At 44.4% G+C, this 67023-nt stretch overlaps 1 protein-coding gene across 3 annotated transcripts; it reads right to left on the bottom strand.

Moving 5' to 3' along the window:
- Nucleotides 1-12243: 12243 nt before the first annotated feature.
- Nucleotides 12244-47762, bottom strand: LOC129865169 (neuroepithelial cell-transforming gene 1 protein-like). Of its 3 annotated transcripts, none has more exons than XM_055937689.1 (10): nucleotides 47500-47762; nucleotides 32718-32784; nucleotides 28402-28464; nucleotides 16596-16880; nucleotides 15803-15865; nucleotides 15407-15580; nucleotides 14960-15217; nucleotides 14678-14848; nucleotides 14125-14311; nucleotides 12244-14008 (listed from the first exon to the last, which is right to left on the bottom strand). In XM_055937689.1, exons 1-10 carry the CDS (start codon nucleotides 47640-47642, stop codon nucleotides 13566-13568), a joined length of 1854 nt encoding a protein of 617 aa, XP_055793664.1. In that variant the 5' UTR covers nucleotides 47643-47762; the 3' UTR covers nucleotides 12244-13565. The 3 variants fall into 3 exon arrangements, with proteins under 3 accessions (XP_055793664.1, XP_055793665.1, XP_055793666.1); XM_055937690.1 differs by lacking the exon at nucleotides 47500-47762 and adding an exon at nucleotides 33186-33241; XM_055937691.1 differs by lacking the exons at nucleotides 28402-28464; nucleotides 32718-32784; nucleotides 47500-47762 and adding an exon at nucleotides 20175-20422.
- Between the last annotated feature and the right edge of the window lie 19261 nt (nucleotides 47763-67023).

Genomic DNA, 67023 nt, shown 5'->3' on the forward strand with positions numbered 1-67023 from the left:
GCGTGCCTCTAAAATAGTATGATGTGAATCTAGATGGATGTATGTATATCTGTGTGTGTGTGTGTGTGTGTGTGTGTGTGTGTGTGTGTGTGTGTGTGTGTGTGTGTGTGTGTGTGTGTGTGTGTGTGTGTGTGTGTGTGTGTGTGTGTGTGTGTGTGTGTGTGTGTGTGTGTGTGTGTGTGTGTGTGTGTGTGTGTGTGTGTGTGTGTGTGTGCGTGCGTGCGTGCGTGCGTGTGTGTGTGATAACCATCTGTGAAGTTGTTTGTGTGCATTTATGCCAGTCTTGGCAGACAGTTGGGCAGACAGAAATCATAGCTCCTCTCCTTGCTGGCCTCAATATCTCGGCATATAAGGGTCGGTCGATTACACACTCACTACCACAGAACAGCGTTACAAATGACTGGGTAAGGGAAATGCTTGACGTAGCTATGTAGGCATCCAAGAAAAACTCCACTTCAGCCTGAGCAGAGGGAGTGGTTTAGACCCCTAAAGCCACAGGCTTTCACAGAGGAAATGAAAGGACTGCTTCAAGAGCCATATGTAGCCTACCTGGTTGTCACACCAGAAATGGGCAGAAGACTGGGGGTATAAACACAGATTTGAACTATAAGGAATCTAATAATGTTCTGCCTCAAAAAGCAAGTACTGTATGCTCTATTTGGCTGCATTACTAGTACATTCCCGAGATGCAGTTGGCTGGCGTTACAGTACCAAATTTTGTCCCACCTCAAAAATCCAACGGTCTGCATACAGAAGTAGGATCTTAATTTGATCACCTTGTTGCGGTAGAACTTTCCTGCCATGCAGGACATTTTAAACATTTTAAACTTCGTAAGTTTGTAATTTCCACTTTTACATTTCAGACTTACGGAGAAATATATAAACCGCCACAAAAATATCCATGAATTATAATACACATAATAATTCACACTATGTCATATATGTGCAGATAACGTGCAGTTCGTCATTGCTCTCTCTCTCTCTCTCTCTCTCTCTCTCTCTCTCTCTCTCTCTCTCTCTCTCTCTCTCTCTCTCTCTCTCTCTCTCTCTCTCTCTCTCTCTCTCTCTCTCTCTCTCTCTGCTGTGTCACTCATTTTACACTGAGTATACAAAACATTAAGAACACTCTTTCCATGACATAGATTGACCAGGTGAATCCAGGTGAAAGCTATAGTATGATCCTTATTGATTTCACTTGTTAAATCCACTTCAATCAGTGTAGATGAAGGGGAGGAGACAGGTTAAAGAAGGATTTGTAAGCTTTCAGACAATTGAGACATGGATTGTGTATGTGTGCCATTCAGAAGGTGAATGAGCAAGACAAAATATTTAAGTGCCTTTGAACGGGGTATGGTAGTAGGTGCCAGTTCTTGTGTCGAGAACTGCAGGGCTCAACAGTTTCCCGTGTGTTTCAAGAATGGTCCACCACCCAAAAGACATCCAGTCAACTTGACACAACTGTTGGAAGCATTGGAGTCAACAAAGGCCAGCAGCCCTGTAGAACTCATAATGCGCCACACAGCTTGCAGAAAACAATCACTTTCAAACTAGGGATTTCGTGGCTAATAGCGGAGGAGCAAAAAGATGGCTGCCAACTAGCAATCACCACAAATGCCTGGTTTGCTAAGTTTTCTGTATGGTACATTTCTCTCCTTTAGACCTAATCTTCTTTGTGTCGTCATTAGCCAGTGTACACCGGCAATTTGAAAAAACGTAAAAAGTATATTGTTGTCACGCCCTGACCTTAGTTATCTTTGTTTTCTTTATTATTTTGGTTAGGTCAGGGTGTGACGAGGGTGGCATGTGTGTTTTTTAGCTTGTCTAGGGGTTTTATATATCTATGGGGTTTTGGTATTGTATAGGGTTTATGTATGTCTAGGTGTGTGTAGTTAGTCTAGGCATATGTAGGTCTATGGTGGCCTAGATTGGTTCCCAATCAGAGGCAGCTGTTGATCGTTGTCTCTGATTGGGGATCCTATTTAGGTTGCCATTTTCCAGTTTAGTTTGTGGGGTTATTGTCTATGGTTAGTTGCATGTGTCGGCACTTGTTTATATATAGCGTCACGGTCGTTTTGTTTAGTGTTTCTTCGTAAATAGAAGAATGTATTCACATCACGCTGTGCCTTGGTCTCCTCCATTCAACGAACGTGACTATTGTGCTGATTTATTGGCATGTTGAATCATGTCGCTCACCATAGTTAATTATTTTCGGGTGGATAGTGGTAAAACAATGACAGTCTGAATTCAACATCTTTTTGCATTAAGGTAAAACAGTAATTCTGCTCATAGATTATGCATTTATGAACTACATATTGAAGCATCCAACCCATAGAGGGAGGTTTAAAAATACTTACTGTTGAAAAAATAGCCTACCAGAACATCTCTTTAAAAGACACATTTCAGTTGAATGCATTTAGTTGTGCAACTGACGAGGTTTCCCCTTTCCGTTCCCATATTCCACAAACATATTCCAGACATTGAAAATCATTAGATATGACCTAAATGTGGGGAAAAACAACTCAACCTCTGCATAACACCATAGATTTATGCTCAATACGCTTGTATAACACAACACTAGTAAAATGCCATGTGTGTGAAGAGGCCAGACATGAACCAGGATAGGGGTGTTGTGACTGGTATGAAAAATGGCATTGGCACAAAGGCAACGGGGAGGAGACAGCCAGGGTCATGAGCTTGCCATGCACTGCCCATTAGGCACTTGTGATGATGGCAAACTAATCCCCAATGGTGGAAAAAGTACTCAATTCTCATACTTGAGTAAAAGTAAAGATACCTTAATAGAAAATGACTCAAGTACAAGTGAAAGTCACCCAGTAAAATACTACTTGAGTAAAAGTCTAAAAGTATTTGGTTTTAAAAATATTTTATCAAAAGTAAATGTAGTTGCTAAAATATACTTAAGTATCAAAAGTAAAAGTATGAATAATTCAAAATTCCTTATATTAAGCAAACCAGATGGAACAATTTTCTTGTTTTTTATTTATGGATAGCAGGGTCACACTAACACTCGGACATCATTTAAAAACAAAGTATTTGTGCTTAGTGAGTCCGCCAGATCAGAGGCAGTAGGGATGACCTGGGATGTTCTCTTGATAAGTTTGCGAATTGGTCCATTCAAAATGTAATGAGTACTTTTGGGTGTCAGGGAAAATGAATGGAGTAAAAAGTACATCATTTTCTTTAGGAATGCAGTGAAGCAAAAGTAAAAATTGTCAAAAATATAAATAGCAAAGTAGAGTACAGATACCCCAAAATAACTACACTGCTCAAAAAAATAAAGGGAACACTTAAACAACACAATGTAACTCCAAGTCAATCACACTTCTGTGAAATCAAACTGTCCACTTAGGAAGCAACACTGATTGACAATACATTTCACATGCTGTTGTGCAAATGGAATAGACAACAGGTGGAAATTATAGGCAATTAGCAAGACACCCCCAATGTCTTGCAGGTGGTGACCACAGACCACTTTTCAGTTCCTATGCTTCCTGGCTGATGTTTTGGTCACTTTTGAATGCTGGCGGTGCTTTCACTCTAGTGGTAGCATGAGACGGAGTCTACAACCCACACAAGTGGCTCAGGTAGTGCAGCTCATCCAGGATGGCACATCAATGCGAGCTGTGGCAAGAAGGTTTGCTGTGTCTGTCAGCGTAGTGTCCAGAGCATGGAGGCGCTACCAGGAGACAGGCCAGTACATCAGGAGACGTGGAGGAGGCCGTAGGAGGGCAGCAACCCAGCAGCAGGACCGCTACCTCCGCCTTTGTGCAAGGAGGAGCACTGCCAGAGCCCTGCAAAATGACCTCCAGCAGGCCACAAATGTGCATGTGTCTGCTCAAACGGTCAGAAACAGACTCCATGAGGGTGGTATGAGGGCCCAACGTCCACAGGTGGGGGTTGTGCTTACAGCCCAACACCGTGCAGGACGTTTGGCATTTGCCAGAGAACACCAAGATTGGCAAATTCGCCACTGGCGCCCTGTGCTCTTCACAGATGAAAGCAGGTTCACACTGAGCACATGAGCACATGTGACAGACGTGACAGAGTCTGGAGACGCCGTGGAGAACGTTCTGCTGCCTGCAACATCCTCCAGCATGACCGGTTTGGCGGTGGGTCAGTCATGGTGTGGGGTGGCATTTCTTTGGGGGGCAGCACAGCCCTCCATGTGCTCGCCAGAGGTAGCCTGACTGCCATTAGGTACCGAGATGAGATCCTCAGACCCCTTGTGAGACCATATGCTGGTGCGGTTGGCCCTGGGTTCCTCCTAATGCAAGACAATGCTAGACCTCATGTGGCTGGAGTGTGTCAGCAGTTCCTGCAAGAGGAAGGCATTGATGCTATGGACTGGCCCGCCCGTTCCCCAGACCTGAATCCAATTGAGCACATCTGGGACATCATGTCTCGCTCCATCCACCAATGCCACGTTGCACCACAGACTGTCCAGGAGTTGGCGGATGCTTTAGTCCAGGTCTGGGAGGAGATCCCTCAGGAGACCATCCACCACCTCATCAGGAGCATGCCCAGGCGTTGTAGGGAGGTCATACAGGCACGTGGAGGCCACACACACTACTAAGCCTCATTTTGACTTGTTTTAAGGACATTACATCAAAGTTGGATCAGCCTGTAGTGTGGTTTTCCACTTTAATTTTGAGTGTGACTCCAAATCCAGACCTCCATGGGTTGATAAATTTGATTTCCATTGATAATTTTTTTGTGTGATTTTGTTGTCAGCACATTCAACTATGTAAAGAAAAAGTATTTAATAAGAATAGTTCATTCATTCAGATCTAGGATGTGTTATTTTAGTGTTCCCTTTATTTTTTTGAGCAGTGTATTTAAGAAGTACTTTAAAGTATTTTTACTTAAGTACTTTACCCCACTGCTAATCCCTTTGGTTTTGTGAGTTAACCAAGGTGTGTTGTACCTGGGTTACTCGCCTAAAGCCACACCTGCATGTTTATACCCTTTTAAACATCTTCTATTTAAACATTTCCTATTTAAATATTTGAGAAGTGGGTGAGAGGAATTACACAGAAGTATCATGCTTCAAAAACTAGGTTGGAAAGAATGCTGGCATCAGATTGATATGAACCAGAAAATGTTATCGTCAAGATGACAATTGGTTACATATTAAGTTAGCAGAATACCACACATGACTCAGTCACAATTAAGTTTATCCCATTGTCAATAGAGATTTATCCACCCATTCTGCTAAACTAGTGACCTTCTGCACTTGAAAGCATGATTAAGGACTTCTAAATGTCAGTGGTGTTGAATTGTATTCATTCATTTTTTATTTAACATTCATTTAACTAGGCAAGTCAGTTAAGAAAAATTCTTATTTACAATGACGGCCTACTTGGTATTTGGTGGTGTTCTGCACTGTATCTTTTGGAGCTTAAGAAATTAAGGATTTATAACTGCCATTAGAGCAAGACAAAGTTGACGTTAAATTTCAAACTGAAACAGGTTAATCTTATTTTGAGTCAATTTTGAGCTGTATTTCAGGGAGAATTCCCTCACCTGAGGCGACTGTCTATGGCGGAAATCCCTGAGACTATTTGTCTTAGAGGAAAATGCATTTGGCTGACAGGTCCTTTTGACACGGTGTTAGTGGCGACTGAACGTGCCTTTTAATTCTACACTCTGATGCCCTGGTATGTCAGGGTGTGGACGGAGGACTGTCTTTGTGACAGAAACATGAAGGCTGGCTTTCAAATGGGGCGTCTGTGTACCCATGTGACCTGGAGTCCATAGAAGTTGCCTTAAGCACTGGTCTCAAGTCATATGTTATATTTAGCTCCAAATTAGTTCAGTTTGAGATGTCATTTGGGAAAACTGATCCTAGGTCTGTGCAAAGTGGGTCATTTCTACCTTGAGAGTCTGACCCACTGACATAACAAAGAGTTTAGCAGTTTCACTCTGTTCTGACTCGCAGGCACTATAAGGGAGGCAACTCTGTTGAGGGCTTTTCATCAAACACAACATCTATCACATGATAATCTTTGTTCTGTAATATGTATGTACTTGTGTGTAGGGGAGGATGACCTTTTGGCTATTCATGGGCCTCACTTATTACGATTCAGAACCAATTGGATTTCAAAGGACTCTTTGATGGCGTGTGCATATGTTTTACATTTTCACTGGGGGTGGTGAGGATTGACTTGGGGAGCTTGTCCAAAGCATTGGAGTGTGTGGTTGCACTAGGGAAATACAAAACAGTTGGGTCATAGAGCTAGCCCGGGGGAGGTGCACTGATATGGGAGTGTGTATAGAGGAGAGTGTGTTATCGCCTTTCCCCATTGTAGTCTTTGTCGAGTTGGTTTGATTCCGGAACTGAGTAACAGTGTCACTTCCATGGCACTGTTAAGGTAATATGTGTATGTAACTTAGTCACTTAGTAGGAAAGTTGCTGCTTCCCTACTTGGTCTGAATCATATCCCTGTGTCTCTTTGTCACCCCAGGGGTAATAGAGAAGTAGGCTGTCTATCCGGAAGAGTTCGGATGAGTGATGCATGGTGGGGGGTTTAGGATGAGTGTTACCGGATGGAGGGGGAATCAGTTACTGCAACGAGCCACAGCTGTCTATCTCAATCAGCTCCCCCAAGCTCTTTCAACTACATGTCCCCATGAGCTGCCGAGAGGAATATTTTTTAGGGTGGACGAGAGTTATGATATTTGTTTGTTTGTGCATTCTTCAGGGTTCACATATCAGCATTTAGTAGCGATTATATGGTATCATGCAATAGGGGATTTTGGCCATGGTTTGCGGAGGTGTACTTTGATAGATTGTTAGGGCACTGGGTAGCTTCAACTACATGGCCTAAAGAGACAGCTTCCTGCCATGCTGCATACAAGCCAGCTTTGTTGAATGTCCCCTGACCCAATGACTTTGATAACTGATGCCACTGTGGTATCCCAATCACTTTCTGATATGGTCTCTGCATATCTCTCCATATCAATATGTTTCTCCATATCAATATCTACAGGTATAACAGTATCCAGAGCAATGCTTTGACACTGTAGCCTCATGAAGAATAATATGGTGTAACTGTCTGTTTCAAAGACCATGTATTGAATTACATACATCCACACCTCAAAAGTACACAATTGAGACAAAGACCTGTTACGCAATCGCAGTTGTTACTGTTAATGGGGTGCTTGGCAGTTTTATCGACCACTTTAAGCCAAACGTTCCCTTGTTTGTTTAGAAACACCTTAAGACCACCAAAAGACAACAGCGAACGCCTGGGGGTTTTCTCCCGAGTGACTCCCCTCCTCCCTTCCGCTCCAAAGACGAAGTAAGATGGTGTATAATAGTGTTGCACAATGATGGATGTTACCCAGTTCTCCTTATTGGGGGTCAAATGAAAACACAAGAAACGAAACATTAGTTTAACACAGTGATGAAGGCTTTGTAATACTTTCAGAGGGCTTGGAGCCAAACAACCCCTCAAGCAGTGAGTTGACACTGGTTCATGTTTAGTCTCAGTCAGGGTTGTTAAATGACAATCACTGACAATCATTTCTCATTTTGAATTTCTTTGTATGAATCCAACCGAAAAAGCACAAAATATCCCTTTCCTCAAGCAGATAAAAACAATATAAGTAAATGTTTTAGCTTCTACTGACTACAGACACTTGATAAGACCCTTCTTACATTACCTCACTGGCAAATAAAGTTAAGTGTCCATTTGTTGAACTGTGACAATTATGTACTTGTGTATATAAGGCCTGGGTTAAAGTAAATATGCAACAGCATGTTTGCTTTGTGGAGAGAATGAGCGAATGCTCTGAGAATTCTCCTATTACTGAAAAGCAGACATGAGGCCATTTCTCCATAAAAGCTGAACCCGAGCTCGGTCCTGCCAAGCGGCACTGGCTGCACAGAGACCAATTAAAATGGCTGTAAGTTAAACCAGTCAAACAAATCACTTTATGCTGCTGGACATGAATGTGTTTACAGTGATGTCTGCAATGGACTCCTTATCTCTCTCTCTCTCTCTCTCGCCCATACCTTAACTCCATACTTATGTTGGCACTATATTACCAATCACATTATTGGACACACACATTATACACTGAGTATACCAAACATTAGGAACACCTTCCTAATATTGAGTTGTACCTCCCCCTTTTGCCCTCAGAACAGCCTCAATTCGCTGGGTCATGGACTCTACAAGGTGTCGAAAGTGTTCCACAGAGTGTTGCTGGCCCGTGTCGACTCCAATGCTTCCCACAGTTGTGTCAAGTTGGCTGGATGTCCTTTGGGTGGTGGACCATTCTTGATACACATGGGAAACTGTTGAGCGTGAAAACCCCAGCAGCTTTGCAGTTCTTGACACATTGTCTCAAGGCTTAAAAATCCTTCTTTAACCGGTCTCCTCCCGTTCATCGTCACTGACTGAAGTGGATTTAAAAAGTAACATGAATAAGGGATCATAGCTATCACCTGGAATATACCTGGTCAGACTATGTCATGGAAGAGCAGGTGTTCCTAAAATGTTGTATACTCAGTGTATATCTCCTCTTTCATAAAAAGCACTTGATTGATATCTAAATGTGTGAACAAAGGATTCTTATTTGACTCTGCCATGTCTCATTGCCCATCTATTATTCCCTCATCTCCCACCCCTTCTAATGCGACTAGCCCCGATGCCGATCCCTCTTTTTCCCCTTCCCCGCTACAAAGTTTCTCCCTGCAGACAGTCACTGAGTGAGGTGCTAAAGGAGCTCCTGAAACTTGACCCGAAAAAAACATCTTGGTCAGATGGTTTAGATCCTAAGGAGTTGGTGTCTCTGAAGGTCTTTGGCATGGTTTGCTAACTACCTCTCTCAAAGAGTGCAGTGTATAAAGTCAGAACATCTGCTGTCTCAGCCACTACCTGTCACCAAGGGAGTACCCCATGGCGCGATACTAGGTCCCATGCACTCCTCAATTTACTTCAACAACATAGCTCAGGCAGTAGGAAGCTCTCTTATCCATTTATATGCAGATGGTACAGTCTTACACTTACACGAATTTTGTGTTAAACGCTCTACAACAAAGCTTTCTTAGTGTCCATCAAGCTTTCTCTGCCCTTAACCTTGTTCTGAACACCTCCAAAATAAAGGTAATGTGGTTTGGTAAGAAGAATGCCCACCAGTGTAATTACTACCTCTGAAGGTTTAGAGCTTGAGGTAGTCACCTCATACAAGTACTTGGTGGTATGGCTAGATGGTACACTGTTCTTCTCTCAGCACATATCAAAGCTGCAGGCTAAGGTTAAATCTAGATTTGGTTTCCTCTATCATAATTGCTCCTCTTTCACCCCAGCTGCCAAACTAACCCTGATTCAGATGACCATCCTACCCATGCTAGATTAAGAAGACGTAATTTATAGATCGGCAGGTAAGAGTGCTCTCGAGTGGCCAGATGTTCTTTACCATTCGGCCATCAGATTTGCCACCAACGGTCCTTATCACTGCACTCTATACTCCTCTGTAAACTGGTCATCTATGTTTACCTGTCGGAAGACCCACTGGTTGATGCTTATTTATAAAACCCTCGTAGGCCTATCTGAGATACCTACTGCAGCCCTCATCCTCCACATACAACACCCGTCCTGCCAGTCACATTCTGTTAAAGGTCCCCAAAGCACACACATCCCTGGGTCGCTCCTCTTTTCAGTTCGCTGCAGCTAGCGACTGGAACGAGCTGCAAAAAACACTCAAACTGGACAGTTTTATCTCCATCTCTTCATTCAAAGACTCAATCATGGGCACTCTTACTGAAAGTTGTGGCTGCTTCACGTGATGTATTGTTGTCTCTACCTTCTTACCTTTGTGATGTTGTCTGTACCCAATAATGTTTGTACCATGTTTTGTTATGCTACCATGTTGTGCTGCTGCCATGTTTTGTTGCTACCATGTCGTTGTCATATGTTGCTGCCATGCTATGTTGTTGTTTTAGGTCTCTCTTTATGTAGTGTTGTGGTGTCTCTCGTTGTGACGTTTTTTGTTGTTGTTGTCCTACATATATATTTTTTTATCCCAGCCCCGTCCCCGCAGGATGCCTTTTGCCTTTTGGTAGGCCGTCATTGTAAATAATAATTTGATCTTAACTGACTGCCTTGTCAAATAAAGGTTTTAAAAAATACGGTCTCCCTTGTCATAACAACCTATATGAACCCCCAATTGCCACTGTTAACATGCCCATGGTATTAAAAGGTTTTGATGGTCCGTCCGTTAAGTCTCCCTTTCAGGGGGGGAATTTGCTGTAAATACAGTCAGTGTTGTTGTGAGGAATGGAAGATCTGGGGACAGACTGAGGTAGAGTGCATTCTGAAAGTATTTACACCTCTTCCCTTTCCACATTTTGTTGCGTTACAGCCTCATTCTAAAATGGATTTAATAAAAAAATGTCCTCATCAATCTACACGCAATATCCCATACTGACAAAGTAAAACATGTTTTTAGAAATTTTTCTAAATATCTTAAAAATAAAAAACAGAAATACCTTATTTGCATAAGTATTCATACCCTTTGCTATGAGACTCGAAATTGAGCTCAGGTGCATCCTGTTTCCATTGATCATCCTTGAGATGTTTCTACAACTTGGAATTCACCTGTGGTAAATTAAATTGACTGGACATGATTTGGAAAAGCACACACCTGTCTATATAAGGTCCCACAGTTGACAGCACGTCAGAGCAAAAACCAAGCCACTCAAAGGAATTGTCCGTAGAGCTCCGAGACAGGATAGTGTCGAGCCACAGATCTGGGGAAGGGTACCAAAAAATGTCTGCAGCTTTGAAGGTCCCCGAGAACACAGTGGCCTCCATCATTCTTAAATAGATGAAGTTTGGAACCACCAAGACTCTTCCTAGAGCTGGCCGCACGGCCAAACTGAGCAATTGGGTTAGAAGGGCCTTGGTCAGGGAGGTGACCAAGAACCCAATGGTCACTTGACAGAGCTCCAGAGTTCCTCTGTGGAGATGGGAGAACCTTCCAGAAGGACAACCATCTCTGCAGCACTCCACCAATCAGGCCTTTATGGTAGAGTGGCCAGATGGAAGCCACACCTTAGTAAAATGCACACGATAGCCCGCTTCGAGTTTTCCAAAAGGCACCTACAAGACTCTTAGGTCATGAGAAACAAGATTATCTGGTCTGATGAAACCAAGATTGAACTCTTTGGCCTGAATGCCAAGCGCCACGTCTGGAGGAAACCTGGCACCATCCCTACGGTGAAGCATGGTGATGGCAGCATCATGCTGTGGGGATGTTTTTCAGCGGCAGGGACTGGGAGTAGTCAGGATCGAGGGAAAGATTAAGAGAGCAAAATCGAGAGATCCTTGATGGAAACCTGCTCCAGAGCGCTCAGGACAATGACACTAAGCACACAGCCAAGACAATGCAGGCGGACAAGGACAAGATTTTGAATGTCCTTGAGTTTCCCAACCAGAGCCCGGACTTTAACCCGATCAAACATCTCTGGAGAGACCTGAAAATATCTGTGCAGCGACGCTCCCCATCCAACCTGACAGAGCTTGAGAGAATCTGCAGAGAATGGGAGAAACTCCCAAAATACAGGTTGTACCAAGCTTGTAGCATTATACCCAAGAAGACTCAAGACTGTAATCGCTGCCAAAGGTGCTTCAACAAAGTACTGAGTAAAGGGTCTGAATACTTATGTAAATGTGATACGTTTTTTAATTTTATAAATTTGCAAACATTTCTAAAAACCTGTTTTTGCTTTATCATTATGGGGTATTGTGCGTAGGTTGATGAGGGAAAAAACAATTAGAACCATTTTAGAATAAGGCTAACGTAACAAACGCATTGTATTTTTCTAAGATAGAGGGACGAGGGCTGGTTTGTTTGGGAAGAGGAATTCCTCGTAACTCTGAAAGTGAAAAATGTTTTGCTTGTAGAGGAATGTGAGGAAATGTGGGTGAATGTTTAGAAAAGATTTCCAAATTATGAGCTCTGCATTGTTTAGTGGGGTCATCACAGCTCCATGGAAAGTTAAGTCATTTGTATGTTATAACCAAGATGCCATAATGGTGTAATCATTGTCGTCACGCCATTAACTATCTAAACAATTCAGAGAACTCTCAAACAGCTGCCAAGACAGCAACCAACAGCCGATGATGATTGTGTTAATGTATGACACATGTACAGTTATTCAGTCCAATTTGTGGATGAAAATAGAAAGATAGTAACTCAGGAAGTCAGATGCAACTCTTACACAGATCTTTATTATAGATTTTTGTGATGTTTTTACACCACATACATACAGGCCATGGCAGTCATATCACAGCCCTTTACTAGCGCTTCACTTTTCAGTACAGTTCTTTTCAAACAGTCAAACCCTCATTTTCCTTCTACAAAACACTTCGACAACACCTTCATCTGTTTTCTCCCTCAAACATACATAGTCTTTCTTTACATTTCTCTCACTGGCTTTTTGACCAGTGCCTCCAACCTCCATTTTGGACAAGGCACCACATTCCAGCTCACTCAGAGCTCCATCATTGCGTGGCTAGTGGCTACACACACCTTGAAAACAAAACCCCCAACTTCTCAGTTCAAACACGTTCAACATTTCCCTCTTTATTTCCACATCTCTTAAATCTTCTTCTAACATACTCTTTTGCATTTCTCAACCCATCTTTGTGGATTCTGTCAGCTATACGTCATCTCCTTAGTAGATCCCAACACATCAGACAAGTATGTACATGCTCCTGCCACTACCGAGGCTGGGTAGTGGCAGTGTCAAAAACTAAAGCTCCATGCAAGATTGCTACATTAAAAAGAGATAGAGTTTCACCAGGAAGAGTCAGCTTTTTAAACCAACATGGCTCAGTTTAAATTGTTTTTACATTGCAGTAAAACAAAATCTCATTTGATGTTTTTTTCCCCCATTAAAATGCAATTTGATTAAAATTAATGCCATCAACTGCAGTAGATGCAAAAAGGTGACCGGATCATAAAAAAATATCTGTTATTAGGAATGTACAAAAATAAGACCCGTCCTGCAGTACACCTACGAATCAGACAAATTGTATAGTTTTCAGTTTCGTATACATCTCATCTATTGTGGGAACTCTTCCCTTCTATCCACCTCACATCCCCGAAAAGAGTTAAAGAACTTCAGCTAAAAGCTAGAAACAGTGCTGTTTTAAACATAGAGCTACAGTAAGTTCAGATTGAAAAAAAAAAAGGAGTAAAACTTAAAAAAAAAAAAATAATCAAACAGTAAACAGGACAATATGAACAACTTGTCTGTAATTACTGAAAGCCAAGCAGGCCTCTCCAGAATACTGAATGGTATGCACTTAGCCCCTTTGTGGACAGAACCAAACAGTGGAGGGATGGAAGGGTAAAGTAAATAGCTGCCAATGGGGACAGTAACACAAAATACTGTTGTAATAAAACACACAGACACATAAATAAAAAGTCCCACGGGAGGGAACACCCAGCCCCCCCCACTCTGCTCCCCCTCCCTTATGTACAAACATATTGTCCGCTCGCCCAGGAGTCCATTTTCTCCCCTCTAATCACACCATGGTCTCCTTCCTCTTCCCTAAGGCACTGAGGGAGCGCTTGTCCTTTTTGGTTTTGTGTTTGGGCGACGGGGAGGATAGTGGTGATGAAGAGGAGGATGAGGAGCGGGAGGAGGGAGACGTTGAGGTGGGACTGGGGGTCTCGTCCCCGCATAGCGAACTGGAGGCGGACGTTGCACCTGCGGGCGTCAAAGGGCAGTTCTCGTCGGCCTCCTCCGTGTGGATGATGGAGATTTTGGAGGAGTGCCGCTTAGAGTGGGCGTCGGCTGCCGGGGAGGAAGCGGGCGTGGTGACGGCGGCGTCGGCGGGCTGGTGGACGGAGATGGCGCTGCGCAGGCAGTTGAGCCACTGCTGCTTGTGGAAGACGTCGTTGACCTGCAGCGTGTGGGACTGGCCCCGAGACGGGTCATGGAAACGCACACGGAAGATGTTCTTGGCTGAGGAGATGAACAAGACGTTAGATTAACCATCAGTTTCAGTTACAGGCTTTAACCTCTAGATAGACATGGAAGATCATAGGGGAGGGGTCATAGATGAGGAGTCAGCGACTCACCTTTGTCGGAGTTACTGAATGCTCCTCTGAAGGAGCCACCCATTTTGACATCTCCATCCTGCAGGTCCTCCAGCACCAGGTCCTGCACCGGGATTGGCTGCCGGTACACCTGGAAACAGTGGTGCTCGTTCCGCGTCACAGACCGGGTCATCACCAACAGCTCTGTGAACAGGAACACATGCAGCTTCTGGAGGGAGGGAGGACAAAGGAAAGGAGAGAAAAAAAAGAATATTAAAATCAGATCATTGCCAATGTTTTGTTTAATTTCAGGCATAGTTTTTCACATTCTCATCTGCCAACAGATTATTATTATTTTCCTGCGGATTTATCATTGGTAGAGATTCTCATGTGGTTATGTAATTCATGTGTTATTCGGTTAATTTCAAATGAAAAAGGTCCAAGTTTTGGCCCCGACTGCCTTATTTGGGGGTGCAGAGCTCAAGTTTGTGCACGTGAGGGTTAGAAGGAGCCAGGGAAGAATCATTGCTTTAGGTGGATTGGGGTGCGAGTGTGTGTATTTTAGCATTATAATGTGTGTGTGTTCTAAACTCACTGTTCCGCTCTTGTTGCGTAGCTCGCCGTGACACAACAGACTCTTGCACTGGTCGATGCGCGGGTCTCTTTGCCTGTCGTCCAGATACTCCAGCTTGTCTATGTAGTACTGGCTCTCTGACTCACCCTTCTTCATGTTGATGTCAGACAACACACCCTGGATGATGGTGATCTGGAGACACACACACACACACTGTTATAGTCACAAACTGATAGGACACAATGATATATTTGATGTTTCAGAAAGCTGTATTCATAAGTGTTTGTGGGCGTCTCCACTCACCGCTAACTCCAGGTGTGGCGTGTCAGGGTGCTCGGGTGCCGTGTGTTTGAGGATCTCTTTGAGCAGGAGGGGGTATTTGAACAGGCGGGAGCGGGGGATGTCCAGGAAGCTCCACAGGTCCAGCTTCCTGCTGAAGGGAGACTCCAGGCAGCGCTGCAGGAAGTCCTGCACCCTCCGGTCCTGTTTCTTCTGGTCCAACAGGGCCTTGGCCGCCACCTGGTTACTGCAGTAGTCTCGGTATGCATTCAGCCCTGGCAACTGGTGGGGAGAGAGATGTACCGTTAGCACTTTGGCCATTCACTGCTAGATAAACATAAAGATGTCATGTCATAAAGGGGCATCTTTATGACATCTTCAACTCGTTGGTCCCTGCTAGATAAACACTTACACAGGTAGAGAAAGACAGAGAGAGGCCAAAATTGAGTGGGCACAGGCCCTGGTACATACCCAGCTAACAACGATTTGTCCTATCTGTCCCACGGTGCCGTCGGGGCCGGTGGCTCTGGCCAGCTGGGCAAGCAGGTCCTCGTGGAGGGGGATGTAGGCATCCAGGTCCCCGAAGATATGGGTCAGCTCCTCTTCCGACATGATACTCAGCTTCAGCATGGGGTCGTGGTACGCCTGGAGGAGACAGAAAATAGAGCCAAGCGGTCATTCAACGGCTAACAGTTTATTTAGAAAGAGAGGGGGAGGCTAAGTATAGCTCTGGAGGAAAGGTTTTAGTCAGATAGAAATGGAATCTTTTCTTTTTATAGCTAATGGGTAGAGGAGAGCTGCCAACTAGTCCGATTTAATCTGTTTGCCTGGTATGTACTCTTGGAGGGTTTGAAATAAAGTACGAACCTTGCGTGCGAGCTGGAGGTCCTCAATCAGGTCCTGTTCTCCGCGAGTCAACTCAAATATGGCCTGAGGGGGAAGGAGATGAAAGACGTATTTAAAACACCATGGAACAGGATGTCACGCCAAATTAAAACACAGTACATATTAAACCGCATCAAACTAAAGAGGACACCAAATTACTGAGGACATATTAAAGGAAGAGGACAAATCAATGCCAAATGAGTTGCCAAATTCTTGGGTCCCTTCTCTCTCTCTCTCTCAATTACTCTCGGTCTCTCTGTGTTGTTTATGGCTTGAGATTATTCTGACAGTTGGTTGAGAGGTCTGCCAGGCCAGGGGTACATTAGTGACGTTAGACACCAGCTCTGGAACAGACTGGTGACAGACTGGGCCCTGACCGCTTCTAACCCCACTTAGCTCACGCAGCACAAATACCGAGGGGGCTTTCAAAACAAACAGTCTGAACTCTTGTATGAGAATCAAAAGAGAAGAACAGAGCGAAAGAGGGGAGAAGAGAACGGGAAAAGCGCCCAGCCCTCTGGCTTTAATAACTCTGTCCCAGGCTAGGTTGAATACCGTGGCGTCTGGCTATGTGACCTGGAGCGCACTCAGTCATCTGGAGCACTTCAGCAGGGCCAGCCGAACTAGACACCAGGTATGTGGTTCAGTCTCTCACCTCACACTGTTCTAATCTAATCAAACCATCTATTGTTGCAGCCGAGTTCCCATTCTTTCTCCATTGGGATTTGTGTGAAGAGAGATTTGAGAAGTCTATGGTGACAGTGTTGACTCTCACCTCCTGTCTCTTGATCTCCTTGGTGGAGAAGGTGCCCTTCTGGTGGACGTCTAATGTCTCCGACCACAGCGTGCTGTTGCGTCTCTTGGGCGGCGTGGGCGCCGCCGCCTTACTGCATGGCTTCTGGGGCACGCCCGGCGTCTTGCCACCATTGCCATCGCCCCGGAAGGACATGGACTGGATGGTCTGGCCGAAGCGCCGGACGGCCCCATTCCTCACGGGGGAGATGAGGTTAGCCAGCGAGTTCACCCTGCCGAGAGGACGGACACGCTTGTTGCTGGGTTCCTGGAGTGAAGAGAGAGACGGGAGAAAACACAGATTAGGCTTCGGATCCTCAACTTCCTTTATCATTTACCATAAACCCAACCATCTGAATTCCAACTCTTTTAGCAGAAGCCTCACCAGGAAACAGCTAGAAGCTTCCCCATGACTGATATCACATGGCCCTCATGATGCCAGCCACGAATCCCTATTGATGACACTACCTCCACAAGGGACTTGGTCGGGAAACTGTTACTAGGGAGGAGGGGTTTGGCGCTGGGGTCAGGCCATAGAGACAGCGGGCAGGAAGAAGCAGCAGCCCCAGCAGCTGTTGCCTCCATCACGTGAGGACTGAGGAGCCCAGGGCAGGCTGGGGGAGCACAAAGACCCTCTTTCAGACTGCAGCCCAGAGGCGCCGACCAGAGAAGGGGCCTGGAGGCATGCCAGGAATGCACCCCTGCTCTCAGCTGTCCAACACACTCACACTACACACACTTACTCTGTCACTCACACACACACACCCCAGCATTACGGCCTGACTACAGCAAACGGGCCGTGAGTCTGGGACTGTTCAGTCACTCAAACATGGGAAGACAAAAGGCCTCATCGTTTAACTCCCATCTCCCAGAGTTCAGTGATGTATGGGACAGGACGGTACTGTGTTTGGACAGCCACAGTAAAACTGATGTGTGACTCTGGACGGAAGACCACCAGTGAGAGACAGAGGAACTAACAGGCCTCGTCTTCAACAGGTACCAGAATAGTGGAAGTCTCAGTCTTTTTTAGGAGTCACAGGGGGGAGGTTGTGGGTGCGAGTTGGAACAGGCCCTGGAGCCCTCGTCGCGTGAGAGAAGCACCACACCTGTGCCAGGTAATCCCGCTTCACCCCCCTGTACTGAGCCCTGAGGCAGGGAGAGCGCAACACTCCCCTGCTAATGGACTGGCCCGCTGCCAACAGCAACAAACATCACACTGCAGATCTGAGGTAATGAATTCATAGACAGAGACCGCTTCAAAAACAACCATAAATATCATGCAATTAGACATGTTTTGTGAGTAAAAAAATCTGTCTTATGAAATCTATGCTGCATGTCTATTGGAACCCCCAAGCTCTTAAACTCTCTGAGCCTTTTCCTGACTCAGGATGAATGGAGTTTTGCCTTGGCTCAGCGAAACAGAGAGCCATTCAGACTCCTCCTGGCCCCAGAAGCAGACCACAGCTGCAGAACAGATCCACCCCAGAGTCTGGCGTGAAAGCCACAGTGGCTGCGGCCAGCTAGGGTCATGGTCCAAATGTGGTCGGGGTCTTTGACCAGGACCGCCAGACAGTCCAGGAACTTATCTAAACCACAGAGCCAATAAACCGAGAGGACCAACGCTGACCACATCCGAACCGCTCTGACGGTGGTCCAGAAATGGTGCGGTCAGAAAGGAATCCCAATCCTAAAACACAGGCCTGGTTTAAACCTCTTTAGACTTTATTTTAATGGGCCTCATTACTGAGTGGAGAGAGGACCATAACGGCCACACTGTGACCAACTAGTTCTGCTGTAAACCCCATTGGACAATGGAAACAGAGAGAGGAAGAATTTGCTTTGGAAATCATGGGGTCTTTCAATGTAAACTTTGGAAACGTGTGTTGCCCATTGTGCCTTTCCTGTCATTTGGGGACCGGCCCTGGAATAACAAAGGCCACTAGTGCTGTTCTTTGTACACCCACCCAGTGTTACTATCAGCTGGACACCGCAACATGCAGACTGATAGAAACTAGTCCTATTCCAGGCAGTTTGACTACAGGGAACTCCCTGGAATACTGTTCAGTCTCGCTCCCTTCAGGAAGCCAGACATATCCGGGGTTTGTGCTGCTGGACTGTATCGTTCTGTACCGTCTTTGGAACACCCCCCCCCCCCCTCCCCACCACAACACAGATTGAGGCACCATGGGTACGCACTCAAATCTTCCCTAATGTCCTAAATTGGCCTCTGGTGATATTTTAATAACCCTCCCACACAATTCTCCTTCTACCTCGCTATCTCCAACCAGAGAGCCAAAGGCTCATCAACTAAATGGATCTACTTTTTCAGCCATCCCCCACAAAAGCACCTTCCTGTGCCCCTGGCCTCCCTTTGATGTAACACCACATGTTAATCCCTGCTGGCTTGGCTGTCCCTCCCTGCTCCTGCAGCTCTCTCACTGATTACAGCATAGCTGATAGCAGGGCTCTGAGGGAGTGGAACACCACTGTTTACCCTGGATTCCAACAAAAGAGCTCATCAAAGAGTAACTGTGGAGTGACTTAGGTTTAAAAATGGGTGTCACAATCATGGACATCTGTTGAGAAATGCGACTACTCACTTCATTGAAGAACTCAACTTCTCCTTTTCTGATTTACTGACAATGTAGCCGCTGGCTTCCCCCTGAAACCCCTTCCGAAATCTAACCACAAAAACCTTGAATGGGGGAAGGAAGGAGACTAGAGAAGTGAGTAAGAAAGGCTGCTACTGACCAGTGGCTCTGTGTGAGTCAGAGAAGAAGAGGCACACCTGGGTTCTACCCCCCCCTCCCTGTAATTGTGTGTGAGGAAAGCTCCCAGCCTGCTGTGTGAGCACTCACACCTGAGAGCCACTGCACTCACTGCCCCATGGCTCTGAGAAAAGGAGGGGGGATCCCAACTGGCAAACTAAAAATGTGCAATAATGTTGGCATTAAGTTCCAACTTCAAACCACACACATTCCAAGTTAGAATGTTATTGGAATTAAGAATTTGATGAGAAGTCGCAAGCATGGTGCTGATCTCGGTATGGCTATTTGTCCCCTGCTGTTACAGTGCTGATGAGGTACTACTCATCCCCCAGGGCTAGGATACATTACCTGTCTGGGCAGATAGATTCACACAAAAGCCAGCAAAGCTAAGGGGATGGATCGTTTTATGACCTCTGCTCAACAGGTTGAAGTTATCTTCAGTCCGACAGTATCATGGAACAAATATCTCTAAAAGTTTGAATTGAACAAGGTTCTGCCAGAGACTAAACACACCACACACACCTTACTATGGTGCAGTGTTCAGGTGAGATACGAAGTATGTGACAAATACGCTTGTGACGAAGCTGTTGTTTACGAAGCATGGAACAAATTGTTTGATTTGATAGAACAAATGTTTGATTTGAAAGAGCAGGGCAAGGTGCTGACTCAGTCCGATCTGATAAGAGATCAGTGGCTATCGCAGCAGAGAACAAGTTCCTATCCAACTGATACCAAATGACAAAGTCAGCAGAAAGAACATACTGGGAGAAGCAGTGATTGATCTAGTATCTCACCTCTGAGTCTTTGTTGCCTCGGTTCTGACAGTCTATAGCTTGTAGAGTCCGTTTGATTGGCACCAAGCTACCCAGTTCATCGTAAGCCACCATAGCGTTGAGTAAGAAAATCCAACAAGGTTTCTGCTATATCCAGTGAGTCTTCATTAATCCATATGAAAGAGTTTTTAATTCTTCTAAATATCTTTCAGAGAGTAGAACAAATTCACTCCACACACTACCGCTCTCTCATTCTAAACTTTGGTCTGAGGTGGAGTTGGGGAGGGGGGCGGTATAAATACTCCTTGGTAATGGGAGGAGCAAGCTCTCCGAACCCCTCCCACCGTTTAGGGGTGTTACTGTTGGAGGAATCAGACTCTTCTTGAAGGGCTATACAGGCGAAGAAGCCCGTGTGTGTGTGAATCACCAACAAAAAGCACACACACACACACACACACACACACACACACACACACACACACTAGTGCTAGGAGAATTCCATGTAGTGAGGTTTGCTGTTAAAGTGAATGGAAAAGTTACGCATCATGTGCATACAGTATTTCAGAACAATGATCTCTAAAAGTTCAGGTTTGAACAAGGCAGTCATCTGCCAGAGACTAAACACACACCATGCTAAGGTACAGTGTCCAGTGGAGAGAGAGAGAGAATAGGGATATCTGCTGATTCACCCACAGATCTGATGAGAGATCTGTGGCTATCGCATCAGAGAACAAGTTATAGTCCAACAGTATGGGCAAATAATCGAATTGCAATTTTTGAACCCAATATTACGATTGCGATTTTACTTTGATTTAAATCAAAACAGTAAGAATCATAGAAATAAAATGAGTGTTCCAATTCTATGGTTGGTGTTGTTTGTCATGACAACTAATGAAAAAGCCAGGTACAGTAGACGTTGTTGCGAAAGGGAAGGAACCCAAAGTGTTGGTCAGCGTTTCCCTGGAGACCCTTATTACATTTGAATGTTACATTCATGGCATAATATTTTATTATATATAAAAAAAATGCAGCCTCTTACAATATTGCAATTTCGATTCAAATTAGATTAATTGAGCAGCCCTAACTAAGAGAGAAACTTGCTTCATGTGTTTAAATGCTTTTTAAAACTAAAACAAAATAGAGAAATTCCTTCTGCGCTCATACTGATGAATCATGTCAAAAAGTAGGCTTAGATGAATTCTACTTCAGAAAATGAAGTCACTTCCTTGAAAACAGCAGTTGTACATTTCCATCTATAGAATCTAGTTCAAACACAACCTATAACTACAGTGAAACATCATGTCATAAATATCACAGCTCCTTGAGTGAGTAAATATGGAGCCCTTCTTTGTCCCCTGGCTTTCTGGCGTGAAAGGTGTAAAGTGCATCAGTGTTTGTTGTCTGCTTTAGCTAACGACAGAGAGCTGTTACCAGGCTCTGATCAGCAGGGGATGGGGAAGATCAATTAGAATATCAATAAGAGAGGCGCACTCACTCACCTCATTATATCACACACATGCGCACGCACGGTCTGCACTAGACCCTGTGTATTGAGGGCAGAAGTGTAGTGTCTGGGGGTGGGGTGGATTTAAATGAAGGGTGTTTAGTTTGTTATTACCCAGAATGCTTGTAGATACTACAGACTTCCAGTCATTGCGCTAATCATCTTCCTTCAAACTGCACAGAGAGACATAAAAATGGTATCCACAAGTTCATCAGACTCCGGGGAAGTAGATAAAGAGCCTCACTGACAAAATCCTAAAGTATCCCTTTAAAAAGGGGGCAATTACATCTGCACCCAGTTTAACAGTAGAAAGAAGTGAGAAACTAAACTCCGGTCATTCTGAAACAGAGTTTTAAAGTAAAAGACACGCCTGCTTCCCTTTTCCTGACAGACACATTCATGCGCCATTTGAATAAAAGTGAACTGAGATGTGATTAGAGGCGTGAAAACGCCCGTGGCAAGCCATTAAACCCTGCATATGTTGCTACATACCCATATAACTGCTGTGCAAACGGACTGCAGAATCCAAGGTGTTGACTGTGTGATGGACTGGATAATGTGCTGAGGTGCTATGTGGTAGAAGGGATGTGAAACCTTGCTAGTCATTTAGCCAGTCTGTCTGTGTGTGTGTAGCAAACAAATTAAACCAATGTGAAGGCTCAAATTCACCCTCCTGTGTCAATACTGAGGTGTGAAACAGGACATATGCAACTAAGCATGTGTGAGAGTGAGAAAGTGTGTGTGTGTGTGTGTGTGTGTTTGGTGACAGAAGTGAGAGAGCCCAGACGGGTTATTGTTGCTAAACTACATGAGGACTGGCACCATGGTTGGGAATGTGGCCATCAGGACTGTTTACTCTGAGGTAAAACCGATCATGTTATACAGACCAAGAGGTCTCTGACAGTCTGGCATACATCACTCCACAAGCAGAGTCCACTCCACAAACTAACCCAACTAGTGGCGAGGAACCCAACTTCACACCTCCGGGCAAGGAATCAAATGGTAAATAACAGCCCAGGGGGAAAATCTCACTACATGTTGATTTGAGTGATGACTGGATTACTTGTGAAAAGGAGAGAGCAGTTTGCCAGAAGGGAGGATGGTGTGAATGATTACTCAGATAAGACTGAATAATAATATTTACTAAATGTCTGTTTGCTGGAATATGAACCAGGATACAGACCATCTGGAGGAGATGGACTATAAAACACACCACTGCCCCAGTGTACATTTTCAGTGCAGAAAGTCATGATTGATTGTATGTGAATGTCTCGAATGTCTGTGTATACAGGAAAAGAGTCTTTCTTTCGTGCAATCATCCAGACACAGGGAAGACAACGAGGTGCATCTCAGTGTTAGCCACTCCGTGTGGTGATACCGGAGGCTGAGCCACCCCTCTGTCTGGGCCATCACCAGTGGGTGGCCCGTGAACGCAACAAACACAAAAATCGCTCAACCAGCCGGGCCCAAACGCCCAGTCAGCTCTAATAAAAAGGTCTGACAAACAAATGTGTATTCACACACACTTACTTGATACTACCCTCTCACACTTTACTATCCTCCCCACACACAGAGTCAGGGAGGAGTGAGTCACCTCAGCCATAGCGCTAGCCTCTATTCTTCTGCGGTACCTCCCTGCCAGGAACAAACAGAGCTCTGGGGCTTACAGTTCGGACTGAACTGAACATGCCCTCCACATCAGCAGTACAGGAAAAGGCTAGTGTTTAATTAGAGCTCTGGGGAAGGCATACCAGCCAACACTTTCCAAGGGGACTAATTCACTCAACAAGTGGTGGAACCATTTCCCCCTGGTAGTGGGAGTTTGGTGCAGGAGTTCAGGTACAATAGATGGAATGAATCTGATATTAGTGGATTATTCCTCCCGATATTCATTTGGTCTGTGAGTCCTTATTTGAGCAGACAGGAAGAGAATAGGCATACGGGTGTTCATATACTATAATGAATCACGGCTTAAGCGTGATCATATCAAGCCCAGGCACTACCAGATTGAGTGGGCCAAGTGAAAGAAACAAAAATAGTTTCGTTTCTGATACACCAACTCATGTATTGCCCCATTTCTTACCATTTGGAATTTTCCTCCTTTGTTCTCTCTCCATTCTTCCCCACCTCTACCTGTTTCCCAATTTCCTGTGGTCTTCATTTCTCTCTGTCCCTCATTCCTCTGCCTTACCACCAATCAACCTATAACAACTAAAGTAGTCTGTCTCTTCAGCAGCTATTGGAGGGGCGATGAGGACAGGGCTTCTTATCCAGCAGTGCCCCACTAAAACCATCACAGAGCAGCCATTAAACACAATACCAGCGATAGACTTCACACCAGACAAACATCCCCTGCTACTCAATAGTTTACTTAAGTGAGTTTCACTCAGTGCACACAACCCGGACATCTCTGGTTGCTACCAAACAGTGTGGAGGTAACCAAGAAGCACAGGTTTGTCATGACACTGATCAATGCCACATTCATAGAGAGCACACACACACACCAAGCAAACATGCAGAAGAAAAAAAAAAAGGGGTGGTCAAAGAAGCTTGGAAAGTTACAACTTGTGGCTTCGGGTTTTTCAAGGAACCCTGATTCCAGACAGGACTGGCAATACTCAATACAAGTGTGCAGCATTTACAGCAAACACCTTCTAGTCAGGTACTCAACCCCCTGAACTGTTTTTATTGTGGCAACATTTTGGTTCTCTGGGCGAGCGTGCAGGTGGCAGGTCAAACCTGGAAGGGTGAGGAGGAGGGGGGCAGAGAACTATAGAACAATAGAAGTAGCCTATTGTTCATAGGTTGTTAACCTGCCTCAACCCCCTCCACCTGGGCCAAAGAGCCAGACAGCAAAAGGGGGGGGGGGGGGGGGGGGGGATTTGGCGACATGTGCAGGGGATGGGAGTAGATCTGGTGCAACAGGTTTGCGAATAGGCCGAGACTGCGAATCCGTAGGTAACCGCCCCGTCCTCGCCTAGATCCCTTATCCCCAGAGCTGAAGATCCGAATCACGTTCTGCCCATGGGGGGGGGGGGGGGGGGGAATTTACGCACACATTTTTGTGGTATGCACATTTGTCACTTTCACTCAAGTTTTACCGGTGAAACGTCCATGCGGCGTCTGCATGCCAACTATTGGATCTCAAATCAGTTTCATGAGGAGAAACATTTACCTCTTCTGGAGTTACACAGCGTTGTTCTGAAGTAGCCTACAGTGTGGTTTACAATTATGGACAGTGGGAAAATGTTCAAGCAGATGGGTTAGCAAACTGTAGCGTGCCTGTGTTCAGTCAAAGCACATATTTAGCCTATTGGAGCACGTTGTTAAAGTCTGGCCACATGAGAGGAAAATGCAACAAGTCACACAGTCATCCTGAAATCTCATAAGAAATGAGGTGGTGTTTTTTGTCTTATAGTAAAACTATAATACGCTATTATACTCAGTTATGTTATGTAGAATACCATCATGATGTGATCTTGTATGCAACATTGATTCAGCTTTGAGCTAACTATTAAAACGAGGACCATTCGTCAGAGTAGACTGTTCACCTAGCAGCCGAATGAGGTCATTTGACATTTTTGTCATTTAGCAGACGCTCTTATCGAGGGCGATTTACAACACCAATTAGGGTTAAGTGCCTTGCTCAAGGAGACAACGGCAGATTTTTGTAATCAGATTAATAATAGTACCCTGTTCAATTTGTCCCAAACCTCTATGACAGGCCACATTTCTAGTAAACACATACGTTTGATGACAGAGGAGTTGTTCAGTGAATAATTTCCCTCTCCATCCTTGCCAAACTACGACTTCTATGAAATATCACTTGGCAAGTTCAATGTAATTAGTCCGTTCTTCCCCAGCGGAGCCCAATCTTGTTTTGATCGTGTTTAGTGTGAGTCAGTGAGTGGTTTGACCTCAGTCATACACTACAAGAGCCTTCAACCTTTGCTTAAATCACTGCACTGCAACTGTTTCTCCAAATGTCAAATGTAGAAGTTGCGCCAAACGTAAAACGTCTAAGTGTTTTGGACACCCTGGGTTTGTCCTACTGGAGCAGCTGCTGCTGGGGTTGCACCGCTGCGGTCTCTCATTCTGAACGGTTAAGTTAAGAGTTAAAGCTTTGGCGATAGGGTTCAAACAAAAAAAACAACTCACCGTATAGAGAATCATTGTACCATTTAAACTGCTGTGAAATATATTTTTAATAACCGAAAATATTGTATTTTCAGCTGTTTGATGCTGGTGTACAAAACCGAAAATAAAAGACACAAAAATGAAACTCAAGAACGGGAAGCATATAAATAGTGCACATATACACTACAGCTTAAACTTGATTTCAGAATGACAGATGTAGAATTAACAAGGTTAACGTTTGGGATAGGGTTAAAACAAATCAAATGTAAAACGACTGTCTAGCACTGGGATTCAACACACGGCTTGTGGCTTACGCCCATCCACCATCTCCATCCAAAATGCTCTAGCAGGGTTTTGAAGGCATCTCCCGACATCCTCGGGACACGGATGGACATCCCATTTCCAAGTGAATCTGGCTGCTAGATCTCAGTACACAGCATGGCTGTACTGAAGAATGGATGTACCTTGTGTTACAATAACTCTGATCGTGAAGTGGTCATTCTGACACTCTAACAACTCCTTGTGTTGACAAATCACCAAGAACACAGTGGAAAAATAAGACTTTCATACCGTTGAAGGACAGATAGGATTACATCTGTATCCACACTTCCATTCCACTATAGTCCATCCCATAATAATACCACGAGGAGACTGAAATCAGCTCAACCATGAAAGTGTTGGAACGCCAGGCAACGATCATGGAATGAAGCAACAGAAACAAGGCATGTCATAATCTGTACCATGGGGCACTCTGTTCACAACGTTGACATCCGCAAACTACTCGCCCCCCACACAACGCCAAATATGTGGTCTGCGGTTGTGAGGCCGGTTGGACTTTCTAACAAATTCTCTAAAATGACATTGGAGTCGGCTTATGATAGAGAACGTAACATTCAATTCTATGGCAACAGCTCTGGTGGACATTCCTGCAGTCAGCATGCCAATTACACGCTCCCTCAAAACTTGAGCCATATTTGGCATTGTGTTGTGACACAACACTGCACATTTTAGAGTGGCCTTCTATTGTCCCCAACACAGGGTGCACCTGTGTAACATCATGCTGTTTAATCAGCTTCTTGATATGCCACAGCTGTCAGGTGGATGGATTATCTTGGTAAAAGGAGAAATGTTCATTAACAGGGATGTAAACACATTTGAGCGTAAAATTTGAAAGAAATGCGCTTTTGTGCGTATGGAACATTTCTGGGATCTTTTTATTTCAGCTCATGAAACATGTTCAGTTCAGATAGCTGACAGCTAATCTAATTAGCGGACACAAGCTAATTGACTGACTACATAAGAGAAACTGCTGATGCACAACCACATTTTGAAAGTCGCACCTTGTGCATTCTAGTATTTTAACTCTAGAAAGTAAGTCGAGACCCCGACAGAGTTCCCTGGTATAATAGACAAATATAGACCAGCCTATAATCCACCTCAAAATGTCAAACACACGATGCTACAGGACAATAACAAGTACTTGTATAGAGACTACCAGTGAAATGGCTCAAATCTGATTGAGCATAATGATGTGGGGCTGTTTAGAAATTGTGATGGTGAAAATCTTTTTAATGCACTACTATCAACAGTCTCATCAGGCCACCCTCAGCTTTCAAGTCATTTCTGACCCAAACATTTTACTGAAGTAATTAGAAGCGATCAAAAAAACACAAGATTAGGCTCCGCTGGGTAGGAACGGACTAATGTCCTCCATGTTGTCATCAAGTAAAAAAGTGTTCACTGGAAATGTGGCCTGTCATAGTGGTTTGTGAGAAATTTAACAGGGTACTATTAATCATCTGATTTCTCAGAAGAGTGCTTGTTATGTTTTGAGTGTGATCATTATACCCTGATGAAGACAGTTTGTCTGTCCAAACATTGGTTATTCAATAATTGCGTCGGAGCTCCTAGAGTGGGCGGCTCTCTTTTTCTTTACCAAGTGTTCTACTCCGCTAGCCAGCACCTCGCCTAAACAGGTATGTTTTCCTTTCGCCTCCAGATTGAGTGTGATAATGAAACCTATGTGGAAACAGCGCTAAGAAAATCATCCCACGTTGGAATACTGGTGACAGGCCTAGGGTGTGTCAGAAACACCAATAGACAATAGACCCACATTACAAAGATGTTTTCCAACCAACGAGTTCTGATCGTAAATTTACTAGAAACAAGAATCTTAGTAACTACAGTAGATTGTGATGGAATTCCCCGAACATGAGTTGATGAGTGTTGTGGTGGTTGCTGTAAACAAACATGGTCCTTATCTGGATGGTTTGAAGTGATATGCTCATGTATCACAAACAAACAGGACGGGGCTAGACTTTTGATAGCCTATAGACCTAGCTTCTTCAGACCTCAGCCAAAGATATACAGAGGTCAGGAAACTGTCCTCCATGTTGGCACCAAATGATCCATTGCAATGACATTCTATGTCTAGACTGCAATTTCCCGTACATTCATGAATGTCAACAACTCTTGGGGACAACAACAGTTTACAGAACTGTGTGCGTCACCTTGACAAACTGCAGGTTCAGGGTATCTATGCGGGTTCAGGGTATCTATATTGTGAACTCAGATCAGTGTTATGGGACGGTTCATTGTGTGTTTTACCTTGAAGTCAAAGCTGCACAGGCTGACTGCATCAGAGTCATCCTTCTCGCTGAGCTTCCGCTTCTGGGGACAGAGGGAAATGAGATTGTCATTATTATAAAATGTAGACAGATAAACTTACCAATATCTATACACAGGTAGACACCAATACCCCTACAGATACTCTTAGGCAGATACCCAAATAGCTACACACAGACACTCATGCGTGTGTGAAACCTTTATTTAACTAGGCAAGTCAGTTAAGAACAAAATCTTATTTACAATGACACCCTATCCCGGCCAAACCTGGACGACGCTGAGCCAATTGTGCGCCGCCCTATGGGACTCCCAATCACAGCCTGGATTCGAACCAGGGACTGTAGTGATGCCTCTTGCACTGAGATGCAGTGCCTTAGACCACTGCGCCACTTGGGAGCCCAAGTCTCTCCAATTCAGACAAAACAACTACATCTCGTCTGGACTCTGATGTCAGAAATAGTTCAACAAGAATAGACAACCACCACCACTCTGCCCCATTACCCTGTCCCACTGGTTTGAAAATAGCCCCAGTGAAGAGAAGAACTGCCCCATTGCTAAGCCCTATTACCCCAGGGACAATGTTCACCCCTGGAGGTTCCAAGCGCACGTGAACACCTGGGGAGAAGACCAGCTGGCAGGTGAGATGAGGTCTGGCCCGGAGTTTGTGTGTATGCGACTAGGGTTGTAAACGCTGGCATCGCCTGACTGCCGGGGCTCTTAGGGCGCTGTCATTAGGGCACATTAACCACGGAGGGAGTAGAGGGCCATCACAGGGTATTTAGGAAGCCGAGAAGTGACCACCGGTGTACAGGGTGACAGACCAGACAGGCTAGGACAGTATGTTGAGGTAGTTGTTTGTTATGAATAGTTGGTTTTGAAGGGGGTAAATGGCAATTTCTTCCTCAAACCTGTTAGCTTTCCTACAGTAAAGAGAACACATCGTGCAATATCTGATCACACAAGGTGAGAAAATGTGAATTTGCATGGTTCGTAAATTACAAGGGGACTACATATGCAATGCTCCAGATGAGAGAACAAGGCTAGATGATTAGCTAGCCTACTAAGGGGAGTGAACAGTGCTTTGGCTAAGAGAGAGTTGTGCAACACTACAGTACAGCTCCTAAATCAAGGGATTCTCATTGAGTGCTACAGCTGTTGGATACAGTAGTTTCGCACAGTCGTTTTTTTTTAAAAGGTAGACTAATTGAGGCAGTTAGGACCTTTTCTGAAGCTAATGAGGGAAGTGGGATAATGTATCAATCAATTAAACTCTTGTTTATAGTAGAGCTGACGGTAAAAGGAGAGGCTGAAACTGGCAATCTGATCAAAAGGCTACAGTGCAGCCATTCATCAACTAGCTATAAAAAAAGGCTCATTAGCCAATAGCTTTAGACTAGTCTTTAATCAGCTGGTGACTGAACGACTCATCATTAAGCTGATCCCCATTCGAAAGGAATTCAAGTGATTGATCAGAGAAAACCTCTTTAAATGTCTTGTTATTATCATCACAGGGCTTAACTGCATAGTGCTAGGCTAGCTTTTAAAATAACGATGGGTTTCGGGTCAGTTCTTTTATTAAATCATCAAAAGGGTGGGCCAGGTTAGATGGAAAGTTTACACTGGACTAGAGGCATAATGTAGAAGTTCCTCAGCTCATTTTATTTTACTAGGCAAGTCAGTTAAGAACAAATTCGTATTTTCAATGACGGCCTAGGAACAGTGGGTTAACTGCCTTGTTCAGGGGCAGAAAGACAGATTTTTTACCTTGTCACCTCAGGGATTCGATCTTGCAACCTTTCGGTTACTAGTCAAACGCTCTAACCACTAGGCTACCTACAGCCCCAACCTAGAACCTAACGCCGATCCAATGCAAGTCTGGGCTAGAGGGGTCTTCTCTTCAGAGCCTCCCCCAGACAACGGGGCTTGTTTGAGGGCAGTTTGCTGAGTCTATGTTGACTGCTGTTGCCCATGCAAATGATACAGTTTTACATTACCATGACATCACAGGCTAAACTGAACTTTTAAACAAACCCAGCATAGGCCTGAGAAAAAAGGGCATTAATGTCATGTGGGATTAGCTATAAAGAACTAGGTGATATTTCTTAAGCATGTTCTGCTTGATACAGTGAGAGAAGGAGAGAGTGGTAGAGGGAGGATGGGGAGAAGTGTAGGAAGGGCAGAGTGGGGGTTGGGACTGAGGCAACAGTGGACTTCTTTATTCTCACACACACAACCCTGGCCTATTATTGTGCTGGCCTGTTTGTGTGCGTCATGTGATAATGGCACCATAAAACCATGACCTGGTCAGCAGCCAGAATACACAACCTGGCTGGCTCTATGTAATTACCAGCACAAAGCAAAGTATGAGGTAGGTAGGCCTAGAAAAAGGTGGGGGCAGTGGGGTTGACACCGTGTTAAGGAATGCCATGGACTCTCAAGAGATTCTAGAACAGAGATTATGATAATCAGTGGTCATATACTTAGTACCCCACCTCAGTCTTTTGGTATGTGCTGGGTATGTTAATGTTGATGTCATTGAATTAGGGTGCTTGCGCTTACACACAGGGACACGCATACAGGCACATCAAAATACAAATCTCAATTCCTATGCACATACACACCTCTTTGAAGTGGGAATGTTTGCATGGAAAGCGATGCTGACTGACATTCTGGCTGTCTGAACACGTCGCTGGGAGAGACAGAAAAGCTACCATCTTTCCTATTAATTACCTGCCTACATTCATACAACAGCAGTTGGGTTTGATCGGCTGTTTTTTTTGCAGAGCTGGAAACCTAAATCACATTCTCAACATTACAGAACTGCCCTGAGGCCTTGCTAATGTAGTCTGAGATAATATGAAACACACTACAGACCCCCGCCTCCCCACCTAAACAGCTCTATGCCCGCCCCAGCCTCCAGAAAGTCCCTTACCTACCCCCATCAAAGCACAGGATCCTCCTAACCTTATTCAAGTTTCAAGGTAGAGATAAGAGGGGATGGGAGACAAAGGAGAAGAAAGGAGCCCACAGTTTCTTGTCTGTCTATACTTCTCTCTCTCTGGGTAGATTTATAAAGGGGAGATAATAGTGGAGTCGTGGGGGGGGGGGGGGGGGGGGGGCTAGGTAACAAGCGCCGTATGCTTGTAGTGGTTGAGCTAAGCGTGCCAGTTAAAGAACATTTGTGGAATCAAAGGCAACGTTTGGCACGAGATGAAGAGCCTCTGTCCTCCTCTCCTCTATCCCTCCGTCCTTCTTTTCATCTCGTCCTCTCCCCGACTCAGTTGAACGATGGATAGGGTTTCAGCTGGGGCTCACTCATAAACCCTGGAATAGTCCAGGCCTTGTCGCTCAGTTCCTTTCTCTAATCTTAACTCTGTTTCCAATCAGCGATCGTATTTGGGTCTAGGTTTTACTGTAAACAGCAGGCCGGCCAATCTAAGGGGAACAATGGCTATGCTGATTCCATTATGTTGAAGGGGAAATAGAAACAGGAAGATTTTTTGTGTTTGTTCACTGTTGGATCACTGGGTAGTGTGGGGAGTCTGTCCTGTGCCCGGCATCAGCTGTGAGGGTGTCATGCAATTAAAACGTTCCTGAATGGAGGATCAGATGGACCTGCCGAGGGCTTACGTCACCTCTCACTCAGAGGTGATTGCGAGTTGCCTAAACAAACTGCACTGGCGTGCATACATAGTTATCATCAGTTTACAGGGTTTCTGATGCTGCATGAGCGATTCAAGGTTTAGTTCGAATGCCTTTATGTTTGGCGATCAAGGTTATCATGAACTACGCAGATTCCAGATGAGTAATCTGTGTGTAATAGTGACAGCATCATCCACTATGGAGTAATGGACTATGTTCTGAATACCGACACACAGGTGATGCCAGATGCATCCAAGATGCAGTCCAAACCTCCTCTCAAAACCTTAAGACCAAAGTGGATCAGTCATTTGTCATTATTGTTTACTACTAAAATTACTTTTTCCTAAACTTAAGTGCACAGAGTCAGTATCTGTGGTCCAAGTCAGAGGAACTTCACAGCTTTGAGAATGAACAGGTCCATTTGCTTCCGTGCCTGTTGAAAAACACCAAGGCCAGATTTGAAGCCAAAACAGACAGTTATGACAGAGTTATAACAGGGACAGGCACTCTCTGTCCGCACAAACAGGCCGGATCGCCATAATCGTCCCAAACAATGCCAGGACAAAATGGGGAGGATAGTGGAATGAGCCGAGGTACCGGTCCTGTGAGGGAACAGTGAGACACAGAAACAAGAGCTGGATGGAGGCTGTACTCACCAGACTGAAGTCCCATTGAGGTCCAGCGGTGAGGAAGGTGAAGGAGCTCCCTCTTCTCAGTCCAGGCCTACAAGACGAAGATGGGAAGAAAAAAAGAGCTGGAAATGATTGCTTGATCAACAAGTACAACATGAATAACACCATACCCTACACCCTAATTCAAAAAAAGGTGACACTACTAAGACCTTTACATCTCAGGGCACGAGATGACATAACACACCACCACAACTCCACCAGGTAACAACCACACAATATCACAATGTCCAATGCTGCATGCAAGAACGCAAGCTCACCCGTGCCTTGTGAACGCTCAATCATGGTAGTGCAGGAAGTGCCTCAAACACAATTACTCCTTCAGTCATTCAGTGCCTTCCCCAAAGACCCATTCAGACAGAGAGAGCCATGCTCAGGTGCCAACGTATACGTCTGTGGCACACGGTGTATGAGAGTATTGGCTCTGGTACATACCACAGCTTGCTGTAGCCATAACGATGTCCGTGTTGCTGCATCCTCAGACGGCCAGCTAGGATAGACACGCAGCAGAGTAGACCCAGTCAGAGAACTGTCCTTCACCCCTCACTCTCTGTGCAGCACCCACAGGGTTACCAGGTCTCCAAGATGTCCTCACAATACTCTTCTCTCTATCTATAGGAGACAGCCTACCCCTCTCACATGTGGAGGAGGACCCTACCCACCCCTTTCCTAATTGGGGGAAGGAAGCAACTGTTGCCTCCTGTCGGAGGTTTGTTTGCTGAGCAACTAAGCGGGGAGTGCTTTTTAGGAGACACAGATGATGCCGGCCCACTGCTCCATTCTGGTCCCCCCCAACCTCATGTAACACCTCAAATACAAAACTCACCCTTATCAGGTTCTCAATGAATAAACATCAGGTTATATTCGATCATTGACAATAACCTGACGAGGGCGAGAACTGACCGTGGTCTTCAGGAAACAGCAAAAGGGAGCACCCCCCTATCCACATCAACAGGACAGCAGTGGAGAAGGTGGAAAGTTAAGTTCCTCGGTGTACATATCACCGACAAACTGAAAATGGTTTTCTTCACAGACAGTGTGAAGAATGCGCAACAGCACCTCTTCAACCTCAGGAGGCTGAAAAAAAAATGTGGCTTGTCACCAAAAACCCTCACTAACTTTTACAGGTGCACAATTGAGAGCATCCTGTCGGGCTGTATCACCGCTTGGTACGGCAACTGCACCGCCCACAACCGCAGGGCTCTCCAGAGGGTGGTGCGGTTTGTACAACGCATCACCGGAAGCAAACTACCTGCCCTCCAGGACACCTACAGCAACCGATGTCACAGGAAGACAAAAAAAGATCATCAAGGACAATAACCACCCGAGCCACTGCCTGTGTATTAGGTTGTCGTTGTGGAATTGTTAGATATTACCTGTTAAATACTGCTGCACTGTTGGATCTAGAAGCACAAGCATTACACTACACTCGCAATAACATCTGCTAACCATTTCTATTATGGCCGTCACACGCTGATAACAACCCACATAAGTGATGAAGCCAAATTTGACGGCTTTCAAAAGACCAGTTTCCACATGGTTTGGGTTTGAGTTAATGTCAAGGTGTTACTTAGATATCTTCTGAAAGCGTCAACAATATGTTCCAATATAAACCAGATCAGATCTGAAAACAGATTGGCGATAATGGAGTTAATATATTGAGAGACCTCAAAAGGAAATCAACCTCTACAATCCTGACATTCTTTCCTCGATTCCTCTGAACCACTTGTCTCTAGCATGTGTTCCTGTTGTACTGCTGTTACTGGGCCAAGTCATTCCAGTGATTCCATTGGCCTGCCTGCCTCGTTGCTACAGGTGGCATTGTGCAGTGACACAGCATTTGTCTATAGTGAAGGGCAGACTGCACTGACCACAGCTGTAGTGTCACTCCACCGCTTCCTATGTGGTCTGCACTCAGAATCAGTACGACTAGTAGTGGAGGCCTATAGGACAGTGGAGGAATTCCCTAAGTGTGAGTGAGTGAGAGAAAGAGAGAGAGAGCGAGAGAAAGAGAGCCCGAGTGTGAGAGAGAGAGAGTGCGAGGGCGAAGAACATAGGGAGTTCAGACAAGTCAAACAGGAAGAAAAATATAGGACTAAAGGTGGAAAGTATATTATAGGGAATAAGGGCAAGGATAAAGAGAGGGATGGGAGAGCAAAGTAAATAAGAAAAGAAAATTAAGGAAAGCTTTGACTATGTACAGACTCAGTGAGCATAGCTTTGCTATTGAGAGGCCGCTGTAGGCAGACCTGGCTCTCAGGAGAAGACAGGCTATGTGCACACCGCCCACAAAATGAGGTGGAAACTGAGCTGCACTTCCTAACCTCCTACCAACTATAGAGACACATATTTCCCCCCAGATTACACAGACCCACAAAGAATTCGAAAAGAAATCCAATTTTGATAAACTCCCATCTCTATTGGGTGAAATATCCCAGGTATGCCATCACAGCAGCAAGATGTGTGACCTGTTGCCACACGGGCAAGCAGTGAATACAAACACCATTGTAAATACAACTAATATTTATGTTTATTTATTTGCACATCGTTACAATACCGTATATAGCCATAATATGACATTTGAAATGTCTCTATTCCTTTGGAACTTTTATGAGCGTAATGTTCATTATTTGTTCACTTTACTTGTGTTTATTATCTATTTCACTTGCGTTGGCAATGTAAACATATGTTCACCATGCCAATAAATCCCTTTGAATTGAGCGATAGAGAGACGTGGGCAGAAGAGAGAATTGTGTCTGTGTGGCACTGGCGGTGTCAAAGGTCACTACACGTGGTCAGCAGACACCACACTCCTCCACCATTTTACATCATGAGGACTGTGGTCAGTGACAGTCATGGCAGAGACCATACAGCCATTGTGAGCGACAGACCTACGACAAGCAGTGCTGCTCCTACATGAGTCAAGCAGTAAAAAAGAATCACTTTCTACAGAACCACAGCCTGATCTGGATGATCGGTTTGACTCTATATTCAACGGGACGCACCATAACGTGGGGAAAAGGAGGGAGAGGTCAGTTACTGGATCTGCTGTGGCCTGGAGGTGAGGAGGAGGGTTACGACGACTCAAGGAGAACGCCTTTGGGTGTGTGTATTAATGTGTACATTATTCCAAATCTCATTAAATATGACAATGCGCCAGGATGTGAAACAAATCTGAAGAGACACCAGTAATAAGTAGCCTAATAGGTCTATCAACAGTTTGCTATGAGAACGTCTCTGTTCAGTAAGACGTTCCTGTCCAATAGACATCCCAGTGAGATCTGGCAGCCTACGAGCTCATAAAGTGAGGTGATGCTTTATGTTATTCTATGTTCTGGGAACCGGTGTGTTCCGTAGACACCAGGAACACTGAGGTATGTGAGGAGATGTATGAAGCGATGCTGCGGCAACCTGGGTGGTTCACTGCTGTCTGCCTGGTGGTGGTGTCTGAGGAATGCAACCGGGCTTCATAGGAACACCAGAATATCACAGTAGTTCCCTCAGGAGAAGCCAAGGGACGGCCCGAGCAGGGCTATTTCTCAGACAGTGGTCAAAACATGCAGGGAATGGAGGCCTGAGCCACGGGGTGTGTGTACAACAACACACATATCACCCCCAGTCCTGTCCCTCATTCTCCCGCTGTCTCATCACTCTAAACAAACACAGTAAAAAGGTACATTATGTAATAATGCAGAATAGAACGGCTGTAGAGCTCCTTTAATGCAGAAAATAATTCCACCCAGAGACTGGGAAAGGTGTTTCCTAGAAGGATTTAGGTCTAATCTTGTGATGTTTTTGAAGGTTCTTCCTCTTTGATGCACACTTTGTACATCTTTCATGGCATTTACTGTATCATCCTAGAGTGATTAGGCCAGCATTGCTTTAACTCACATTTCTGACCCACACACCAGATAACAGTCACACCTGACCATAGCCTAAATCGATTATTTCAGATGCTGTAATGTTGATGGGATGTAATGTTGTTTAGAGGGTAAAACAAATAGAAAAATACCTTATTTAACTAGGCAAGTCAGTTAAGAACAAATTCCTATTTACAATGACTGCCTACACCGGCCAAATCCGGACGATGCTGGGCCAATTGTGCGCCGCCCTATGGGACTCCCAATCACGGCCGATTGTGATACAGCCTGGATTCGATCCAGGGTGTCTGTAGTGACGCCTCAAGCACTGAGACGCAGAGCCTTAGACCGCTGGGCCACTCGGGAGCCTGGGTCATTCAAATGAAGAAACATCCCAATGACAAAACAAATTATTATTTTAGACATGATTTCCTTGTATCTGACCTTACCTGTGTGGGCCGGATGTTTACAGATGCTGACCTGCTTAAAAACAGAGATAGCCTAGCAATGTGGTGCACTTGATAGACTTCTCTATCATAAAAACCCCCCGGACTGTGCATGCCTGAAGGTAATTTACTCTGAACTCTTTACCTGGGGCAAGAGACAGTTTTTCCCCAGGTGAAGAAAACTCATGAGAAATACTGGAGGAGTGGAGGTTGGGGGAGTGGGAGGTGGGGTGGTTGGAATCCGTTTTACATATAGTAACCTGGCAAACAAAGGCAGGGTCTAGTATGATGCCTTTCCACTGACTCACAGCACATACAGCTCTCACACACTGGCACAGTGAGAGTGGCCTTTGCCCCCGGGCTGCCTGCTATGACCAAATGAATACGAAGTGACATCAATCACGTATGCATAAAAAGGCCCCATGCAACAGCACAATGGCTGGTATCAGCTTTCTAAACAGCTCATTGTGGGGGAAATGTGACATTGGATACAGGTGAATGCTATTGTTAAAGGGTCTAAAAACTATAGATGGTTTTACAATCTAGGTTTGTATGACATTATAGAGTTAGTTAGTGACCATTCTGCTCCAGTCAGTAATTCAGAACATTACTGACCATTCTGCTCCCACGACACCTGTCCATTGTAAATAGGGGACAAAGGTCGGTCCCTGGGGCTTGTGATTGGACGTCACAGGCAGGGGTATGATTCTTACTCAGAGGTAGACCTATCCGTTACACACTTCTGTGGGTGAATAACACCCGAATAGGCTGGAAGCAAGTAACAGTCAGAAAATTTTGACATAATTGGGGCTGAAGGACAGCGAATAACGATTGAGACAGGAACACGCAGCTCAATAATCACAAAGGTAACATTCAATCACACACTTATTTCCTAGTAGTCCAAAATCCACTGAGCAACACTCTCCTTGTTTTCCTGCAGGGTTGGCTATTAGGGTCATATTTATAGTCACAGTTTCCCATGTTTTCCCAACAGTGGACAGGGGACTTTTGGCACAAAGCATGGAAAGCCTACCAGTGTGCCACTTGCCAACATAAACTTTCTCAGCACTGATCACCCCAAAATAAAAATGGACTTTTGGCTCTATCAGTCTGCTGTCTGTCTGAAATGATAAGTCTTATTTAAAAGCCTGGGGAAATTCACGAAGACTATTTTTGTCATAAAGCGTATACTCAAAACAGGAAAGGTTAAAAAAGTATAAACAAATCAAGTATTTTCTTCCTTCCAAGATGTGGAACAGTAGAGGTTGGACTCGGAAGGGAACACTATCTTTATGAGAGTTTGAACAAGAAGTGCAAAGTCCCTTCATGAGACATCATATGCTGTTCTGTAGGCCAGGGAGATATGCAGAATTCTATAAAAAATATCTGTGTATAACGTAAAACACCAAATAATGCATGCAGAGCAGAATTAGGCAGATACCCGCTAATGATCAAAATCCAGAAAAGAGCCGACCAATTCGACAACCACCTAAATGGAAATAGATGTCCCAAACCTTTCATAACAAAGCCATCACCTACAGAGAGATGAACCTAGAGAAGAGTCCCCTAAGCAAGCTGGTCCTGGGGCTCTGTTCACAAACACAAACAGACCCCACAAAGCAACAGAGTTAGACCCAACCAAATCACGAGAAAAAAAAGTGATTATTATTTGACACATTGGAAACTACTAACAAAAAAACTGAGCAAACAAGATGCTATTGGGCCCTAAACAGAGAGTACACAGTGGCAGAATACCTGACCACTGTGACTGACCCTAAATTAAGGAAAGCTTTGACAGACTCAGAGAGCATAGCCTTGCTATTGAGAGGCCGCCGTAGGCAGACCTGGCTCTCAAGAGAAAACAGGCTATGTGCACACTGCCCACAAAAATGATGTGGAAACTGAGCTGCACTTCCTAACCTCCTGCCAAACGTATGACCATATTAGAGACAGATATTTCCCTCAGATTACGCAGGCCCACAGAGAATTTGAAAACAAATCCAATTTTGATAAACTCCCATGTCTTATCTATTGGGTGAAATAGCACAGTGTGCCATCACAGCAGGAATATCTGTGACCTGTTGCGACAAGAAAAGGGCAACCAGTGAAGAACAAACACCATTGTAAATACAAACCATATTTATGTTTATTATTTTCCCTTCTGTACTTTAACTATTTTCCCAGCATTACAACACTATATACAGCCATAGTATGACATTTGAAATGTCTCCATTCCTTTGGAACTTCTGAGAGTATCGTTTACGGTTTATTATCTATTTCACTTGCTTTGGCAATGTCAACATACGTTTCCCTTGCCAATAAAGCCCTTTGAATTTAATTGATAGGAAAAGTCTAAACGGTATACCTGGGACGTCCCAACTCTGACAAACTGTCATACTGGCTTTTACCCCCAGACCATCAGGCTGCTCAACAGCCACTAGGCAGCTAGCTACCTGCTACCCCTGTCCCCCGGACTTCTTTCCCCTTTATGGATATTCTACCCCCAATGGACATTTATCATTGCTGCAGTGTAAATATGTAATGTATATAGTATTATTTTTTATATTACTGTTTCATTCACTCTTACCCTTCCCACTCAGTTGTACATGTGTATATACACTGCTCAAAAAAATAAAGGGAACACTTAAACAACACAATGTAACTCCAAGTCAATCACACTTCTGTGAATTCAAACTGTCCACTTAGGAAGCAACACTGATTGACAATAAATTTCACATGCTGTTGTGCAAATGGAATAGACAAAAGGTGGAAATTATAGGCAATTAGCAAGACATCCCCAATAAAAGGAGTGATTCTGCAGGTGGTGACCACAGGCCACTTCTCAGTTCCTATGCTTCCTGGCTGATGTTTTGGTCACTTTTGAATGCTGGCGGTGCTCTCACTCTAGTGGTAGCATGAGACGGAGTCTACAACCCACACAAGTGGCTCAGGTAGTGCAGCTCATCCAGGATGGCACATCAATGCGAGCTGTGGCAAGAAGGTTTGCTGTGTCTGTCAGCGTAGTGTCCAGAGCATGGAGGCGCAACCAGGAGACAGGCCAGTACATCAGGAGACGTGGAAGAGGCCGTAGGAGGGCAACAACCCAGCAGCAGGACCGCTACCTCCGCCTTTGAGCAGGAGGAGCACTGCCAGAGCCCTGCAAAAGGACCTCCAGCAGGCCACAAATGTGCATGTGTCAGCATATGGTCTCACAAGGGCTCTGAGGATCTCATCTCGGTACCTAATGGCAGTCAGGCTACTTCTGGCGAGCACATGGAGGGCTGTGCGGCCCCACAAAGAAATGCCACACCATACTGACCCACCGACAAACCGGTCATGCTGGAGGATGTTGCAGGCAGCAGAACGTTCTCCACGGCGGCTCCAGACACTGTCACGTCTGTCACATGTGCTCATGTGCTCAGTGTGAACCTGCTTTCATCTGTGAAGAGCACAGGGCGCCAGTGGCGAATTTGCCAATATTGGTGTTCTCTGGCAAATGCCAAACGTCCTCCACGGTGTTGGGCTGTAAGAACAACCCCCACCTGTGGACGCCGGGCCCTCATACCACCCTCATGGAGTCTGTTTCTGACCGTTTGAGCAGACACATGCACATTCGTGGCCTGCTGGAGGTTGTTTTGCAGGGCTCTGGCAGTGCTCCTCCTGCTCAAAGGCGGAGGTAGCGGTCCTCCTGCTGGGTTGTTGCCCTCCTACGGCCTCCTCCACGTCTCCTGATGTACTGGCCTGTCTCCTGGTTGCGCCTCCATGCTCTGGACACTACGCTGACAGACACAGCAAACCTTCTTGCCACAGCTCGCATTGATGTGCCATCCTGGATGAGCTGCACTACCTGAGCCACTTGTGTGGGTTGTAGACTCCATCTCATGCTACCACTAGAGTGAGAGCACCGCCAGCATTCAAAAGTGACCAAAACATCAGCCAGGAAGCATAGGAACTGAGAAGTGGCCTGTGGTCACCACCTGCAGAATCACTCCTTTATTGGGGGTGTCTTGCTAATTGCCTATAATTTCCACCTTTTGTCTATTCCATTTGCACAACAGCATGTGAAATTTATTGTCAATCAGTGTTGCTTCCTAAGTGGACAGTTTGATTTCACAGAAGTGTGATTGACTTGGAGTTACATTGTGTTGTTTAAGTGTTCCCTTTATTTTTTTGAGCAGTGTATTATTATATCATCATCTTTATTTTGTTTCAACTGTATTATTTTTATTTATCTTTTATTTGACCTGCACTGTTGGAGCACGGCACATTAGATTTTCACTTTACATCTGCGTCCCTATACATGTGACTAATAAACTCCATGTATCTATCATCCATCAAACGCCCATCAAACGCCCACACCAACTGTTATTCATGGATCCTTGATTAATTTGTTGGTATTTACTGCCACCTTGTGGTCAACTAGGGTGCATTACAGTATTGCAGCAAACTGTCCGTAGGACACAATTACTTGCAGTACTAGCTATCTGTAGCCGACTGTCTGTGTAAAAGTTCACAATTATGGCATGTGCTGACGCAAATGGATGATTAGGTCCCGACGGGAACATGCAAAAGTAACCAGCTAAAACAGTTTTCCAAGGACTTGGAATATGCAACCAGCACTCCATTCTAGCTGCAATATAAGTTTGTATGCTTGTTAACAGGCTTTAAGAACTATAGCCAAAATAACTAGCAAGGTAGCGATGTACCTAATAATATATTCTTTAAAATGATCTAGCTAACTGTGACATAGCTACACAGCTAACAAACTTTAGGAGAACATTCACTTAAGAGTCTCATTAAGTCATTAGCGAAACGTTTTCATAGGAATATTCCAATGATGTGTCAAACAGAATTTACCCAGAACGTGGTTACCATGTTCTCCGAATGTTCAATATTGATGTTCAATACAAGTTTCATTGGAACATTGCACAAATATTAGGAGAATATAGAGGGTTAGGATAATATTACATCAACGTTACACAGAAAATGGTTGCCAGAATATAAGATAAAACGACAACACCAGTAGAAATTCAGTTTTTAGAGCTGAAAGATCAGATGTTGTTGCACAACGATTTAAAAGGTGCAATTTGCATTAACGCCTCGGCCATTTCGTGGTTGCTAAAAAATTGTAGTTTGCCTAATTTCAGTTTGTGACAAAACAAGCAAAATATAGTGAAATACAGTATATTTTCAATAACCAAAAATATTGTATTTTCAGCTGGTGTACAAAACCGAAATGAAAAACGCGAAGCATAGAAATAACACACATAAAAACATATTTACCGCATTCAATGAGAGTGACAGATCTATAAATCAAATCAAAGTTTATTTGTCACGTGCGCTGAATACAACAGGTAGACCTTGCAGTGAAATGCTTACTTACAGGCTCTAACCAATAGTGCAAAATAGGTAGTAGAGAGAACAGTCTATGACTGGGGTCTTTGACAATTTTTAGGACCTTCCTCTATAACTCACATTTCTACGTGAATTTGGCCAGGTCACCCAATAAAAGTGACATATTGCAGCTTTAAGTCAGTGAGTCATAGTTTTAGTCAAAGTATGATACATGTGAGCATGAAGTGATAAATCAGAACTGCACACTTCGTGCAAATCCATGTGAATGTGTGGTCTATGTCATACAAAATATTTTCAGTCTAAGTTTCCTTTCACGGCTGGGTTTTATATGACTGTTACCACCAGTGGCGACCTGTCATTCAGGGCAGGTGGGGAAGAGCCTGTTATGCATGTTATTTTTGGTATTAATAAGTGTCACATATCAGTTAGCAAACAATGTATGAAAACAGTTTTTTTTTTTAAATCATTGAGTTAATGAAGCAGCATACAAACTTGGTCTCTTTTTTACTTTCTTGAGTAAGGCAGCTCCAAAATGCAGGCGTTTCAGGCTAGCTCAGTGCTTTCTGTGGTGCTGGGCCAGAGGAAAATACGGAGCGTAGGGGTCGGTAATGTTCTCTAGTTGCGCCATGATTAGCTCAGTGTTCTGTCACTCATGAGGACAATCTACAAGGAGAGCTTGACAATTCAAGTCCCTTGGGTGCTGCAATAGTTACATTAGAAGTGCCCATCCAAGAAGGCTCAAGGTCATTGGCCACAGATAAAATAACATCAAATCCCATTATATGTACAGTAGCTTTGATTGGACTGATGTCAACATCTTACTTTCAAAATCTTCATCATCATGAATCAAGTCGACAATCTACTGGCAAATCCTTTTCAATCCTTGTCATATGAAGACAAATTATAAAAAGAAATGACAGATAAACGTAACGTGGCTCATCGGCCATAAACATTACACAACAAGTTGGAAATCGCAAATTCAACAATGAGTGATTTGGAAGGAATCAGTGGCTAATTTCAAGCATTGCAAAGCAATCACTAGCCTATTGTTATGTGGAGTGGATGTGCGGTCCAAGTTTAGGTTTAAGGGTATTTTTTCACAGCTTAAAATGATAAACATTAAACATAGGCCATGCTGTCAATCCAGCATTACTTCTGCCGCTTGCAAAACAACTGGAAACTCAGAACTGGGAAATCCCAGAATTCAATAAGTTCAAGACAACTGGGAACTCTGAAAAAAAATTGGCTCCGACTGGGAAAATACATTTTGAAGGGTCATCCAACTCAGAATTACAAGTCGGGAACTCGGGGCTCTTTCTAGAGCTCCGACCTGAAGACCACTAACATGACTCAACTTTGTTTTTCCCCACCTAGAGTTTCCAGTTGTCTTGAAAGCGCCATAAAACCAGAAGAATGCCAGACGTTGATGACAAAATTAGCCCAAGAAGGACCGCCGTGCCACCTTCCTGTTCCAAGTGAGCACAGCACAAGGTGAGTCCAAAAATGAATTGTCTACTGCTGCATAAATTATGTAATATGTCAGGGAGATATGTAATCATTGAATATTGTAAGAGCTTTCATTGTTTTATTTATACTACAGTTCTGACTTGGTGTACAGGGAGAATACTTTAAGATCAGCCTATGTTCTGAATTCTGTCACCGTACACTCAGGCTCCAGAGTGGCTCAGCGGTCAAGGCACTGCATCTCAGTACAAGAGGCGTCACTACAGTCCCTGGTTCGAATCCAGGCTGTATCACTTCCGGACGTGATCGGGAGTCCCATAGGGCGGCGCACAATTGGCACAGAGTCGTCTGAATTTGTTCTTAACTGTTTTAGCTAATTAAATAAAAGGTTAAATAAAATAAAACACTTTGAAAGTGCTGAACAAATAGTTATATTGACAATGTCCATTCTAGCTCATTAATGTCTGAATCAAAATGACAGATTGCCTCTTATCCACATTTGTTTCAGCAAGTCAGTCATATTAGCTATGAATTTTTTTAAAGGCAGTAAATGAGGTTGAACTATTTCGCTGCCAGACAACTCTCCACTGATATCCAGGTGTAACAGGGATAAGGTGTTGGGACTCTGCTGTTGGGACAGCTTTATGTAAGCCATAACAGTTTGTGGGCACCGTTTGTCACCGTTATAGTCCAATTAATGTATTGTTTAGTGTTGTGTATGCTTTGCTGGCATGAAAAACATTTTTTCTTTTTTGTAGAGGTTGCCCCACCAAGATTTACATGCTAAAATGGCCACTGGTTACCACCCACCAGCATGGCATTGCTTATTAAAATCAGAAACAGCTGCAAAGTTACTCCTCTTCACGATAGATGAGCCAAACAACTGTGTGTGCACTTGGCCGAAGGAACCATGGAGCAAATTAAAAATAGAGGGTGCAAACATATGTTATTGCACCTACACTTAAAAAAAAAATATATTTGATAATTTATCAATTGTCACTTTTTATTTGATAGTGTGTGTAATATATATTCACACACATATATACAGTTTACATACACCTTAGCCAAATACATTGAAACACAGTTTCACAATTCCTGACATTTAATCCTAGTAAACATTCCCTGTCTTAGGTCAGTTAGGACCACCACTTTATTTTAAGAATGTGAAATGTCAGAATAATAGTAGAGAGAATGATTGATTTCAGCTTTTATTTCTTTCATCACATTCCCAGTGGGCCAGAAGTTTACATACACTCAATTAGTATTTGGTAGCATTGCCTTTAAATTGTTTAACTTGGGTCAAACACTTTGGGTAGCCTTCCACAAGCTTCCAACAATAAGTTGGGTGAATTTTGGCCCATTCCTCCTGACAGAGCTGGTCTAACTGAGTCAGGTTTGTAGGCCTTCTTGCTCACACACGCTTTTTCAGTTCTGCCCACAAATGTTCTATGGGATTGAGGTCAGGGCTTTGTGATGGCCACTCCAATACCATGACTTTGTTGTCCTTAAGACATTTTGTCACAACTTTGGAAGTATGCTTGGGGTCATTGTCCATTTGGAAGACCCATTTGCGACCAAGCTTTAACTTCCCGACTGATGTCTTGAGATGTTGCATGAACATATCCATATAATTTTCCTACCTCATGATGCCATCTATGTTGAAGTGCACCAGTCCCTCCTGCAGCAAAGCACATCCACAACACGATGCTGCCACCCTCGTGCTTCACGGTTGGGATGGTGTTCTTAGGCTTGCAAGCCTCCCCCTTTTTCCTCCAAACATAATGATGGTCATTATGGCCAAACAGTTCTATTTTTGTTTCATCAGACCAGAGAACATTTCTCCAAAAAGTACAATCTTTGTCCCCATGTGCAGTTGCCCTTACCACACCATGTGCACCTTACAAATAAAGGTTAAATAAATAAAATAAATAAATAAAAAATAATAAATAAATAAAAAAGTTGCAAACCGTAGTCTGGCTTTTTTATGGCGGTTTTGGAGCAGTGGCTTCTTCCTTGCTGATCGGGCTTTCAGGTTATGTCGACATAGGACTCGTTATACTGTGGATATAGATCCTTTGTACCCGTTTCCTTCAGCATCTTCATAAAGGTCCTTTGCTGTTGTTCTGGGATGGATTTGCACTTTTCGCACCAAAGTACGTTCGTCTCTAGGAGACAGAACGCGTCTCCTTCCTGAGCAGTATGACGGCTGCGTGGTCCCATGGTGTTTATACTTGCGTACTATTGTTTGTACAGATGAACGTGGTACCTTCAGGCATTTGGAAATTGCTCCCAAGGATGAACCAGACTTGTGGAGGTCTACAATTTTTTTTGTCTGAGTCTTGGCTGATTTCTTTTGATTTTCCCATGATGTCAAGCAAAGAAGCACTGAGCTTGAAGGTAGGCCTTCAAATACATCCACAGGTACACCTCCAATTGACTCAAATTATGTCAATTAGCCTATCTAAAGCCATGACATTTTATGGAATTTTCCAAGCTGTTTAAAAGGCACAGTCAACTTAGTGTATGTAAACTTCTGACCCACTGGAGTTGTGATACAGTGAATTATAAATGTAATTATCTGTCTGTAAACAATTGTTGGAAAAATTACTTGTGTCATGCACAAAGTAGATGTCCTAACCGACTTGCCAAAACTATAGTTTAACAAGGAATTTGTGGAGTGGTTGAAAAACGAGTTTTAATGACTTCAACCTAAGTGTATGCAAACTTCCGACTTCAACTGTATATATGACAATTTTATAATTGCGTGTTATGACAGCATTTAGCAAAACAGCTCCCCCTTCGCGACGAAATGAATGGATTTATGGAAGATGACAAAGCTTTAGAGTTAACACTAAATGGCGAAGTCAAAGATAGGCCAGTGGTTTCCATCTGTGGTGAAGTTTTCCATAAATTAATATATATGACAAATCCAACAAAACCAGCCATAGGGGGGGGGGTTGTTATATAAGCAATAAGGCCTGAGGAGGTGTGGTAAGGGCTAGTTCTTAGGCACAATGCAATGCGGAGTGCCTGGATACAGCCCCAAGCCGTGGTATATTGGCCATATAACACAAACCCCCGAGCTGCCTTATTGCTATTATAAACTGGTTACCAACTTAATTAGAGCAGTAAAAATATATGTTTTGGTATACGATCTGATTCATACCCATGGTATACGGTCTGATATACCACAGCTGTCAGCCAATCAGCATTCAGGGCTCGAACCACCAGTTTATAATAAGATATTGAAACGTGTCTAGAACATTAATAAGGGAATGTTCTACTAACTCTAACACCAAAACAAATGCATATTGGTTCTCAGGAGGTTTTTGCAAACATACGTAGCATGTTCCTGTAACTGTACACTTACACATCAGAGGAACATTACACGTAACATGAAAACGTCCCCTCTCCCTAGATTTGTTAGCTGGGATGTGTAACAATGACTACGTGCTCGAACTATAACGTCAGCCAACCACATGCTAGCCATTGAAATAAACATTCAACTGACGTTACAGAACGTAACATTAGCTATCTAAATAATGTTAACACCATAGAAATAGTTTACACATTTATAGTCGTTTCATAGCGTGCATTCAATAGTTCAGGCAGCGTTTGTCTCACCTTGATTTGGTATTGTTATTGCTCTCGCCGGACGTCTCATCATCGATGGAGAACTTCCTCTTCTTGTTTGCCTTTCTCTTCGGTCTGTCATTCTGTTTCTCTGGTATCGGACTTTGGACCTGTGCTTCATTGGTTTCCTCCATTTGAAATGCAGAACCAGAAATCAATGTTGAATGTGAGAATAATAGCTAACTATTTATTAAAAAATAATAAGAACAGTAGACGGATGTTTGAAATTCTTTGAATATGGCGGATATCCGAACAATGACCAATAAGGAAAGATCTGAGGTTCTAGTTGCTAGGATATATGGTTAAATGGGCGGGTCATACCGTAAACAGACGACTCTGGGCGGGGCCAGCCCCTCTAATAACAATTGGGAATGCTGTGTAGTACAATGAACTCGCTTCTGCACAAAACAACAACCCGTTGACACAATTTTCCTGTTATGTTAAGCATTCAAAATGTAACGATTACTTTGGGTTGTCAGGGAAAATGGATGGAGTAAAACGTTTCTTTTCTTTAGGAATGTAGTGAAGTAAAAGTAAAAGTTTAATACAAATATTAAAGTCAAGTACAGATTCCCCAAAAACTTCTTAAGTAGTGCTTTAAAGTACACACACACACACACACACACACACACACACACACACACACACACACACACACACACACACACACACACACACACACACACACACACAGTGGCTTGATATGTCCCCCAAATAATTTCAACCATAAAGTATTTATTGCTGAATTTCAATGCATAGTTGGCAAACCGCTCCAAATATAGAGGGCAAACAGCTATTGCGTGCATGCATTGAAAGGTCCAGGCATCAGAAGTCATGGCGGCAGTTCACAGCTGTTGGTCACGTTCCAGTAGGCGGTCTGTCCGTAGCGGAACGCCCCCTGTCCTGGTGCTGTTACTGTGACTGCAGTCTCCAGCAGGGCCGAGAGAGTGAGGGGCTCACACAGTTCACTGCACTGATCTTTGACCTCAGTGCTCTGGGTCAGATCTAGGGCAGTACCTAGACACAGACACACACAAAATATTTATATCATCGTAATCATCATCATCACCAAAATCAATGTCTTGTGCATGTCATGAAGTACCTTCTTTTTTTAAACTTAAAGAAAATAATATTTATTACAAAAAACAAAAGGAAGGGGTAACATTAAAGTATTAGAACATGAAGGACAAACAATACAGGATCAAGACACTATCAAACATGTATCAGTCTTTCCGCAACAGAGCCATCCTTATGTGTGAGGGTGCATGTGCATGATAGTGATATAAAATACATGTCATAGTTTCCTTTTTCATGATCACAATCTTGTGAAACCCGAACCCTCCAAGATCACCCCACAGTTCCCCAATAGCTGTCCCTCAACCATTCGAGACCCCTCCCACAGTCTCCCCGGAAGATAAAAAAAAAATAATAATAATAATTCCATTCCCCACCCCCAAGAACCCCCCAATGCACCAACAACCAAGAGAATGAACTAAAGAGAAAAAAGGAAAAAACTGAAGAAAACAGCAAACAACAATGCAAAAAAAAATCAAAAATAATAATACTTTTAAAACAAAGTACATCAAGGACAACTGAAATCATAACAGCAATGCCAACTGTATATGTTTGTGTGCATGTCTGGCACTATTACATGTATGTGTGTGTTCTTGTATGTGTATATTTGAATGAGAGTGTGTGTATATGCATGTGTACAAACACCTGCACGGCATCAGTCTCAGGCAAACCGGCATTAGTTGTAAAAACACTGCCACTTAGTGTCATTCAAATGTACTTTTATCATGTTTTATTTAGATTTCTTCCCCCCTTTATCTTTTGAGACCATCATTCTCTCTCTCACACAGCAACTCCACTCCCACTTGTCTCCAATTCCACATACCAACCCCAGCTTCCCTCAGCCCATCACATCTATCTCTTCTGGCCACCCACTTCGTGTTTCTACACAACACATATCTTTCAACTATGCTATGATGTTTAACGTACAATTTCAATCTATCTAATCGAATAGAATCTACAGATTGCGTGTTGAAGATAAATACTTTTACTAAGAGTATTAGTATATTAGTAATTAACTGACCTGGTCTCTCCAGATCTCCTAACAGTACTATTTCTAGGGTCAATTTTAGATCAATGCTATGCATTTTCAGCCATCCCTGAACGTGAGACCAGAAACAGGCTACCTGAGGGCAATACCAAAATTCTGTATCCTCACAACAAAATCAGCAGAGCTTCGATGATTTTATGCCCCAAATATTCAACATTTTGTTGGTGGCAAGAATTCTATATAATAATTTTAGTTGAAAAGCACAAAGTTTTGAATCTTGCGTTATTTTATATATCAACTCATACACCCTGTACCATGGAATCGGTACATCAAAAATCTCTTACCAACTATTTTGCAATCTGTATGGCACAGTTGTCAACATCCTGGTCCTCAAATGAAACTGGTATACTTTCCTATTTATGCTATTTTTATTCCTCCGCCAGTTTTGATCCTTTATATTGGGCAGACAGACCAGTTCCCTACCTCCCCCCGCTGCCACCCGCCTCCTCCATTTTTGGGGCAATGCTGTAATCAATTAGTTGTACTCTTGGATTGACCAGACCTTCCCGTACAATTCTGATAACTCCATGAAGAACATAACTCTACCATTACAATTTACAATATCATTTAAGAACAAAATACCATTTTCAAACATCTTTCCCATAAATACAGGTATTTTATCAACCAGCACATTTGAGTTCAGCCATTTTTGTTGTAATATTTGTTCTATCTTTTCAGGGGGATGAAATTGAAATTGTATCCAGCTCTGCAATGCAATGAAATACCTTCTTGCCAGTTGTCCCTGTCTGAAAACGTTGACCTATCCTCAGAGAACTGCACACAGAGACTCGTTTGCACCCATGATGGAGCTCTGTGGGACCACAAAGTACTGCCATTCATCAACATCCCTAACTATACATGGTAATGGAGAGAAATATGATGTTTCAAATGATTTGTGACAACAACTCAAGACCACTCAACACTTTCCCTGCACACCCACCTGCTGCTCCGCTTGCTGCCATCTCTTCTCATCCCAGATGGCAATTTAAGAGGATGTTTCAGAGGAGGCAAACCACTCTGACGACCCCGGATGGCTTCAAGCCTCTGAGGGAACAGCCAATGGATCAATTTAAGAGCATTCAATATTGAAGATTTCCACATTACTCTTGGTTTATGATCAGTCAGGCTTGGGGGTTCTGCTCAACATCACATGATTTTTTAAATGACCTCTTACCTTGTCGGGGGCGGGGGGGTTGCCTACCAGGTATTTGGTGGGGCTGTCACCCTCCTTCAGGTTATGGAGGTCAGGCAGGGGGTTGTTGGCTATGAGTAAGGCTGTCCTGTCCAGGTTGGCCTCCGAGGCCTTGAACATGAGCGCCACTCGATTCTTATGGCGGCTAGACTTCCCTTGCCCCTGAACCTCCAGCAGCTTCTGACACTCCATCCTGTCATTAAACGCCTGAGAGACAGAGAGAGAGAGAGAGAGAAAGGGAGAGAGAGAAAGAAAGAGAGAGCGGAAATCTAATCTAAGCAAGTATCTAGAAATCTACTTGCTGGTTTTTCATTCATGACTGTTTTTATAGACAACAGAGTTTGCATTGGTTGAATGTCTTATAAAGATGACACAGGTCATGGTTGGTAACGGTGTGTGGCATTGTGACAGGATGTGTTCTGTGTGTAGTATCAGGGAAACCTTGATCACTGAGGGCCCGCCAATGGCTGTCTCCATTATAGCCAGTTTGGACTCAGACTCCTCCCTAAGAATGTTCCAGATCTCTTTGGAATCAAGGACTGTTACAGACATATTGAAAATATGTCAAACGTCATCGACTTCAACACACAATACTGCTCATTAGTACTGTAGTCTGCCTACTGTTGTCTGCCTACTGTATCAAGGATAGCAGCAATGTAGCAAAACCCAGATACAGATACAAATGTGATGGTTGGTATTGTGTTTCAGAGCATGAACGCGGTCATATATTTGCATTATTAGAATGACTCTCTCACCTTTTGCTTTCTGATAGATCTCACGGGCCTTTGGAGCAATAATCTCATCCTTATTCACTGGCTGGAGGAAAGCCTTATTCCCTAAAGCCCTGTAAATCAATGCATGGGCAATCTCACTACAGCCAATTCATATTGCAAACAATAAGCATTATAATAACAAAATCAAATCATTTATCAAATAAAACCGTACTTTTTAGCCTGCATGGAGAATTTAAAAACAAGTTGCTACAATGAGAATACTGACATTGTGATTCAGAGGCTTAAGTGAAAGCAGTTCCATCATATTTAGAATGCAACAGGTCTTTGGGTGATGTCATAGTGTACTGTAGAACTGTAGAACTGTAATGTAGAACTTTGCACTGTTGCTGAAACACCCCCAAAGTTGTATGTTGTGACATCGAACCAATAATATGCTAGGTTGAAGATACCCAGGTTAGGAGGATTTCTAATATCCTATAAAGCTTTGCGTAAATGTGGAAGATTTCTAAACAAACAGACAAACAGCAATGCTAGTTATCAACTAGAATAAACATGAATCTGTTTAATTTCAAAGCTTACGCACATGAATACAACTTGTCCTTACCTATTTTGTCTTCAACCTAGCCAATACGGGCTCCACAGGAGGCTGGTTAGGGGAGGATGGCTCATAATACCACAGGTTTGATGTGTTTCAAACCATTCATTCTATTCCAGCAATTACAATGAGACTGTCCTCCCCAATTAGGGTACCACCAGCCGCCTGTGAAAAGCTTACCTATGGGTTTTGAAACACCCATACAATCAGGAGATAGGTAACACACTGGGAGCATTGATGTCTGTTTGCATTTGACTCATATAAGACCATCAAGGGGAAAGGAAAAGAGTACTACTGCAGTGCCCTATGCCTAGGGCAACGGGAAAGATGCAAGGATAACTAGGCCTTATTAAAACCCCATTGGTTTGTGGGAAATAGCTCATTACGGAATAATGGCAGGTTTTAAAATAATGATATGAGTTGAAATTACATAGTATCTCAGCTAATAATCATGTACACAGAATGACCTCTGGTCAAATCTGTTCCTCTGTAGCATTTGAATGTGGAGGCACTTATTTTTCTTTTTTTGCCTCCTCCTCTTCCTCTCCCAGTTCAACTGCATTCTCTGGGATGGTCTCCAAGTTCAACTCCATGATCATGTTAATACTACAATGCTAACTACCATCAATGCCATCTCCCTATCCACAACACCTTTATCTACACCTAACAACACACTAAATGAATAGATACCGGTTGTGCACTGCATGTCTTGTCAGACCCGGAGAGTGACATGGTAACACAGGCGACAGGGACACTGAGCAGAGATAAGATGAACTTCCACAACTTTACAATCTTACTGAAAACATCAGGCTTCCTCGGAACTCATTCATCCACATTACAGAACAGGAACTTTCCTGGTTTAAGATTCTGTACTCAGTTGACTTCTGTGGTTCTGTGCAGTGTCTGGTACAAGTCCTGCAATAAAATGCCTTTCCTGTTTGCATTATCATGTTACAAAGTAAGTGTTGGATTGTGTCAAGTGCTTCTAGACATAACAGTGATTCAATCTGTGATGGTATTATGAAATGGCTTGTTATGATCCCTTGAGCTCTGATAAGTTCTATACATAGCAGAGCAGGGTTATATAGTTCACATGCAGGTGTATAACCACAGACACAAATATAATAACATACACACAGGAAAAGGTGAGATATCAATTCAGTTTAATTGAACATTTATTCAATAAGTACTTTAAAACTGTCCTACTGGAAATGAGCGCCCGTCCAACTCATTTCGATTCCAGGATCTGTAGAGCAGACCCTGTGACACGTACAATATGAACATTCATCCAATTCATTTCCTTGCTGCTTGACTGTAGAGTTGACATGTAGACATCGTGAAGACATTGAGGCATTGATCCCCAGTCATTATAACCGATTTCAAATGGTGCTAGAAGGCTGTAAGGGGCTCTAAACACCAGAAGAAATCAGTCATCCTTTAAAGGGGAGAGAGAGAGAGGATGGCTCCAGTAGACTGATTGACACTACCAGAGGCTCAGTGCTGTTGTCCTGTCCCCAAGAACACTGATTTCAAATGGTGCTAGACACTGGGAACATTAATCTAAACCACCATGTGAAACCAGCCTCTGGGGGAAGACTTTCCCTGCCGGACAATAGGGATGCAGTGGACGCGCAGCAGTAGCAAAGATTTTGGAGGATACTTTGCTTATTTCTCTTTGGCCGTAATGACAAGTAGAAACTCTGTGCAGCAGTTGTGACATGGATGACAAGTAGATTTACAAAGACAGTCCACTCATTTCGCTCAGGATTTTTATGATTAACCTTACCAAAACACCAACACAATAAGTATCAGAATAAAGTCATCTGTCAGTACAGAAAGTGATCGTGACAGTGCTTTGCTTTTGCCGGAAGTCATTCTGATGAATGTCGTTGCCATGGTAGCCCAGCTATGAGGACAGCTGATGGGTGACATCATCCTCCACACTTCAGACACTACCCCTCTTAACAGAAGAGCTGTGAAGAAGAACTGCAGTAACCTTATACAAACAATATCATATCTTTAGATATTATTCTCTTCACATCAACATAAAGAAAATATAACACATTACAATATTAGACAGTATAGGACAATGATACAATTTTGTATGCACAATTCATTACAACAATCATTATCTATCAACAACTGTAAGAAATACGTAACAACTATTTGGTTGTGACAACATCTAACCAGTCTACTAGTCTTCTATTCTGGAACTCATCCAACGAACAAGAACACAATGTTACTCACCTACCCACCTAACAGTTGTTCTCAAAGCTCAGCAGCCGCTCTGCCTGCCAAGGGTCCTGCGAAAACACATAGAAACACCACATGACCACAGAGCGTGTGAGTGCGTGTGAGTGTGTGTGTTTGGGCAAACACTCCACATCCATGAGTAACCAAACAAACTACTCTCACAGCCACTAAACACTAGCCGTGTTATCTTACCCGTTTTACAGTGCTTGCCTCATAGCCTTACAATAGCTTCCTTATTGTGTCCTGCTTACTGTACCTGTCCTGCAGGTATCTATGAACACGGTAGGGCACGGGCTGCTGTCCATGTGACAGGGTACCTCCCCAAACCCTATTTCTATTTACAATGGGGCTAGTGTTGACGATGACATCATGACCACATGTAACAGTATAACTTTAAACCATCCCCTCGCCCCGACACGGGCGCGAACCAGGGACCCTCTGCACACATCAACAACGGTCGCCCACGAAGCACAGTCGTTACCCATCGCTCCACAAAAGCCGCGGCCCTTGCAAAGCAAGGGGCAACACTACTTAAGTCTCAGAGCAAGTGACGTAACTGATTGAAATGCTACTAGCGCGCACCCGCTAACTAGCTAGCCATTTCACATCCGTTACACACACACACACACACACACACACACGTGTTTCACATAGGGCATGGCAGGCAGCACACACACCTGTGTATCCCACCTGATCTTCATCATATCCCATTCAGGTGGAGGAATGTACAGTGAGTGAACAGATCGCAGCTGGGGTGTTCAGTGTCGGAGAAAACGACTGGGACACAAAGAGCTCTGTGCTGTGTGATAATGAGAACCGGGCCAAAACACTTACGTAACCATGGTGTCGCCATGACAACACAGCTTAATAGCAGATGATCCCAGAGGTTCTCACAGTCAATCACAGGTGTCTCAATGCTGGGTGTTGGATGACCTATAATGGCCATATAGCATAGTGTATGTCAGAGCATGTTGTAAAGAAAGAAAACACAGTTGGATGGAACAGTATCATCACCACGTGACACTTTTCTACAATCCTGCCTTTGGACACCAGGGGGCAGCATAACATCTCATAAACCACACAATACGTAGTCACCCACCAGCACCAGTCCGTGGCATGGTAGGGGAGAGGAAAGAGAGAAGCCAACCTCAAACCTAACAACAACAACACCCTGTGGGATGAATGAATAAGTAAGGGACACATTTCATCTCTACCGCTCCCTTTCTCTCCCCCCATGTGAAAGGAGCCCTTGTGGAGCGTTGGCCGTTGCGCTCTCCCAGGAAGTGACATGCAGAGACAGAGACTCCCACACACCGGCCCGGCAGGCCCTAGCTGCCGCGGGTGACGGTGATGTCATTCAGGGTTTCAAAAAGATCAAGAGAGATCAAGAAAGAGAGAGAGTGACGGTGGTGTGTTTATATAACAGCCTGGGGGGTGGTGGGGTCATTTTCCTGAAAATGATATGAGATTCCTTTTTCAGGGAGAGGCCGGCCTATTCCTATGCTGGGTAGACTAGCATCTTTCTTTTGTCCAAACTTGTATGGGCACATCTGCCTTGCGGAGCACCTATTTCATGAGATTAGACTTAATCTTATACACATCCAAAAAAGTGACAGAAGGTTATTAATTTGTTAGTTTCAGAAAAGGGTGGAAACAGTGTGTGCTGCACGTCGTCCACTCTGAGTTCCAAACACACATAAACGCCTCCCACGAGGAGGAGACAGACAGACGGAGCTGTCTGTGGTCAAGGTGCATAAGAGGAGGATGAATGATGAAAGGAGATGGGGTATGATGGAGGGTTGACACTGGTGGACAGGATGTTCTCATCATTACACAGGAAGAATTACTCACTGCTAGTATGATAATCAGACGACAAGGTTACCCCTCCTGCCGGATATGGCATTACTTACCTACGGTTTGTGTGTGTGTGTGTGTGTGTGTGTGTGTGTGTGTGTGTGTGTGTGTGTGTGTGTGTGTGTGTGTGTGTGTGTGTGTGTGTGTGTGTGTGTGGTGTGTGTGCGTGTGTGTGCGTGTGTGTGTGTGTGTGTGTGTGTGTGTGTGTGTGTCGATACGTGTGGGAGGGTAAAGGGACTATGAATCATCAGTCAGAGCATCTTTCCCACCTTCATGACAACACATCTAATATAATGCAAATCAGTCATTTGATAAATGTGAACTGTTCTGATGGGACTCACTATAGCGGAATAGAGAGGACACACTGCTGAGGTGTTAAAACAGTGAGTCATCCAGAGCTTTATGAGGCCTGATGACTGACTCCTCTCTAAGTTCTCCTGTCTTCAACAGGCAGCACGTCAAACCCCTCTATCCCCCTGGGACTACACCATCACTGACCTGAGCGTATCCTTCATTCCCGTAAAGATAGCATCTGAGCCATTATATTGACATAACTGTTCCAGGAACTGTGTAGCGGAATGCAGTGCTGAAGAGGCTCAAGGAGTGACTGGCATTTCATCAGAGACAGTGATTAATAGCGTCAGACTACTGATTAATACCTTCAGACTACTGATTAATATCGTCAGACTACTGATTAATACCGTCAGACTACTGATTAATACCTTCAGACTACTGATTAATACCTTCAGACTACTGATTAATACCTTCAGACTACTGATTAATACCTTCAGACTACTGATTAATACCTTCCCTCCTAGTCTTTTCAGAACCCCTGGAAACTCTGGCTTAAGTCCCTTAATTGGATTCCTGATCAAGAAAGTCAATGGAAAGTCAATGGGAGAAGCTAAAGGAGGAGGTTGCACCTTGAAACAGATCTTTCATGATAGGGTACACAGCCAACATGCACAGGTGTCCATGATGTGAATATTGAGTGTGTGTGTGTGTTTCTGTGTATGCGTGTGCACGCGTGTTAATGTGCGTAGGATGTTACAAAACAAGAGTCCCAACTGAGTAATGATAATGAAGGAGACTGCAGCCCCGTCAAAGCCCCTGTGCTGTACAGTATGTGAACCGTGACAGATGACGCCACACGTTCAGAACAGATGTGGTGATAAGGCATTCAACTGGATGATGGGGCCATTCTCTGAGGGCCATTCCTGGAGTTAACCAATAAAGACCCTCCATTACTGGATAAGTGTCTCTGTCAGAATCTCTTTCCAGATAATGTGGTTAAGCCTAGCGTGTATCGCTGGGCTCATGTGTGTGTTAATGTGCATTAGCGCGCGAGCGCTAGCTGCGCTATGGGTTCATGCATGGGCCATGCAGAGCAATAGGCTGTACTGATGGCAAGTATTAACCCCTTGTGTGTTTGGAGCTATGCTAATGGAAGATCAGTCTGATGGAGGGAGAACAGAACAGAACATCCATCATGGTTGTGGAGTAAGTGGGGGCTTTTAATCAAATACTATCTAACAAGCATCTACGCAGTAAGCTAGGAATACAGTACAGTGCCAGACACTTGAATGCCACATATACACATGAAAATAAGCCCACGTCATAAGACACGATTTAAGAGTTCCTGGCTTTTCAGAACACAAACAAGGCAGGCTGACGTTTCTCCATAACCCTCCAAAGTATTTTTCCACTGTCAGAGAAAAAAAGGACAATAACAAGTGTGTCTCCTAGCTTTCTAGAGAATCTTAAACATCTGGCTTTGTTTGGATCCAGTTCCGGGAACGGGACGAACTTTGGTCCACTTTCTGTGCCACTGCAAGCCGGGAGGACACGTCTTTCACGGAAACAGATAAACAATCTTAACAGCCTAATTGGAGGAGGGTTAAAAAATAACTCTTGTTTTTCTGCGGATAAGACTGAAAGGCTCTGGAAATGTGCGAGAGGGAAAAACAGAGGCTCTCTTCACCTCCGGCTCATGAAGAGGCTGCCAGGAAGCCAGAGAGAGAGGGGGGGGGGGGGGGGGGGGGGCAGGCAGAGTTAGCCCAAGCCAGGCAGAGGGAGTGTGTTGTGGGGCTCTGGGTGACGTGTGTGACGGCAGGGTGAGTCACTAAACCCGGATGACGGGTGGTAGCAGAGATTATGAGGCAGTCAGGGCTGCTGTGATCAGCCTCCTGTTTATCTCCACACCTCCCAACTGACAGGGTGTGTGTTTGTGTGTGTGTATTGCAAGAGAGGGTTAAGGGGGAACCATCCCCATCCTTGGAATTAAGCTGAGACAAAACTCACACATTTTGACAAAGTGGTTCACGTTTACAGTAAACCAATTATACACAGATGTGCTATCGTAATTTGATCACTGTGTTGTCACAGAGAATTTTGCAATGCAGCAGGTAATGCAAATTGTAGTGTATTCAAGGTTTAAAAAGGCTTCTTTTTGTCATTTCCACTTCAAATTGTCAGACTTAATAAAAACATTTTTTTTTTATGAATCAACCCCTACAAAAATGTCCATTAATTACAATCCACATAATAATTCACATTTCCTGTTGCTGCAGGATTATTTTTCAGTACATTCTTAGTCTCTGACAAACATCTACCGCAGCAAACTGAGGACTGTTCTTTTCTTACTAAAGCCCTTAAAATCCATTTGAGACGGGACACATTTGCTTTTAATTTTGACACAGTTCTCTGCAGCCCACAAACACTGAGTCACAACAACACTCAAATGTCAGGAAGCAGAATGTCTGTCAACATGGCGGCAAATAACAAAAACTCCACACACACACAGATGCACACACACACACACAGACGCACACACACGCAAACACACACAGACGCACACACACACACGCACGCGCACGCACACAGACGCGCACACACACAGACGCGCACACACACACGCACACACACACACACAGACGCGCACACACACAGACGCGCGCACACACACACACACACACACACACACACACACACACACACACACACACACACACACAGACGCGCACACACACAGACGCGCACACACACAGACGCGCACACACACAGATGTGCACACACACACACACACACACACACACACACACACAGACGCGCACACACACAGACGCGCACACACACAGACGCGCACACACACACGCGCACACACACACACACACACACACACACACACACACACACACACACACACACACACACACACACACACACACACACACACACACACACACACACACACACACACAGTCCAAAAAAAAATGACCGCAGGCGGACTCCCTGTTGGCCCATCGCCAAGGCAACTTCCCAAAAAGAGAGCTCCTTTTTACCGTAAACTAATTTTCCAGGAAACCCCAGCCAGCTTCAACAGCAGCCCCGCTATGACTGTACAACATTGTTTATCAAGAGAGAAATCTTCAAGTTCAGACATCTGATAGTACTGTGTAGGCGTGTGTTTGAGTGAGTGGGGAATGGTTGATGATTAGGCTAGAACTTTATGTCATGGTCTCCAGAGAAGAATATATAATTTCTCTATCGTTGGATATGCAGATAGAATATGAGCCAACTATTTCTGACCCCCCCCCTCCCCACCTCCTCTCTCTCAGGTGAATGCCAGCACCATAGCGGTTCTCCTCAAAGACGCCCAGTGTTTGCTTGCTGGCTCACGGCCAGTCCAAAGGCCTCCGAGTCTGAGCACTTCTCTCTTCCACCTCTAGAATCAACGACAGTACATCTGAAGAGCATTCCTCAGGCTCCTCTCCCACCCTACAAATCAACGGCTACAGGAAGGTTTTGATCTCTGCCCGCCTCAATATCTAAAGGTTCAATCACTCTGTGTCGCAGTGCCACGAGAGAGAGAGAGAGAGAGAGAGAGAGAGAGAGAGAGAGAGAGAGAGAGAGAGAAAGAAAGAAAGAAGAGACTAGCCATAGGTGTAAGAATATCCACGTCCCAGAATGTTCTTTTTCCTGCGTATATGTACGTGGCTCCCAGTATATGATAAGCTTTGTCATAATATCATTTTTATCTGATTATTCAGTTTTTAGTGCACTATAAGGACCTTATAGGGCCACTCCTCTACTGGTCATTAGAGTACACAGGTAGTGTGATGCAGGTAATCTCAGCAAAAAAAGAAACATCCTCTCACTATCAACTGCATTTACTTTCAGCAAACTTAACATGTAAATATTTGTATGAACATAACAAGATTCAACACCTGAGACAAACTGAACAAGCTCAAAAGACATGTGACTAACAGAAATTGAATAATTTGTCCCTGAACAAAGGGGGGGTTCAGAATCAAAAGTGACTGTCAGTATCTGGTGTGGCCACCAGCTGCATTAAGTAATGCAGTGCATCTCCTCCTCACAGACTGCACCAGATTTGCCAGTTCTTGCTGTGAGATGTTACCCCACTCTTCTACTAAGGCACCTGCAAGTTCCCGGTCATTTCTGGGGGAACACTGACATTCCTGTCTTGCAGGAAATCACACACAGAACGAGCAGTATGGCTGGTGGCATTGTCATGCTGGAGGGTCATGTCAGGATGAGCCTGCAGGAAGGGTAACACATGAGGGAGGAGGATGTCTTCCTTGTAACGCACAGCGTTGAGATTGCCTGCAATGACAACAAGATTAGTCCGATGATGCTGTGACACACCGCCCCAGACCATGATGAACCCTCCACATCGATCCCGCTCCAGAGTACAGGCCTCGGTGTAACACTCATTCCTTCGACGATAAACGCGAATCTGACAATCAGCCCTGGTGAGACAAAACCGCGACTCGTCAGTGAAGAGCACTTTTTGCCAGTCCTGTCTGGTCCAGCGACAGTGGGTTTACCCATAGGCAACGTTGTTGCCGGTGATGTCTGGTGAGGACCTGCCTTACAACAGGCCTACAAGCTATCAGTCCAGCCTCTCTCAGCCTATTGCGGACAGTCTGAGCACTGATGGAGGGATTGTGCGTTCCTGGTGTAACTCGGGCAGTTGTTGTTGCCATCCTGTACCTTTCCCGCAGGTGTGATGTTCGGATGTACCGATACTGTGCAGGTGTTGTTACACGTGGTCTGCCACTGCGAGGATGATCAGCTGTTCATCCAGTCTCCCTGTAGCGCTGTCTTAGGTGTCTCACAGTACGAACATAGCAATTTATTGCCCTGGCCACATCTGCAGTCCTCATGCCTCCTTGCATCATGCCTAAAGCACTTTCACATAGATGAGCAGGGACCCTGGGCATCTTTCTTTTGGTGTTTTTCAGAGTCAGTAGAAAGGCCTCTTTAGTGTCATAAGTTTTCATAACTGTGACCTTAATTGCCTACCGTCTGTAAGCTGTTAGTGTCTTAACGACCGTTCCACAGGTGCATGTTCATTAACTGTTTATGGTTCATTGAACAAGCATGGGAAACAGTGTTTAAACTCTTTACAATGAAGATATGTGAAGTTATTTGGATTTTTACGAATTCTCTTTGAAAGACAGGGTCCAGAAAAAGGTCCGTTTCTTTTTTTTTTTGCTGAGTTTAGTACATGAAGCACAGGTACACGGCAGCACAATCTGGTGGTGTCATGAATGTACACGCACGCTTTTCCAGTACTACAGTCATTTATCACCGCTGTTTACCTTGTCAAAAACATTTGTTACTGGGAAGAACTATCACACTGCTTGTATCGATCACCACCTCTTGTGTTTACAGTGTGCTGTCTGATCAGAGAGGGAATAAGGAAAGAGGAAGCCTACTCTAAGACATGCAAGCCCCTTCTTGGCAGCGAGCCAGAAGGAGAGGAGACACTCCATCATGCTCAGTGTCATGTAGAACATCACGCCGGCTTCCTCATATCATAGAAGGACATAGATTCTCTAAGTATACTTTAACGTATGTCATCAGCTGTGATGACGTCATCTGACTACCATAGAAGAGTGTGTCATCACTTTGAGGAGGAAAACAGTGTGGAAATATTACAGCCCATATCTATTTCCAGACTAGAGTGTATGTTCTGGAACAAAAGGCCAGAAGCGCTGAGCTCCAGTCTCCCTCACAGGAATTGTCCTCAACATTCTGCAGTTGCTAAGTGACCCCTGACCCTGTTGTTGCCAAGGGAACAATGATGCTAATGGGAGCTCTGACAGAGTGATAGCTACGGAGGGGTGGGTGTGTGTGTGTGTATGCCTGCGTGTGTGGGTCGGGTGTGTCTATGGAACAGGCTGGCCTGGTTTCTGGCAACACTCAGGGCCTGATGTGTAGACACCCTTGGGGCCAGCCACACAGTGACGGTGCTCCATCTTGTGTGGGAGCGAGCTTCAACGCTTCAGAACTGAGAAGTCGTCCCAGGTGAATTTGACACGTAAACATGGACTACCACACATAAACACACCCGATGACATTAGCAAAACCGTTTGTTCCAACGGAAACAAACTGTTCTGGACAACCCCACATGGAAGTGATGTCATAGTCAAATCAAGTCACTTCCTGTGCTATTCTGAGAACACTCAATTGACGCCCACTGTTGCTTTGTGTCTCTGTGTAAGGCCCACAAAAAAGAGAGGGGAGGGACACATAACTCATATTTACTATTCTGTTGACCTACCCTTTACCCTAACCACAGTACTGGCCCCAACTCCATCCATCACAACTAAACAATCTCCTCTCCTCTCCTCTCCTCTCCTCTCCTCTCCTCTCCTCTTCTCTCCTCTTCTCTTCTCCTCTCTTCTCCTCTCTTCTCCTCTCTTCTCCTCTCTCTCTCCTCTCTCTCTCCTCTCTCTCTCCTCTCTCTCTCCTCTCCTCTCCTCTCTCTCTCTCTCCTCTCTCTCTCTCTCTCCTCTCTCCTCTCCCCCCCCCCCCCACCACAGGTATTCATTCCACTACAACAAAGCTGTGAGACGTGGCAGAGAGTGTGTGCATCACCAGAGGGATGGGTCAGTGCAGGCCAGATTTGGTTACCATCCACTGACGCACATTCATACAGAGACACACACAGATGTAAACAAATACACACACCCACACAAACGCAAACACGCATACTCTACACAATGAAGAACCGCAGGCACTGACAGACACACAAATAAAAACATTCAGAATAGAAATACACACACACACACTAATTAGTCATTAACAGGACCATGACAAACGTATGGTCTTTAGTAAATAAATAGGTTTACTCACTGTCCCCTGTGGTGTACAGTAGAGCTGTGCAGTTAGTCTGCTGACTGAATGAGGGCTGCTTGTCATATCCTCCACAGCCTCCCATTTCCTGAGAAAGCACAAGGATACCAGCCGAGTCATCAATGTGTCAGTAACTTTGATTTTGCGATTGTAAGAATAAGATGTATGGCTACACAAGACAAGAGGGTCAGTAGTGGGGAATATCAAAATGACCTTCCTCCATGGGTGACCCCTCCATCCACTCCTACCTCTAACCACCTGGGTGAGTCTGGCTGCTCTCCTCTCTCTCCTCTCACTCCTGCTCTACCAAACACAGAGGGTATGTCTTTCTCAGCGACCAACAAAAACTAGTAGAGAAAAGGAAACCCACAACCATGTGAGAAAGTATGGCACTGCTAAGTAGTGTGTGTGTGTGTGTGTGTGTGTGTGTGTGTGTGTGTGTGTGTGTGTGTGTGTGTGTGTGTGTGTGTGTGTGTGTGTGTGTGTGTGTGTGTGTGTGTGTGTGTGTGTGTGTGTGTGTGTGTGTGTGTGTGTGTGTGTGTGTGTGTGTGTGTTTGAGAGAGACAGTACCTTTACTTCACCCCCTCTGGCACTCCCTCTCTCCCCCTCTCTCTCTCCCTCTCTCTCTCCCTCCCACACGCACACTTCATGCCCACAGGCATGGCTGCAATGTGTGTTCCTGGGCACGGCGTGATGCCAACCACTCCACTACAGGAAGCTGGAGAGGAGCCCAGCCAAGCCAGGAGGAGAACTGGGAATACCAGGAGAAAATGGGAATAGCCACAGGCTTGGGCACACCACAGGGCTGTTGACAACCAAACAGTAGAGACACCAACCAAACAGCAAAGAGGAAGTTTAAACATCCACATATTATCCACAGATTATTGTCAATACCACCTTTCAGTTCCCAAGTGTTAGCTATTCCTTAAAGAGCATAATCCCTCATAGTACTGCGGGTGATTGTTGGTCAAGTGGGGCAATTCCAATGTAGCCCCAATTTAGTCTGTCTGTGATAACAAAATGAGAGGCCTGTTTCCGTGGTGATGTAGGAACAGAGGAGGGTTCCACTCGAGTGACCACGTCTCATACCTTTGTACACACTTGGCATTGTGGGAAACAGGACCCAGTTCACATGCTCTCTCTGTGGTATCCCACTTTCTCTCATATATGCACACGCAGGCACACACACACACACACACACACACACAAAACACACACACACCACCAATGCAAACACAAAACACACACACACAAACATCTCTTAAATCAACTCATGTACACATTACACATACGTAAACAACCATGACCCAAGCTGACCTGACTTAAATTGGGCCACTCCAGAGGGGCACAAAGACAACTCTAGCCCCCCCAGCCCCCATACATCCAGAGCCAGAGTAATGAGAACAGGAGCTGCATTTTCAATGAGAGAGACATGCTCTATGGCCATGATTACACCCCACAAACACAATGCTAAGTCTGACCAGCAGAGATAAGAGTGTGTGTGTGTGTATATATATATATATATATGTGTGTGTGTGTGTGTGTGTGTGTGTGTGTGTGTGTGTGTGTGTGTGTGTGTGTGTGTGTGTGTGTGTGTGTGTGTGTGTGTGTGTGTGTGTGTGTGTGTGTGTGTGTGACCTGAGAGACGAGCAGGCTTTAAGCTCCCCTGGCCTCCCCCGTACAGTGAATCAGCCATACTGACAGAATGAGGCCTTTGTATTACGGCAGACACACACACAGTAGGACAATCCAGGTGTGTTCCTCTATCATCCGAAGGACAGGGAGAAGGAAGTAGCCCCTTCCTGAATTAGTCCAGTATAAATCACAAACTTTGCCATGCCCTTACCTTGTATATAAGAGTATTGCTTGTGAAGATAAAGGTTTAGGAGTGTGTGGGCGTTGCGGCGGGTGTCAGGTCAAGGTACAGTGGTGCGTGCCACACCCACCCCTCCCAGCCATTCACACGCTGATTCCAAGAACATACGGAGGCGTGGGGAGGAGCCTCACAAAAACACAAAACAAGCTGAGTCAACAGCTATAGTTACCTCAGGTGTAGGTGTGTGTGTGTGTGTCTCTCTGTGAGATTGGTCTCAGAAACCAGAATGTGGCGCAATAAATCTGATTCAAACACGCCTTGGAATGTCTTGCCCATTCCAATGTCCCTTGGAGTCCCTTTCTAATTGATATAGGCTCCTATTTGAGTTGACCCGCTCACAACCGTACAGTAGGTGGGTTAACTCCCTCTCTAGCCTCTCGTATTCCACAGCAATCAGAGGAGGAAGCGTTATAATGGAGATATAATACCTCTGTCATTATCAGCAAATACACAGACTACATCATAGTTCCCTACTAATGACTAAGCACAGAGCTGCGCCATATCATCACTAACCTATCCAAAGGGTAGCCTAAAGCCAAGCTATGGCAGTATATGAACAATGAGTTCTGAGAATAAGCGGCAGCATTTGAATAATCACACGCTTGAATAATCACACAATCAACTTATTAAGATCAAGATCTGAATCTCCTCTGAATCTGTTCTGACTTGCAGTAATATGTTCCAATATGACTCCATGTCCTTGAAACGAAAACACACCAGCAAACTCCTGTTATATATTATAAACACAGAAAATGACAATAGAAAAAGTAACCTACTGTTGCTGTGAGACTGTCAGCCACCTGCTCTCTTCACATCCTGTCTCCATTCTGAAAAAGAGGGAGAGATAGACAGAGAGAGAGAGAAGGAGAGAGGGAAAGAGAGCGAGGGAAAGAGACAGAAGGAGAGAGTAGAAATAGAGAGATAATGGGAGAGAGACTGAGTGAGAGAGAACAGACAGAGAGAGAGAAAGAGAGAGAGAGAGAAAAACAGAGTAAGTTCCAGTGAGCTCCGGGGGGGGGGGGGGTCCCTGCCTGTCTCTCTTCCCCTGCAGAGTCCCTCTAAGTTCCTGAGGCTGTGCTGCGAGAGCAGCCTGTCCTGGAGCTCTCCACTCAGCGGGTGAGTGTGTCTGTGGCGAGAGAGTGCAAGAGAGAGAGAGCATGTGTGTGAAAGAGAAAGCGTGCGTGCTGCTCAGTCATACAGATCACGACCAGTCAAGTCATTCCTGCTCAGTGAGTCAACAGGCAGTGAGCCTCTCTCTCTCTCTACTCTTCCTCTCCCCCTCTTCCACTTATCCTCTTTTCTTTACAATTCCTTCTTTCTCTGCCACTCTCCTAAACACTCTCTATGATTCTGCCTTTACTCCTCTCTGTATGTAGATTGGTTGTCTTCCTCAGTTGCAGTTCTTCTAACGCACAGCAGTCGGTACTGTTTCCGAGTGAAAACATCCTCTGACTGCCATTTGTAATGGTTAGTGTGACTGTTGTGTTGGGATTGTGTTATTGTGGTTGTGGTTATGATGGGCTGCCATTGTGTTGGAAAGCTGGGAGGGTAGAAGGGGGCGATGGAATCATCCGTCTACAATCAAAAACATCTTATTGAAAAGATTAAACAGATTAAACAAAATGTTTTGGCTGGCCTTCAAAGGTTGTAATCATGGTGAGAGAGGGTGATATCGAGAGAGAGACCATTTCACTGGAATGGAAACACATGGAGGCACTACGT

This window comes from Salvelinus fontinalis, chromosome 11 (assembly GCF_029448725.1).
Source record: "Salvelinus fontinalis isolate EN_2023a chromosome 11, ASM2944872v1, whole genome shotgun sequence".
NCBI lineage: Eukaryota > Metazoa > Chordata > Actinopteri > Salmoniformes > Salmonidae > Salvelinus > Salvelinus fontinalis.

Excerpts from the sequence above, each read along its gene's own strand:
- LOC129865169 (XM_055937689.1), bottom strand. The coding sequence starts at position 47,642 with ATGGAGGAAACCAATGAAGCACAGGTCCAAAGTCCGATACCAGAGAAA. Across the intron at positions 28,465-32,717 it reads CTCAATGGGACTTCAGTCTG|AAGCGGAAGCTCAGCGAGAA; the intron begins GTGAGTACAGCC and ends CTCTGTCCCCAG. Across the intron at positions 15,218-15,406 it reads GACAAATCGTTGTTAGCTGG|TTGCCAGGGCTGAATGCATA; the intron begins GTATGTACCAGG and ends TCTCCCCACCAG.